The 72089-nt window shown below is 39.0% G+C and overlaps 1 protein-coding gene across 1 annotated transcript; it reads left to right on the forward strand.

Annotated features, from left to right (window-relative positions):
* The first annotated feature begins 2606 nt into the window (after positions 1 to 2606).
* On the forward strand, positions 2607 to 38084 carry HNMT (histamine N-methyltransferase). Its single transcript, XM_061199607.1, has 6 exons — positions 2607 to 2843; positions 9843 to 9895; positions 25488 to 25595; positions 26641 to 26771; positions 29914 to 30007; positions 37390 to 38084. Exons 1-6 carry the CDS (start codon positions 2707 to 2709, stop codon positions 37743 to 37745), a joined length of 879 nt encoding a protein of 292 aa, XP_061055590.1. The 5' UTR covers positions 2607 to 2706; the 3' UTR covers positions 37746 to 38084.
* The last annotated feature ends 34005 nt before the right edge of the window (positions 38085 to 72089 follow it).

Raw genomic sequence — 72089 nt, forward strand, 5'->3', positions numbered from 1 at the left:
CAATAAGAATAAACAAGGGAAACCCTTTGCTTTTTGACCTAGCACAGATAGTATTATATTAATAGGTGATTGGATCAATACAGAACTACTCCACTTTTGCTTTGTTCTAGTCTTCTCTACCATGGAAAATAATCCTTATGTTGGAAAGCTACAAAGTGGTGAGAGGTAATAGGATGTAATTTTTAAAAAACGGTCCATGGTGTTCAACAACATGAATTTGGATCCAGACTCTTCTCTCATGAGTTATATGATCTTGTACAACTTATTTGCTCTGAGTCTTGCTTGATGATATCAATAGTTTCATCCCCAGAAGGTTAGGAGTATTAAAGGAGATAATTCATGGAAGGCACTTTGACACAGTAACAGCCTAATAAGTGGCAGGTAACAGGGAACAGAGGCCCAAAGTAGGTAAGAGAATATCTAAGAATTCTAAACTTGACAATCTTTCAAGGCCTAGAAGAATCGTATCCCAATGTACTAAAATAATTTATAAAAGCAATAATGATGCTATGGCCAGTAACCTTTGAGAAGTCATGGCAAATGATAGATGTGCTGGACTGTTCGCCCCAATTTTCAAAAAAGAGGGGAAAACTTCATCATTCCAACCAGCCAGCTAGATGTTTTAATCTCCAGGGACATTCCAGATGCATTATGGATTATGAAATGGATATTCTAAATGCAATTTTAAAAGGTAGTTGTGATTGCTGAAACCAGTCAAGTTCAAGTCATGCTGAAAGTGCGACTCCTAATGCAGGAAAGTGGGTGAAAAAAAAAAAAAAGAGAGAATCTCAGTATCATGGAAGCAACAAGAATGGAGAGGAAATCCTTAAGGAGTCACACATGAAGAGCAGATTGTTGGGAAAGATGTGCGAACAAGTGAGGCAGGTGAGGGCCTCAGGTGAAGATTGAGTTTTAGTTAAAGGTAGTTTTTAGTAGGAAGATAGAGGTTAAGGTTATTTCTTCTCAGCAGAATGGCACACAGTACACCCTTACTGAATATTTGTTCAGTAGATGAATACATGAATGAATGATTTGGATTAAGTTCTAAAGAGAAGGGTGGAAAATGGTAATATAAGAATTAAAAGCTTGTGAGAGTCAGTATGAAGAAGGCAAGGCTCTTTGCATAGAGATGGGAGTTAAGTAGCACATGTATAGAGGCCTAGGGGTCGACCAACCAGGGCCATTGGGCCAAATCCAGGCCAGCACTTGATTTTGTGCAGCCCACGAGCTAAGAATAACTTTTACATTTTTAAATGATTTTTAAAAATCCAAAGAAGAGTAATGTTTTGTGACATGTGAAAATAATATAAAATTCAATTTTCAGTGTCCATACATAAAACCACTGCTTTTTTGTTGTTTTACTGTTGCAGGAGCCAGTTATTAAGCAGTAATAATGTGCTAAGCACTTTATAAATGTTATTTATATAATTCTCACTACAGCCTGTGAGATATAATTCACTGTTCCCATTTTACTGATGAGCAAACTGAAACTTATGTTTCAGCCAAGTTCACACAGTTTATTAGTGGCAGAGTCAGAAACTATCAATACATCCACAGTAATCTGCCTTTCCAGACTTTCCATTTCCTCTTAGGATGAAAGCACTGGCTCTAAGAGTAGTGAGACCATGAGATGTTTATTAAAGAGGGTTGAGGAGTGTGCTGAATGCTTAGAGGGCAGCTTTAGACCTGAATCAGAGGAAGAGAATGGTTTAGGCAGACACATTTCTAAGAGAGGTATATGAATTTAATTCTCATAACTCCTTCATGATTTGGATACTATTATTAACATCCCATGTTGGATAAGGGGTGGATTTCTTAAAGACCATTTCCCAGGTAAAAGGCCCAGCATATGGATACTCAAACGCTTTGGCTCTTTTGATGGGTGACACCACTGGGCCTCCAAAAGCTCATCCAATCCTACGTTTCTAGGATCCCACATTCAGAAGCACTTAGGGAAGGCTTCCTATGGATTGAAGGATTCCAGTGTCCTGCATTCTTCCCTGAGACTTCTTTCTCTGCCCCCTCCTCCTCTCCCCAATCTTCATCTCCCAACTAGGCTTCTCAGACCTTTCAGTTAATAGCTCTGTTCCTGAATCACAACAAATCAATCAGCATATGAAGAAACGCAGCAGAGTTTAAAGTTCAAGTGTTTAGGGATGTGAAGGCATGAAACTCTCCTAACAGAAAGCCTGGAGGCAGATGACAATCTTTTGTCAAAGATTCAGCAGCTGTCGATTTCTGGAAGCGGTTTGTAACCTTGAAGCTGGCCTGTTTATTCCTGCCTTTGCTGCCTTTGGCCCTGAAAGCAGCCACTTTCCCACTGGGAACTTACTGGCTGGCCCCTGCTGCCAAAACAGGAAGTGATTTGAATGTCGTCTGTTTTTAGGACTTTCTGAACTTCAAGAGTTTTAAAACAAGTTTCAGCAGTGGATTTACTGCTTTGCTTTACTACTTCATTTCTTCCAAAACGCCCGTGTCGGGGTTAAAGTCTCAGGGGCAAAGTCCTGTACAAATAGTCACTTAGTAACGAGCTTTGCAAACCCAGCCTCTCCAGCACGTTAAATTCAAAGCAGGGCTTTTTTTTTTTTTTTTTTTTTGGATAGAAACTGGTGCGGGTGAAGAGAGAAAGAAGGAACTGGGAAGATTAGGAAGGGAAGAGGGAAGTTAGACCTCCCTTCCCTCCTTGTCTTTCTCAGAAAACCAAACATGGCATCTTCCATGAAAAGCTTGTCTTCTGACCACAGCAGATATGTTGAATCTTTCCGGAGGTTTCTCGACAATTCCACGGAGCATCAGTGCATGCAGCAATTCATGGACGAGAAGCTGCCGGGCATAATAGCAAGGTAACCAAAAAAAAAAAAAAAAAAAAAAAAGGCCGTTTTTGTCCCAGGGACAAGCCTCGGTCTCGTTCTGTGCAGTGATAGATGGGCCAAGGCCATCCCGGGAGGCTGGACGCGGGGATAAGAACGAGGTACTGACAGCCGCCCCGCTCGACCCTCCGCGCCGCCCTGGGCCCCTTCTCCTGCCGCGTTTCAGTTAGACGCTCGCTTGAAACGTTCAAAGGCTCTGATTTGTGCTGGATTTCCAGCTGCTCGGAGATAAGCATTAACCATCGGAAGGCACAAATCCACGTTCCTTTGGGAAAAGATAAGATCCCAATCTTTGAGCTCAGATTTTTCAGCTCTCCTCCAAATTTTACCTTCCGGAAAAAAAAAAAAAAAAAATCCCCAACGGAGTCTAGTATTTTTGCATCAGAATCAAATAATTACCAAATACTATTTACCCCTGAGGATTGAGTGGGTGCCTCTCAATTCTCTTAATACCCATTTAAATTCATTTTCCTTATCCATTATTATAGTTACCACTCTCCAAAAAAAAATAATAATTGTCTTTTACTTTCAACTTAATATTAGCAATGTGGCCCTAAAAAAGCATTTTCCCATTATCAGTGAAACTCACTAGTGCCTATCCTTCTCGCAGACTCCTTTTTTTTTTTTTTTGGTGATTAATGTGTTCAATTTGTGCCAGAGCTGATAAGCATTACGAGAGTAACAGATTTCACATGGCAATGATAATCAAATCACCTATCTGGGGGTGAATTGCTGGAACTTACTCTGCGCTTCAGGAAATAATGATGGAAAACTGGGAAAAATGGCTGGGGATCCAATTTGCAACTGGAAAGGAAAGTTTCCTATCAGCAAAGGAAACTGGTATTTTTATCTTTTGCTGGATTTTTCTATTGTAGGCCTGTAATTCTTTCACCAGTACAGTTAACTCCACCTGACCAGAGAAGGCATTGTTGGATGTATATGGAATTTTATTTCCCTTTCTATCTTCTATTTTTCATGGTTCAGTTTTTAAATGTGTTTTTTTTAAATTGAGTATCATATATTAATAAGTAATAAGTAATAGGATAACAATGCAAAAATCAAAGCAGACAGCAAATACAATTTCTTATCTAGGAACTAATTATAGTTTACTTCTTTGAGTCTTTTTGTTCATTTCTAAAATTAAAGGTAATGAGTTAATTTCTGAGTTCTTTTGCAATACTAAGCATCTGGGTTCATGTCTGTGGCTTATGCAGATCCTTGGTTTACTTCAGCCATCCGTTTGGTTTGAAGACATACTATGGATGCTTAGAGTAACAACAAAAATAGTGGTTCCTTGCCTTACCCACTTCCATTACTGATTCGGGCTCTCCGGAGACAACCACTTTCAACACTCTGAAATCATTTAGTTGTTGCTTATGGAATTTTCTTTCCTAATTCTAAATAACATGTTATTCTCTTTCTTAATTTTGATGTATTAAAGTAGCTAAATAAACATGCACATCCCTCTCCCCATCATGTCAATACAACATATATATATATAGTGGGTATATATAATATATACGTGTATGTATATATATATGAATATATACATATATATGTCTAAATTTTGGTTAATTTGTTTATATCATATCATTTTGCCTGTGTAAATATTTTTCATAATTGAACAATGCATTTATACTATCATTACTACTATCATTATATTTCCTTTCATGTACAGCCTTTTGTTTTTCCTGGAGTTAACTACTGTCTTGATTTTAGTTTATTTTCTTAGCTTCCTATGTACCTATCACTACTTATACCCCAAGCAGAAGTATTAATCTCCTCTCAATATATTCCAACAGATCAAGTAACCTGCTGATTTTTCCTCATGGGAACAACTTTTCTGGAGTTCTCTGTTCTTTTTCTCCAGTCTGGGTTGATTTGCTTTTGGCCTGCGATACAAATATTGATGAGGAATTTATTTCATCTTCTAGAAATTCCCTTCTCTCTCCAGTACTGAATTCCCAGCTTCTGGATCTCATGCTGTTTTTTTCTTGGTTCCTTTAGTCTTTTTTTTTTTTCTTCCCTGCTAATCCTTTAAGAGCTTTCTAAGAAAGAGTGCATGGGAGGTAAATTTTTTGAGACTTTGTGTGTTTAAAAATGCTTTCACTCCTTGCTCATCTTTGTTAGATAGTTAGATAGTTTGGGTATAAAACTCTATGATGAAAATGATTTTATATCAGAAATTTAAAGATATTTTTCCATGATCTTGTAGTTACTGTTGAGAAATCTAATGCCATTCAAATTCTTCATCTTTGGTTTGTGACCTTTTTGTTGTTTTTTGTTTTTTAGGATCTTCTCTTATATCTAGTATTCTGAAATTTTAAGATGATGAGTTACGGTGTGGGTCTTTCTCACCCATTTTTGTGAGTAGTCCCTGGGCCATTTCAATTAAGATTCAGATCCTTCAGTTTAGGGAAGCTTTGGTATTATTTAGTCATTCCTGCCCTCTGTTTTTTGTTTTTTTTTTTTCTTTCTTTCTGGAACTTCTATTCATCAAACAGAAGACTTTCTCAGTTGATTCTCTAATTTTCTTATATTTCCAGTTTTCACAATTTTATCTTTCAGCCCTCTATTGTTTGCTATTGTATTTTTAATTTCCAAGAAGGTTCCTTTTTTATAGCATCCTGTTCATCTTTCATAGATATAATACCATCTTTTATCTATTATAAAATTTTCCTCTGCTCTCTGCATGTTTCTTCTGAATTCTCCTCTTCTGTTTCTTTTGGTCTCTCTCATGTTAGGGGAGCTCCCCAACTACTGATGAGTCTTGGTTGTCCATCCAATCAAATAATGAGGCACTAAAAATTAGTTCAGGTCCTCTTTGTGTATGTACAGGAACAGTCTGTTGAGCAGTTGGCTCACTGTAGTAATTCGATGTAGATTTTGCACTTGATGGGAGAGTCTCAGATGCCAATATAGGTAAGTTTATTTAGTGAAATGGATTATTTTTTCACAGAGGAATTATTCAATCCCCTATCTGGAGGTGGTAAGCAGGGTGAGGATGGTTATAGCATACAGCTGTAAATAGTAAAGTTTGTTGTTGTCACATATAATGCATTTAGATCCTTGCCCGGAAAATAGCAAGTTTTCAATAATTCTTAGTTATCATCATAATATATGAAATGGGATGATAATAGTATCTAACTCATAGAGGAGTTGTAAGAATTCAAAGAGTTAATTCACTACAGATGACCAACAGGCACATAAAAAGATGCCCAACATTGCTAATTCTTAGAGAAATGCAAGTCAAAACTACAATGAGGTACCACCTCACACTGGTCAGAATGACCATCATTAAAAAGTCTACAAATAACAAATGCTGGAGAAGGTGTGGAGAAAAGGGAACCCTCCTACACTGTTGGTGGGAATGTAAGTTGGTGCAGCCACTATGGAAAACAGTATGGAGGTTCCTCAGAACACTAAAAATAGAATTACCATATGATCCAGCAATCCCACTACTGGGCACATATTCAGGCAAAATTATAATTCAAAAATATACATGCACCCCTATGTTCATAGCAGCACTATTCACAATAGCCAAGACATGGAAACAACCTAAATGACCATCAACAAATGAATGGGTACATATACACAATGGAATACTACTCAGCCATGCCATTTGTGGGACTTCCCTGGTGGCACAGTGGTTAAGAATCTGCCTGCCAATGCAGGGGACATGGGTTTGATCCCTGGTCCAGAAGATCCCACATGCCGTGGAGCAACTACGCCTGTGCGCCACAACTACCGAGCCTGTGCTCTAGAGCCCGCAAGCCACAACTGCTGAAGCCTGCACACTCTAGGGCCCACGTGCCGCAACTACTGAGCCCGTGTGCTGCAGCTACTGAAGCCTGCACTCCTACAGCCCATGCTCAGCAACAAGAGAAGCCACTGCAGTGAGAAGCTGTGCACTGCAACAAAGAGTAATTAGAGAAAACCTGCACGCAGCAACGGAGACCCAATGCAGCCAAAAAAAAAAAAGAAAAAAAAAAGAAATAACGCCATTTGCAGCAACATGGATGCAACTAGAGATTATCAAACTAAGTGAAATAAATCAGAAAGAGAAAGACAAATGCCATATGATATCACTTATATGTGGAATCTACAATGTGACACAAATGAACCTACCTAGGAAACAGAAACAGAATCACAGACACAGAGAACAGACTGGTGGTTGCCAAGGAGGAGGGGGTTGGGGGAGGGATGGAGTGGGAGGTTGGGGTTAGCAGATGTGAGCTTTTTTTTTTTTTTTATAAATTTACTTATTTATCTATTTATTTATTTTTGGCTGCCGTGGGTCTTCGTTGCTGCGTGCGGGCTTTCTCTAGTTGAGGCGAGCAGGGGCTACTCTTCATTGCAGTGCACAGGATTCTCATCACGGTGGCCTCTCCCGCTGTGGAGCACAGGCTCTAGGCACGCAGCCTCAGCAGTTGTGGCACGCGGGCTCAGTACTTGTGGCTCGTGGGCTCTAGAGCGCAGGCTCAGTAGTTGTGGCACACGGGCCCAGCCGCTCCGCGGCACGTGGGATCCTCCCGGACCAGGGATCGAACCTGTGTCCTCTGCATCGGCAGGCGGACCCCCAACCAATGCGCCACCAGGGAAGTCCCAGATGTGAGCTTTTATATGCAGAGTGAATAAACAACAAGGTCCTACTGTACAACACAGAGAACTATATTCAGTATCCTATGATAAACCATAATGGAAAAGAATATAAAAAAATAATGCATATATATGTATAATTGAGTCACTTTGCTGTACAGCAGTAATTAACACAACATTGTAAATCAACTATACTTCAATAAAAAATTTTTTTAAAAAAAGAGTTAAGTCATATAAATCACTTAGCTGTGCCTGGAATAATAATAATAAGTTGAGTGCTTGTCATGTGCAGACACATTTCTAAAAGATTCACATCAGTTATATCATTTAATCCTCACAACTCCTCCATAAGGCAGATACTATAATTATAACCCTGGGGGCTTCCCTGGTGGTGCAGTGGTTGAGAATCTGTCTGCCAATGCAGGGGACACGGGTTCGAGCCCTGGTCTGGGAGGATCCCACATGCCACGGAGCAACTGGGCCCGTGAGCCACAACTACTGAGCCTGCGCGTCTGGAGCCTGTGCTCCGCAACAAGAGAGGCCGCGATAGTGAGAGGCCAGCACAACGCGATGAAGAGTGGCCCCCGCTTGCCACAACCAGAGAAAGCCCTCGCACAGAAACGAAGACCCAACACAGCCAAAAATAAATAAATAAACTAATTTAAAAAAAAAATTATAACCCTATAAGGTAGGTGGTATTATTATCCTATTTCTTAGAATCAATAATAAAGGCACAGAGAAGTTAAATAATTGCTCAAGGTTACATATTAGTAAGCTAGGATTTCAACCTAGGTGCTCTGCTCCGTAACCTCACTATGCTAGCTAATGATAGGAGCATTCTTAAGAATTAACCAAGAGCACAGACAGGGATGGGTGTATTAGGACTCATGATTATGAACTGGAAGATAATTAGAACTGAGGAAGGCAACTCATTCACAGGTGTCCTTGACTCTGTGTTTCCCAGTGTCCTTAAGAACTCTGCTTCAATCTGTCTTCTTCCTATTACTCTGGGCAGGCTCTTCACTTTAGCCAAAAACTAGGCTTGTTTACCATCCTGAAGCACAAACAAACAAGCACCATTCTTTCAGTTCATGTTTCCTCTCTAGCAGTCTCCCTTTTTCGTTCTCACTCTTTCATCCTTTTTCAAAAATCTCTAGATCTTCTTCTTTATTGAGTTCACTTTTAATCCCACTGCCATCTGACTCCTGCCCTCAACCACCTTTTAAAGCTGCTAGTATCAAAGATATTCATATTGCCAAATTCAATGGAGATTTATCCTTTTTTTATGTTTTACTAGTACAGTCTGCCACGTACAATGGCCTTTTCCTTCTCTAATTCTCTTAGCATCTCTCTGAGCTTTACTGCTTTCCTGTCTTCTTTGTGTGTTCCCCATTATCCCATGACTTTTCAAAGTTGGTATCGTGTCATAATCCCACTGCTGTTCTCTTTGCAATACCCTTGGGTGATAGAATCTATTCTCCTAGTTTCGACCATGACTATATGATAATTCTCCAGAATACATCATCAATCCTGATCTCTCGCCTACCCAGCTTCAATCTTGCATATCCAAATGTCTGTTGAATTCAGATTTATCAGAAACCAAAAAAAAAACCAAAACACAAAAAACTGACAAAACATAAACTTGCCATAAAATCATATCGTCCAGCTTCCTTTTCGATACCACGCTTCACCCAGTCATCCAAATTTGCAACGTGGCAGTCATCGTGGACCTCGTCCTTTTTCTGACCACTTTTTTTTTTTTTTTTTTTTACATCAGTTTAAAGAAAGTCCTACTGTTGCATCCCAGCCCATCAATTCCACTCTATTTCTGTATAGAGCCATCATACTGGGCTTTATTGTCTCACATTTCAACTTGAGAGCAAAGTGGTCTTTTCATTTTTATGTATCAGTGCTTAGGATAGGCACAGAATAAATATTTAATAAACATTTGTTTATTGAAAGGAAGTTAGCAAGAAGAAGGAAAGAAGGCAAATATCAGAGATAGTATGAATCACCTTAGCCTTTCTCCCATCTACAATGAATGGCTTATTATATTACCAGACTCCAAGGCCCACTTTTTCTGTTTTTGTTCTCCAAACAATCTTCAAACAAATGCTATTTCCTACCTCTGAGATGTTTACAGTGCTGTTTCTAAAAGTCTCCCAGTTCAAGATTGGTAATAAGTGGAACCTTTACTTCTAAAGATTTCTGAAGACAGCAATATAACCACTGAAACGATCGAGGCCTTTCTTGTTGGCCTAGTTTTTGTTCACTGTAATTTTAGTCTGTTCTCTTCAACTAGACTTGATAATCAGATTTTACAAACCACCTGGCACATTTTTCTTAAACTACATAATTTTTTTTTTTTTTCAGGATTGGAGACACAAAATCTGAAATTAAGATTCTAAGCATTGGTGGAGGTGCAGGTATGAATAACACATTTTAAAATTTGTATTTCACTCCAAACATCATGTTGTCTGACAGCAATATTGTTCATTCTTTAGGAAAGCCATTTTCCTTTCCTTTTGGCAGAGATTAGTTTATTAAAACTAGTAAGAGACATACCACTTCAACTAAGATTAATGTCCGCATAGATTTATAGGGTTTAGGACATCGGCCTTCATTATTATCTGTGATATGGACACGTGTGGCTTTCTTTTTTTTTTTATATAAATGGAAAAAATATAGGATAACTTTGAGGATAACTTTGATCCAAAATGATTTAACTGTTCACAGAAAAGGGAAATTTCATAAGACATTCCTTAAGCTTGTGCCACTTAAAGCAAGGTCCATATCATCTCTTATCTGGTTAATGGTTTGCAAACTATTACTGGTGCATGAGAAGATAAGTGTGCACTGGAATGTAAATCAATGCACAGCTCCTTTCATTGAGAAAGCATTGCTATGGGGAAAAATATGCTTAATGACATAGTTAGTTTACACTCTTGTGACCCCACTCTTTTTGAGTTGCACTGGCCTAAACCATTCCCTTCCTCTGGCTCAGTTCTAAAGCTGCCCTCTAAGAATTCAGCACACTCCCCAACTCCCTTTCGTAAGCAGTTCATGTTCTCATTACTTAGAGCCAGTGCTTTTATCCTAGGGGAAATGGGAAGTCTGGAAAGACAGGTTAATGTGGGTGTAGTTTCTGACTCTGCCACTAATGAACTGTGTGAACTTGGCTGAAACATAAGCTTCAGTTTGCTCATCAGTAAAATGGGAGCAATGAATTATGTCTCATAGGGTTGTAGTGAGATTTATATAGATTAGTTTATAAAGTACTTCTATAAGGTGGAGGTAGGTCCTTTCTGCAAAAATAAAACAAGAAAATTCATCTCCAGACTTTGCCTCATATCAAACTCCTGAGTAGTGTTTGCTTTACTTTTAAGTTGCTAGTCATCTGGAGGTCCTAGTTAACATAATAATAATATATATATTATATATACTATATAATATATATGATATGTTAGTACTATAATAATATAATATAGTCATATATTTATATTATATAATATATCCATATATAATAATATAGAGTCATATATAATATTTAAACATATTATTCATATGTTTATATCCTTATTATTGTTTTCATTTGAAATAACCACGGAGTGATGGTTAGTATAGGTTACAACTTGGTAACAAGTGGACACTACATTACCACTTGTCACATAGTGCCAAATGGTAATCTCTTGTGTCTTCTAAGTGTAAGTGTTCTAATCCTACATGAATGAGTTAAATTGTGCCCATCTTAACACAAAGATAACCAAGAGCCCTCTAATGGAATAGGATAGCTAGTTTTTCATGTCATCATTTGCTCATTTTTCATAAAATACACTGTAATATAATGTAATAAGGACTGACTCTTAAAATAATTTTACATTATTATCTTTCACCAAGAAAACAGAAACCATCAAGGACAGGTAATGAAAGATACTGTCATGAATGATCTAATACAGTGTGTTTAAGCTAAAATACTCTATTATTGCTTGTGATATTTTATGTCCTAAGGTTTATAAGAGTGATGAATTGCCCAAAGAGTGTCCTATTAATTCATTTAACCAAGACAGTCATTTCCAGTGTGTTTTGCAAATGAATTTCAGGCAACCACAGGCAATGAGACTATCATTTGATAGTGTCACTTGTGCTTGGACAAGAAAAGAAGCCCTACAAGGAAAAGTAATTAAAAACAATCTCTACCGTGGCCAAGTTAATTGACCTTTTAATATAAAGTTAATTGAATTTCTAATGTAAATTTATCAAGATGCTTATAAGCTATCTAGAGAAAGGAACATTTGCCCCACACAGTGATTCCTTACATAAAGGTGCACAGAGGGGCTAATATAGAGAACTTTTCCAAACACAGGGAGCAGCACTTGGTGTTCTTCTGACTGAGCCCTAACATTGTATTAATAACAAGCTCTGCCTTGGGGAGAATATGGGTGCCCTTTAAGCTCATTCTTCATAAGAAACTGATCAGAAACATAAGAATTGCAAGAGAAATTCAAGCTGTAAATACTTAGTCTTCACTGCTCAAGTAAGTTACATGAAATCAAAAGCAAGGCACTTAAAACCCCTAGGTCTAGAGGTCCTTGGCATGAAAGAGTAGTGTTTTGGGGGAAAGGACACCTCACTCAGTTAGTCTGAGTGTTTATATACCAACTGGGAGATGCTTATCTAATAATCTGTCATTGCCTAACTGCAAGGACTGCGTGCACAGAAGAAAAATACATTATTATACAGTGAGGAACTTCCTGTACTTGCCTTAGAGAAATGGGTTCGCCGCATGTTTCACAATCTACAGTGTGCCTGAGGCTTTTGCATTATCCTGTGGCTTAGGTATCCTTCCAAATCAGTGTCTGAACTCCAGTGCCTGGCAAATGAGGCCATTGGCCCCGTCTGACACCTTGTGCTCGGCTCCCATAATGCATCTTACAGGGTTCTACTCTGGTCCTAGCTTATGGGCCTCTCTGGTTTCACTTCCTAGATGTTTTCTTTTGGATGTCCATATACCTACAGATCCTATTCTGCATATCTTTGGTGCAAATACTCTCTCTGTATTTGTAATGGTGATACCATTCTCACCATCAAGATGAAAAAACACACCAAAAGCAAACAAACTAAAAACTTCCCTAAATCAAATTGCTGCATTTATATCACTTAATGTTCATATTCTTTGGGGGCCTGTTTGATTTTCTTCTCAGAAGCCCGAGCAGGGGCTGCTATGTACCCTATCTGTCTTCTGTCTCTTCTATAGAGGTTGGTATTTGGGTGGAGAGGGATTTCATAATTTAAGAGAGAATGTAAGGTTTTAGAAAAAGGTGTTTGGCAATTCAGTTCAGAAGCCAAGCAATTATTAGGGCTCTGAGCAGTTCAAAAGAAAGGAAATTGATGGAAAACTTTTCCATGTCTTCTGTAAGTGATCTGCTACATCAGTGAAATACAATTGATAAGCAGCATTGTTATTCATAGATTATATATTTAATGTTAGGAGAATGTTTGAAATAAATATTATGTGTATCCACAAAAGAAAGAGAGGAAATCAGGAGAAAAACAAATCATGTACAGAAATATAGACCATATAGTTTTTAAAAAGGCCAAATAGAGAAGTGTAAAGCCGTATGTGTATGTGCATAAGTTTGTATGCTTTCATGAAACAAAGTGAGCAATGGGAATGCTTTATTGGAGGTCTCAGAGTATTCCATATCATGCTTATTTCAACAATTTTTTTTTTTTTTTTTGGCTGCGCAGCTTGCAGGATCTTAGTTCCCTGACCAGGGATTGAACCCGGGCCCTCGGCAGTAAAAGCACTGGACCGCCGGGGAATTCCCAATTGTTTTTAGCTATTGAGAGCAACTGCATTGTATTCTAAGTCTCATAGAACATGCTTTTTTGGTCCATCTTCAACACTGATGCTTCCTAAAATTAAACCACCCAATGGAGCTTCTTCATTATTCAACTTTTAATGAGTGTTGTCTTTATGTTTGATGGTACATGAAGAAAAAGAAACCCATATTCTTTTTGGTAAGGGAGAATGCTGTTAATTTACAGTGCACATTTATACATGGAAAAAGGTTCCAGAAGGCAGTAATGGGCAATGTTTTCTCCTTGCTCTGGGCTTTGCTTCAAGGAGAATCATTTTATCTGCTGTGTTGTTCAGTTCTTATGTTCAAATGCCAGAAAATTTTATAAGGTTTCGACAGGACTCAAATATCTACTTTTATTTTTATTAACCTATTATGTACCAACTCAGGTGTCATAACTTATATAATAGTGTATATATTTATAGATAAATTTTTAATCCACTGAAGCAATTCACGTATGAAACACAGGTGGTATAAACCCTTTTATAACATTTTTTGGAAAATAATTATGCTGACATATGTTGTTAGGTTGTTTTCTTATTCCGTAACATATAGACACCAACATTACTACAGAGATTAAAAAATAGAAGAGAATTTAGAGACCATCAATACCCTCATTCTACAAACAAAAAGCCTGAGAACCATCAGGCAGAATAAAACCCAGGTCTCTTGATTGTAGTCCAGTCCAACAAACTGTACTAAACAGATAGAAAAGTTAATTATCGACTTGGCAAAAGAGAGATTCGGTATTTAGTAATGACCAGCTATTTGAAAATCTAATTTTATCAGATTATTAATCTTGTTTCCTTTCATAAATGACATGTTAAGGTGACCCTGAAGTTTAAGCTAGGTGGATAGAAGTAGAAAAATGTAATTAAGGCAAGAACTGGAAGAGCTAGTGTATCCAGTTTAGAAGCAGGAGCTGGTAGGAAGCAAAGGTTAATGTTTCCAATGGTCTAGAGTAAGCCAAAAGTCTGTATCAGCAACTAAGGAATGACTGGGGAAATATAGGGAATTGGGGGATTTTTTTTTTGCCTAGAAAAAAAGAATTTGAATGTGCTTATTGCCATCTGCAGATATTTCCTATTGAGCAAACCACAGAATATTTGCCCCTAAAGGGCCAGTGGTTAGAAGAGAGAGATTTCTTTGTTCGGTATTAGAATTTACTGATGATCAAACCTGTGCAGAAATGAAAGCACACATCTTGGGATATAAAGAGCAGTCACTCTAGGAGTACTAGCTTAGGCTGGAAAAACACTTTGCACATATGCTATGGAAAGGACTCAGGCACTGATTTCTTGGGTGTTTGGGCCATTAAAGGTGCTTTCAGTCCAGAAAATCTATGATCTTATGAGTAACCTTCTAGAAAGAGGTAGGCATTTCTTCAGAGTGGTGTGGCTAACACCATGTTTGGTTATATTGAAGAAGTAGAGTTTAAACAGGACTTGTAGACACGCAGACGATTTTTGTCTGGATCCTAATTGCTTTATAACTTGACATAAGTAACAACTGTTTTACTTATGTGCAGCATGCTAGCACTTGCTCCATAACCGGAAGGATGTGGACCCTAGTCAATTATTAATCTGTAGGATTTAGGACTGTCTACTTCAGATACTTTGGGGCCTCAGATATAAAGGATTGTTAAAGGCATTCATAACTATGTTATTTTGAAAAAAACTATTCTCCATATATAAATTTACCAAAATAGTTTACCTCGTTGTATTGTATTTAAAATTTTCAGTGAACATGAAAGTACTGTTAAAGACAGATACAGTACAGAATGGAGAGACGTGAACATAATGCTACAATACTGGAGCCATTGTCATTAAAACCAAAATAAACAAGATTGTTTTGGTTAATTCAATACGGCCTGAAACAGGAAAATGGGGATAAAGAGCAGAGTGAAGACAAAGCTATCATTATCTGCAGATTAAATGACTGTATACTTAGAAAAGCAAATAAACTCAGTTGTATAGCCTTAAAATTAATAAGAATGCAGTAATGGCCTGATAAAGGTAAAACAGGAAGAAAGCAATATGGTAGATCCACATTTCTTTTTTGGTCAACAGCTGAGTGTTTTTCATTTACAGTTTTGATTATTTTACAATGTACTAGAAAGTCTGTGGCATGTGGTTATGCGTAATTTTGCTGAAGGACAAGTTTGTATCTTCCCAGTTCTTGTGCCAGCTTGGGACACAGTCTCTTAGTCGGTGAATATGCTTCTACTTGACATACACTATTGCATACAACTTTGCGATTTAATACACACAGTCACGTAACCCTGGTGTAGGGTGTCTGCTGCCATCTTCATTTTATACATGGTGAACCTAATCATATATGCCACAAGGGGACTGGGGGTCCTAGAGATTGGGGTCAATGCCCAGGGTCTTCTGAGGCTTTGTCTCTATTAACAATAACAAACTGATAGAAATGGTAAAAAAAAATACTGGATTGCTGAGCTACTAATATATTCAGTACAAAATATAAGAAACCTATTTGAAGAAAAGTTCAAATTTTTACTGAGAACAATTTGAGAAGATTTAAAAAGCAAATATGCAATAGTGATGAGGTTACAGTGACATGAAAGCTTTCATGTACAAAAGGTAAGAGTTTGAAATGAAACGAAGTTTTCCTGAAAGTAGCGTGGCATTATATATCAAGAACAGTTCTGATATTCATCTGTCGCACAAGGCCCTTGTGATGCTGGTTGTTAAAATACTGACATACTTGGTAAATAGCCAATCCCTGATGCCCCAACACAGCCCCTGCTGCTGCTTCAGCCTCTCCTCATAGATGCTGTATATCCTCCCCACCCACCCTGTACCTCAGCCCCCCACCTCCAAGGGTCCCAACAATTGGACTGGTCTTGCCTGCTCAGAGGGCCTCTAAGAATGTTCTTTAGTTCTTTAGCCTGCATCCTTTCTCAGCAGCTAGCTTCTGACACCTGTTTTTTTGTTTGTTTTGTTTTGTTTTATATCACCAAAGATCAAGGATCTCATTCTAATCTTTAATTCTGGTTCTTGGAATTAATCTGCAAAAAGATTTTTGCACAAAAATTCAGTTCATTGTCAGATGCCTCAGAATAGCAAAAAAACTTAAAACTAAGTATAACTATACATATAAAACTATATATAAAAATGTATTTCTATGTATAAGTACATATTCATATATATTTCCACAAATAAATGCACATATTTATATATTTTTTAGATATATACTTTTATTTATATTATATATAAAAGGTTAATAATGAAATTGATTATTCCACATATCCGTTTTTGAGAATACGAATAGCACTTTCAAATAAATTTTGATATATTCATGGTTTAACTCTCAAGTGGGAAAGTCAAAATAATTCATATACATAATAATCTCTCCTGGGTAAACTAAAGAAAATTATTTGCTCCAAGGGGAAAAAAAACAACTTAGGAGAAAATAAACCAAAACATTATACCTTTGCTTTCTCCAGTAGTGAGATATTTATTTTATTTTTACTTTATACTTCTATGTCTTGAGTTTTCTATAGTATTAATTTTACAGCCAGGGACAGGAAAAATAAACCCAATTTAAATTATAATTTTATAGTTGATGAGAGATGATGGTAAAGAATAGACTCACTGACTTCTGACAGTTCCTTCAGCTGTTTGGCTGACGCCCAAAGCACTGTTCTGACACACGTTTTCATGACAATTTTCCTTTGGCTATTTCTGACTCACCAGTAATAGTATTGCACCCATACGAATACTTTAAGAACAATCTCACTTGTGTTGTAGCTTAGCAGAGCTTTTCTTCAGAGTCCATCTGTTCTTCCATGGCTGCTGCGAGGACATGGTGGCCATGGTGATGAGAGAGAGGGTGATGTGGATCAAGAGGATGGTGGTTGTCGGCTCTCTGGTCCTTCAGGTCCTTGATGTTTTCTGTTGATTATTTCTTGCTTTTTTTTCTACAAGGGCAACAGGCTCTCAGACTCTGCTCACACTAGGGCTGATAATTTTCCTCGGCAACATTTGTGTTTTAACCACTATTAATGTGGCGGGCCAATGGTGTAAGGGTCAAATGAGAGATCGTGAAGGTTAAGAGTGCGTAAGAACACGCATGCACGCTGATATTGATGAAATCACACCAACTACGTGATTATCTTGGACTACCTTTGCCAGCTCAAGTAGTTTCATCTTATAAATCCTGTCTTTGGGCATGAAGAAGGTAGAAGAAAGTTGGTACTTTATTAAGGGTAATTCAATATAACTTATAAACATCATAATATGGTAGGTATAGAATTTACCTCTCTATGTATGTGCTGAAGTAGCAAATATCTTTATGTTTAAAATGTATAAATTGAAAGGTAAGGCAAAACGCAGTCTTTTTTGAGTTGTTTATCAAATATCTCTACACTTCAGTGTTCAGCACCCTTTGGGACATTTTCTCTACGTTTGTGTTTCATAGAACATTTTGGTAGCATGGCTTTTCTTCTGAAGTTGCAAAGCAATCAGGCAGTATTGTTCCTGGGCCAACAGCCAGGAGACACACGAGAGTAAATGGCAATGCCCTTTTGGCTCAGAATTTATATTTATAATCCCCTTCCTGAGACTCTCCAGCTATTTTAATATTCTACTCTTGTCTTTCCATACTGACAGAACTGCCTCCATACTGAGGCTCCCAGGGGGGAAGAGAGAGAGAGAGAGAGAGAGAGAGAGAGAGAGAGAGAGAGATTGAGAGAGAAGGGATCTCGTCAAGAATCTTTTATCTTTTACACTACAGCTCAGAATCAGATCGTTCTTGTTCTGGTTGCAAACCCATAGCTGAAATTATTTTTCATCACTAAGCAGAGAGTTATCTGGGCAATTTTTCTCCCTAGAAACAATTTTTTTGTGCCTGATATTCTAGTAGAGGGGAAAAGGAAGATCGTAATCTTAATGCAACTGTAATAGAATAAAATTTTTCCTGCTGATAATCTGAAGAATTCACATATATTTTGATATTAGAAATGAAGCAAGAATAGACGGAAATCAAATGGCTGGAGATAACCTGACCAGTCTTTAATCCTCCATTTTCTTGGCCTGGAGGATGTTCTTATTGGGGCAGCCCCAAGGTTCTCAAGCTGGGCTTTGTATTTCATTGAATGTAGCTCATTCAGAAAGACAAGCCATCACGAATACATGATGAGTGCTCTTTCACAGTGTCATTTTATTATGGAGCTGCCCATTTAGAAAGGCAAATCTTCATTTCCTTCTTTCCCAGTCTCCTTCAGCCTTCTCTTAAATGTCACCTTTTCCTGGAGGCTTACATGACCACCCAACTGAAAATCACAGAGCTTCCCGTCATAGCTTCCCCTTGGTTTTCTCCATGGGACTTATCATCATCCATAACGGTTGGATGTTTTTGTCTTTTATTCATTGCTGTATCTCCAGTGATTAGAACCTAGCATTTAGTAGGTGCCTAAAAATATTTGTTGAATTAATGTATAATAACTTCAATTTATGGAATTATTACTATATATCATGAACTGTGGTAAATTATCTCCATATAATGCCTTTAACATTCAGAGTGATCCTGCAGAGTAGACCATATTATCCCTAATTTACAGATATGCAATTTAAAGGGTAGAGATATTAACAAATTTGCATAAGATATTTCTAGTGAATACTAAATTTGAGTTCAATTTTCTCTATAGCCTCTAACTTTTCCTTTTCATATATTTTTTTTTTCCTTTTTAATCAAATGACCTCGGATTTTAAGCAAAAAGGCAACATTCCTCTGCTATCTCATGAAATATATCCTGGAAGTTCAGGGAGTGGAGAAAAGTTGTCTGGAAGATAATATCCCCACCTTTTCCCTGTTTTTGAACTTTTTAAGTTCCACTGTCAGAGGTTTCAATTATATGTCGCTCTTCAAATATAGGTATGATGCATTTAAAATGTGGCCCATATGAAAGCAAGATATTATAACCACAAAAATATCTGACTGTGAAATTAAGTAAAACACTCAACTTAGGTCAGAAAGGAGATATGGGAAGTCATTCTATAGTTGTAGCTGATTTGAGGGACGGAGTAGTACAAAGGAAAGAGATTTGCAAGGAAGGAGATTTTAAAAATTTAGTTTTCATTTAACTTCCCAAATCAAAAAGTCAGGATAGAAAATAACACAGGAGTGAACAGAACAGAAAAAAAACCAAAACACCCACAACCCAGCCTAATAGAAAAAAAAAACACAAAAAAACAAAACAAAAAAACAACCCACAACCCAGCCTAATAGAAAATAATTTTTGATTCATGCTGACACATGTTTGGATTTTCCTAGCTTTGCTCAAGCTCCACATATTGATCAACTGAGAAAATCAGTTACATCATCATAAAATGCCCCGACTCCAAAATCATTAATTTGCTTTGCTAGTCACAAAAGGGGGTGCGGGAGGGAAGGAAAGAAAAGAAAAAAAAAAGAAGGATGGTATATTGGTAAGAGTTTGCTTAATCCCTATAATTTTTCCATTTGTCACAGGAAACTGCAGATTTTGTTCCAAAGCTTTAGGGGGAAACATGTAATAATAAGGCTTTAGTTAACTCAAACAACTGCTGGCCTGAAGGCTTCGGATGTCATCAATAAGTAGTCTACAATTGCCAGAATTATGATCAAGCAATGCCTAACGAGAGATCATATATGAAAGGAGACTGACTATAAAATGAATAAGTACTGCCTTATTCCTCTTAAATGTTGTTTTCTGGACCTGAAAGTTAAGATTTCCAGAAGGTTCTGCGATGCACAATAAAAGCAGCAGACTGCTGGCTTCCACGTTTCTTTTGTTTACCCCCGAATTTGTGGAGAATTTCTGAATTATTTGACTGATTCATTTCTAGTTTACTTTCCCCCATTCTTTTGGCATATTAGTTTGGTTTGGGTGCTCTTTAAAAGCCTTTATAGGGCACTTAATGTCTGATACTGGAACACATTCATAATGTTATGGCTCCTATTCAGAAGGATTCAGCCGGGGAAGAACAAATGATCTTCTTTCTTTCTTTTTTTTTTTCATTGTTTGAATCTCTTTACTGCTGGCTCATGGTACTATAGGGTCTGGTAACCCCTCACATGCTTTTCAGTGATTAATGATCAACCTGCTCAGTTGCTTAATCTAGCATTTTAGAGTCCTTGATACTTTTTAACAAACTCATTGGAATCAAGCCTTTGCTAGTGAATAAAATAAGTGAATTAAAGCACTAATTCAGGATCAGGGAACACAAGGTTTTATCTGTGTTGCCAACTCCAGTCAAATAACTGGCAGCTTCTGTCTGAAGGATTCTGATGCTACTGCTAGGCTCTGTGAGAAAGACTACCAAGGTAGTTAGTGATGTGTGGAAGAGTTCATGCCTAAGAGTCAGTTAGATGAAGTGAGGCAGTGAGGGGAGAGTCTTCCTGGCAGAGGAGAGAGCGCAGGCAAAATGTATGGAAGAGTCATGATGTCGATGGGGGGGCGAGGGGGAGAGCACAGCGTAGAAATACAAGAAATTCAGGGTTCCTAGAGACAAGAGTTTCAAAATATGAAGTTGTGAGAGATGAGAATAAGAAAGCAGACAAGGTGGTCTGTGCTCAGTTAAGGAGTTTGGACCTAATCCAGTTGATTAGTCATTAGAAGGTTTTAACCTCAGAAATATTGGGCTTGCTTATTAGCTCAGGGTTTTAAATGGTTGTTGTAGTGATGGCTTTGAGGGAGACAAAGTTCAGCAGAGACAGGCTGAATTTTTAGGTTATTATTTTAGTATTCCAAGAGATAGGTAATTTGGGCCTAAACAAGGACATTGCTAGTATGGATGGAAAAGAGAAAGTAAAGAAACATTTAGCAGGAAAACTTACAGGTGGCCAGGGAGGGAAGATGAAGAAAGGAGCAAAGCTTGTATGTCTGGATGGAAAGTAAACAGTATAGGTGATGTATCAAGAAAATATTTGTAACTAAATTTATTTAGAACTGAATACTAAATGTTTAGACTGAATACTACAGAACATCCGAACTACCTCTCTACTGACTCTCTTTTTTGGGGGAAAGAGGTTCATATAAATAATTTTTTTAAATGCATTTCTCTTATTTCTGAGTGATACAAGAGTGCAAACTACATATGGTATGAGATCAAGGAATATATTGTCTTATGGCAGATCTCTCTCTCTCTCTCTCTCTCTCTCTCTCTATATATATATATATATATAATCTCACAATAAGAAATAATAGAGTGTTATAAATAACAAATATAACACAGAAAATAAGTGCCTTATGAGCATGGTGACATTGTTTATTGTCAAACCCAGGATACTTTTAAGAGTGAGAGTGGGAGGGAGTGAGTAAAAGGAGTAAAATTATTAGTTTTTTGAAATATTTATTTATTGAACAAATTGTTTTTATTATATCAGTCAATTTATAAAATAGTTCTTTTATGTCATCAAAAAGTTTACAAATAACAAATGTTGGCAAGGATGTGGAGAAAAGGGAACCCTAGTACACTGTTGGTAGGAATGTAAATTGGTGCAGCCGCTATGGAAAACAGTATGGAGATTCCTCAAAAAACTAAAACTAGAACTATCAAATGATCCAGAAATTCCACTCCTGGGTATATAGCCAAAGAAAACAAAAACACTAATTTGAAAAGATACATGCACCCCAATGTTCACAGCAGTATTATTTACAATAGCCAAGATACGGAAGCAACCTAAGTGTTCATCAACAGTTGAATGGATAAATAAGATGTGATACATATATCACCATGGAATATTACTCAGCCATAAAAAAAGAATGAACTTCTGCCATTTGCAACAACATGGATGGACCTAGAGGGTATTTGTGCTAAGTGAAATAAGTCAGACAGAGAGAGACAAATACTTGGTTATCACCTATACGTGTAATCTAAAAAATAAAATGAAAGAATGAATATAACAAAACAGAAACAGACTCAAAGAGAACAAACTAGTGGTTACCAGTGGGGAGACGAAAGGGGGGAGGACCAAGATAGGCACAGGGGATTAAGAAGTACAAACTACTATGTATGAAGTAAATAAGCTATATTGTACAACAGCACAGGGAATATAGCCAATATTTTATAATAACTACATATGAAGTATAATCTATAAAAATTTTGAATCATTCTGTTGTACACCTGAAAACTAATATAATATTGTAAATCAACTATATCTCAATACAAAAAACTTTAAAATATAGTTATTTTTTAAAAAGTATTTTCAAAAATAAAATTGCAGTGATAATATTTTGTTAAAAATTAAAGAAACTTGGGAAACAAAACCAGATGGGACATTAGCACCAGGAGCAAGTGCAACTGTCCCTGGCAAACAAGAAGTGTGGTCACCTGACTTATGAAGTCAGAACTGCATTTTATGTGCTACCCCCTGAGGAAATAATTTCATTCTCTCCTCTTGTTGTTCATTCATTTCTGCTAGGGACCCAGCAGTGAATGCACAGAAGGTTCGTGCCCACACGTGGGCTCACGCTCTATAGAGGTTGTTACGTGAACTTATAGGTTCCGAGTCTCCATTGCAATTCTAGCATTGTGTCCTCTGTCATTGCCATAGGAGGCGGGACTGGGTGGCTCTATGGTAGAACATTCTGCAGGTTGGGAAAGGGACAAGATTGGAACGAGCCCTAGGGATGTGCTAGATACATTCTTCCATTTGGGTAGATCCCACTATCTGAATTTTAAAATGTTGGATTTGGGAGCCTCAGAATTAATGATTTTTTTAATCTAAAATATATGGCTAGGCGCATAGCACAGGGAGATCAGCTTGGTGCTTTGTGACCACCTAGAGGGGTGGGATAGGGAGGGTGGGAGGGAGGGAGACGCAAGAGGGAAGAGATATGGGGATATATGTATATGTATAACTGATTCACTTTGATATAAAGCAGAAACTAACACACCACTGTAAAGCAGTTATACTCCAATAAAGATGTTAAAAAAAAAAAAAATAATACAATCATTGCATGTTAATAGAAAAAATAAAATAAAATAAAATATATGGCTAGGCTGATAGAGGCAAGAAGAGAACTTTTGGCTTTTGGGGCAAGCTGGAATCTATTTCTCATTAGCCCACAGATTTTCCTATCAACCTTTTGCCTTAGTTATCTTTTGTACCCTCCAAAAATAATTACTGTAGAGAAAAACTTCCTATGTCCTTTTAGTATTTGGTGTTGTCCTATTTCTTAGTATGAAGTTGTTAGAAAAACAAACGCTTCGGAGTCAGACAAGTATGCCTTAAACTTTAGGCATAGTAATGTCCCCTCAGTGTCAAATTACTCAAATCACCTTATCTAGTTGGGAACAATACTGTGGCGTTTGTGATAGCATTGTGGTCAGGATTACGTGAGACGTTTCAAGTCAAGTGCCTAGCACAGTGTTTGACAAATAGTAGGTGGCCAATAAATGACGGCTAGAATAATGATTAAGGAAGGACTAAAAGGTGTCAGGTTGGTGGGGCCGGCTTTGTAGAAAACTGTCACATAGGCTTCTTCATCCTCCGTTTCAGCTTCCTTCCCATATCTTCTCCCCCCTAATCCCCACTGTCTCCCATTACCGGTATTTGGGACACTCATTATACCATTAGACGGCCCTCTTTTCCTAGTCTAGCATCTTTTGTTCCTGATTTATCTTCCTCATCTCCTTCTTTTCAGACCTCTCAGTCTTATGACCTATGCTTTTTTCGCCCGCCATATCTAACCTTGGAAAGGTTCTGTTAATGCCATTTATGCCAAAATGTTAAAGACTAATGTCATTTTCATATGCTAGTCTTGCCAGCACATAAGTCTGTTTTAGTGAAGGTCAACATCATAACTAAGAGAATGAAAGTGCAAACTTAATTTGGAGGCATCAGTAATAGGGAAAGAAGAGAGATTTTTAAAGAGAGGGACTCAATGATAACAATAAAAATAATGAACACCTAACATTTATTAGGTGCCAACTCTATTTTGCACTGTGCTTTATATGCATTGCCTCATTTAATCCTCTCACCCAATAAATTATGTACTATTAATATTGCTGTTTTTCTCATGAGGAAAATGCACCTTGGAGAGATAAGGCAAATTTCCAAAGGTCATAATACCAAGTAAGTGGATCAGACAGGTTTGGAACTCAAGTCTATCCAACTTACCATCATCTATCTCTCTTACATAGTCACCTACAGGCTAAATTTTCATCAGGGCAGGTATCTATTTGCTCCTCTTATCATCATTTGCTAGAGCCTAGTGTAGCGCCTGGCACATAGTAAATAATCAATTAATAATTGGTACATGAATTAATGCATAAATATCTATTCTGCCATAACTTCCTCTCCATTTACCTCTCTGGGATCACCTCTTGCATGGAGGCACTGCCTTGCCTAACATTGCAAAACTCTGAATTGCCAGTAGTCCCACATATACGATTCTGTTTCCTGACTTCCTGTCCTCTCTACCTGCAATTCCCATTTCCCCAGAAGTCCCTGGGCTAACTTCCACTTACCCTGTAACACAGAGCTCAGAAGTGATCTGCCATGAAGCTTTCCCTCTCTCTGGCCTCTCCTCCTATCCTCCCCCTCGCTGTCTCCTTTCTCCTTCCCACCTTGGTCCAACCCAGCCAGGGTTCTTTCCATGTCTGTCTATACCACTAGACCATGGTGTTTTTGAGGGCACATGTCTGATATACTTTTTTATCCTTTTTTATACCTGACATATTTTGTATTTGACATATTTTTTGTATGCATCTGGCCTAGCCTAATTTATCAATTCTATGGCATGTTTTTTTCATACTTAACATCTCTGAAATTGATATACATCTTCTGGTTGATGAAATCTTAAAATTATAATTGACAGTGTTTTTTCTGATTTAGTGATATAAAAAGAAGGGCTGTTTGCATCCTATAATGAAGGGCATCTTAGACTTACTGTAATATAATAATAGATATTAAATAAAGGCTATATGAATGAATGAATGAATACCAATCATAGCCCTCCTCAAATCACATTATTATTCCTACTTACAACTTAGCTGTTCTGCATCATAGACATTGTGGCAGGGCAACAGCTGAGTATTATTCTTTATTTACGCTGGGCTTTCCTAGAGATAATAAACTCGTTTAAATTATTCTTAATCATTTCTTTCTGGACTGAGGTGATCTGTTCCCTATGCTTTTCTTCCAGGTGAAATTGATCTTCATATCCTCTCCAAAGTGCAGGCTCAATACCCAGGAGTTAGTATCAACAATGAAGTTGTTGAACCAAGTGCTGAACAAATAACCAAGTACAAAGGTACTTGTAATCCATGGTGCTGTATATCAAATTCTATTCTGAAAGGCCTGTCATCCCAAATGTGTCCCTTCAATCATTAACAACATAGCTGCTGTGGTATGTTCTTTGTAAGCTTATTGAGAGAAGAACCTGATTAATTTGTTTTCTTGGCAGGAATGACTAAACATCTCAGAAAATAAATAGTGATTAGAATCCCCCCCCCCTTTTTTTTTTACTGACTCTCCATCCCTCCCCTGGTCATCAACTATTATTTTTGATATTTATTCTTAGAGACAGAGTCATTAATTCATTCAGAGGTATTTAAACAGAATCCCTGCCCTTAAAGAGCTTACGTTTCATTGCTTACAGCAGGAATCAGGAAACTTTTCTTTAAAAAGAGCCAAATAGTAAGTATTTTAGACTTAGAAGGCCACATGGTCTCTGTCACAACTAATCAGCTCTGCCACTGAAGCCCAAAAGCAGCCATAGACAATACATACACTAATGAGTGTGGGTATGTTGCAATAAAACTTTATAAACACTAAAATTTGAATTTTATATCATTTTTACCTATCATGAAGTATTATTCTTCTTTTGATTTTGTTCAACCATTTAAAAGTGTAATGGCACAAGATATGAAAGAAGTATGAAATCATAAAGTAGTGTACATTTTTAGCTTGCAGTCTATTTAAAAATAGGTGGTGGGAAGATACGGCCCATGCCATGGTTTGCTGATTCCTGAGTTACAGAATCATATCACCTGTCTTACATCAATTTTCCATTGATAAAATTCACCAGTTGATTTCCCATTAACACTGAGATAATAGTACCTATGTCTGATCAGGATTTTCATAATTATTTCTTATTGACTCCATTCTCTAATTTCATTTAACACTAGTGGAAAAACTAGGATGAACTCTTTGGTCTTCTGGAGATTTATAAAGAAGAAAAATGTGCTTTATATCTGTTATGTATATAACACTGATTGCATTAAAATTCTAAATGGAAATGGGTTCCGAATTTGCAGTTAAAATTGATGGTGTGCCACCTTTTCTCCGTATTTTAGAGCTTGTAGCCAAGACATCAAACCTCGAGAACATAAAGTTTACTTGGCATAAGGAGACATCATCTGAATATCAAAATAGAATGATGGAGAAAAAAGAACTTCAGAAGTGGGACTTTATTCATATGATTCAGGTAAGAAATATTTATTGTTATATACTCTCAGAAGAAAGATTTTTCAGAAATATTTCAGAGTACCTAATATTTTAACTTTAAAAAGAAAAATGAAAATCTGATTTCTGATTTTACAAGTGACCATTATCTGTCCAAATAGAAGTTAAAGATGTTGACAATACTAAGAGATTCTCTGTAACATTTAAAAAGCCAGTTTTCTCTATGCAAAATACCCCCATAGTTACTGATTTTTTTTCAATGCTGGCTTAACTTTTGTGGGATTGAAAGTTCAAAGATAGTAGAGTGTAACACATCCTAACACAATTCTCCAGTAACTCTAATGGTCTGGATGGACCAACATCCCAGAGTTTTTCTGAATCCTCTTGCTTTTGCCTTCTTTTGATGACCTGGCTCGTATGCACATGACAGAAGGGCAGGCTAGATGATTTCTCAGGTCAACAAAGTGTTACTGACATTAGTCAGTCATTACATAGGAATTTATTTCCATGGTCCAGCACTGATAGGGTATTTCTTAGAAATACGATAGTGTATTTCTTAGAAATACGATAGGGTATTTCTTAGAAATACGATAGTGTATTTCTTAGAAATACGATAGCGTATTTCTTGGAAAGGGGGAGACAATTCAGTAGGTGGTATGGGGACATACTTCCAGAGGTCACTGATGTATCTGGATAGCATATAGGTGTATAGGCTTTGGGTGCTGGCTACCATTAGAAGATGTGTATATTTTAGAAATACCACGATGAACAACAGGATGCTTTTTGCTTTCTATAGTCCACAAGCACAGTCATCCCAAAGGAATAAAGTTTTTAAAATCATAGGAAGAAATGACTCCAAGATCAGCATATCCAGGCAATCCTACATCTTTGCTTTCTTAGCGGACAAAATCTTTTACCTATAAGGGAGTGCTTAACATTGCTCAGCAAACCTATGTTTCTCTACTAGACTGACTTTCCCACCTTCTCATACAGCTGGCCCTTGAATGACACAGGTTCGAACTGCGTGGGTCCACTTATATGTGGATTTTTTCAATAATAAATGCTACATGACTGGATGCAGAACCCCAGAAACAGAGAAACTGCATATAGGGAGGGCCAACTCTATGTTATGTGTGAATATTTGTGCACAGAGTGTTGGTGCCCCTAACCCCTGCCTTGTTCAAGGGTCACCTGTATAACAATTTCATACCTCCCTCTCTCTCCTTACACCTCCTGTAATCCCTCCCCCACCACTCATTTCCAACTGATGACCTCACTTCCTATTCTGTGGCAAAAAGAGAAACCATCAGGTAGAAAATCATCTTTCACTCTCCAAATTTACAAACATAGCTGCACCTGTACGCACCATGTCTTTCTTTCCTCTTATTACAAAAGCCTCCCTTTATCAAAAGCCAGTCCCTCCACATATGCTCTGGATCCCATTCTTATAAAATTCTTATATAATGTTGCAGCTTCAGAGATCATTCTCCAGTTTCTCTCAAAAGCTCCACGTTTGTTCTTTCTTTCTTATAGCAACTCTGCTTCCTCTGCATTACTGCTCTGTTCCTCTCCATCTACTCTGCATTTTTCTGTGCTATTTCTCTGTCTCTTTATTGCTCCTAACAGCCCTAGCATTCTCATGACATCCTTCAACTTAATATTCATAATCAACTGCAGAGATCCTATGTCTATTAGATCAAATTTCAGAGCATCTGCTATGACCCACCTCCTCTTTTCAGCCAGGTCATGTCATGGATTGTTAGCCATCTTGTGGATTAGCTGCATCTGGGTGCCTGTCTATGTATGGTCCCTGTGATGAACAGCATGGAGTGCCATGATACTAAATATGGCCTGTGATGCTGCACAAGCTGTGTGCAGCTCCGTTGTATTTCATTCATTTGTGTGAGAGGGGCATAGCTTAGGTTGTTTTTGCTTTACGCAATAAATTATATCATGGCATCTACATAAAACACTGAATTCTTGTTTACGAGAGCTGAAGATGAGACGTAAGAAGTGTCTATGGGGGTAGATTCCAGGGATGTAAGTCCTTAGGGAAAATTTTCTACTGCCAATGTTTAATTCCAAGCTCCATCTGTGTTGGGTGGAAAGACCTCTCCCTGCACTTCACCAGAGATGGTTCAGTTATTAAAAACGCGTGGGCTTACTTCACTCTGGGTCAGAAAGAGAAAAACAAATACCGTATGCTAACACATATATATGGAATCTAAAAAAAAAAAAAAAAAAAGCTACTGATGAACCTAGTTGCAGGGCAGGAATAAAGAGGTAGACATAGAGAATGGACTTGAGGACACAGGGTGGGAAGGCAAAGCTGGGGCGAAGTGAGAGTAGCATCGACATATCTACACTACCGAATGTAAAATAGTTGGCTGGTGGGAAGCAGCCGCATAGCACAGGGAGATCGGCTGGGTGCTTTGTGACCACCTAGAGGGATGGGATAGGGAGGATGGGAGGGAGGGGATATGGGGACATATGTATGCGTATGGCTGATTCGCTTTGTTGTGCAACAGAAACTAACACAGTATTGTGAAGCAATTATACTCCAATAAAGATCTATTTAAAAAAAAAAAAAAAGGGTGGGCTGACTCCTAGCACCCTGGGACCATGCATGTAACTTTAGGCTTTATCCAGTCCATTTCCCTAGAGAATCTGTCAACATCAAAGCCTGTCACATTTTCCATGATTTAAAAAAAAGCATCTGTGAGCCTACGGTGAAGCTAGTGCAAAGGGCTTAATTTTAAAGCAACGCTCCATGAAATGGAATGTTTTTACGGTGCCAGCACCATTTTTGCCCAGAACTACTAAAACTCACAAAATATAGAGTGAGCATTAGAATTCACTGCCCCCATGTGGAATGCAGACTGTCTCGAGCTATAAATGTCTGTGTTAATGAAGCCAGAAAGAGTAAAGTTTAAGCTGTTTGACTCTAGTTGAGTAAATACCATAGTTTCCCCTCTCCCCAAATATTTTCTCACACTATTATTCTATCTCTATATGTAACATCGTTAATTTTTAAATTTCTTAAGTGTTTTGTTGAATAAAAATCCACTCAACTTGAACATCAAACCTTCTAGTGAGTATTTAGTCCAAGCAACAAAGACATTGACATAGAAAAGCATCTCGTTTCTCTCTTCCTTCATTTCTAGATGCTGTATTATGTAAAAGACATCCCAGCCACCCTGAAATTCTTCCATAGTCTCTTAGCTACCAGTGCTAAGATTCTCATTACTCTTGTGTCCGGTAAGTTATTTTCCTTCAGCCTGAATTTTAAAACAGTGATAGCGCATGGAATGCATGTGTTTGAAGGCAGCTGGTATATTTCATCTTCATTATGAAATTCTTGATTTGGCTTCTGATCAGGGTCAATTAATTAACACAGTATTAGGAAAGTCCTTCACAACAGCTTTCAATTTAGGAGTTCCAGTGGAATTAAATGTCTGTTTACTTCTTTCTCTCGGGAAAATATATCCTTGTTGTCTCTATATAAAAAATATTCATTTAACATACAGCAAATACAACTGATGGGAATGTTTTTAACGAGACTAAAAATAGTAAATATTTCTATTTACCTCCTTTTTGTCCCTTGGATGTCTCTTTCTCTTCTGTGATGTTTATTAATAAATATCAATAAAATAAAGGTTTAAATATTTGGGACACTATCATATTTGATTAATTTGCATTTCTAGAGCCATTATCAATGTTGTTCATTTAGGTTTTCTCAAATAACTATCAAAAATGGTCCACTTGTTTTGTTTTGTGTTGTCGTGTTATTTTCCAAAGAAGGCATTTGATCATGTCATGTTGTTTCCAATGATACAATAAGTACCACACAGAGAACATAAGTAAACAGATCAGCAAATGAAACACTGACATTGTTGCATTCATTAATTCATTACTTCTTTCATTCAGCAGTCTTTGTGGATTGTCCACACACTGCTAGGCAGGTTCACTCCACGTACACAGCAGCGTCTATCTCCCTAAGCTTATACCAGACCCTGTACTCAGAAACCATATGTCGCAAAATTCATTAATTCTTTTTTTTCTTTATAAATTTATTTATTTATTTATTTTTGGCTGCATTGGGTCTTCGTTGCTGGCCGTGGGCTTTCTCTAATTGCTACGAGCGGGGGCTACTCTTCGCTGTGGTGCACGGGCTTCAGTAGTTGTGGCGCCGGAGCTCAGTAGTTGTGGCTCACAGGCTCTAGAGCGCAGGCTCAGTAGTTGTAGTGCATGGGCTTAGTTGCTCCCCAGCATGTGGGATCTTCCCGGACCAGGGCTCGAACCCGTGTCCCCTGCATTGGCAGGCGGATTCTCAACCACTGTGCCACCAGGGAAGTCCCCATGTATTCTTAAATATGAGGAATGGCTTTAAGGATGGCAAACACAGCTGTTGCCTATAATCCTGGGTTTGAACTCATGTGGGAGTTTGGCAAATGAGAGTTCCTGTACACAACCTCTTCTCTAAGGGAACATTTGATATACTATTTTTATCTCAGGTTAGTTAAAAATACTCATTTGTGTGGGAGAGTTCTATCTTACCATTTAGAAGGGCTTCTGTAAACTGGATGTTTCCCACCAACCTCTCTCTAAATTAGGACACTTGGGTAAAGCACTTTGTACTGCATTTAGGAATACAGAAGTAAATTTAGTTATCAACACTGAGGGCAGTCTATTCTTGATAATCTGTATCAATAATAAAGAAACAGTGTTGCAGACAGAAATAGCAATTCATCCAGTAGTCATATATGTTTGATTTTAGGATATATTTCGTATCAAATGCAGATCCACTGTTATATATATTTGGTTTATGCTTAAATATTTTCAGAAGTCAAGTATTTGAGTGTCAGAAGGCAGCTCTCTATGAGTATATGCCTACCAATAAGAAAAAGCCAGCCTAAGGTTTAGAAAGTGGCATGAACAGTCTACAAGCAACTGAGAATGGACTAAGTGCCCTTAGGGACACAGTATTCTGCTGGCTACATCATGAATACGTTAATAGAATCCGTGGTTTATTGGCATCAGGATATGTGCAAACCACAACAGGCCCAGTGAAATGCAGGATGATACATAAAATCAGGAATGCTGAGGCACTTCCTAGCTGTGTGAACTTGGTCTGTGAGTCTTAGTTCATGCAAGGACTATTTCCAGATAATCATACCTATATAATACGGCATCTATGCATACATGTAGTTCACATGTACTATGTCTATATACATTCATGGGGGAAAAAAATCAAAGAAAGGGAGTAAAAGCGCAAAAACCAGTTAGCTTTCATAAAAAAAAGGTTATTTTGAGTCAAAACTTATTCATTCTGTAGTTTGACGGTGGAGATGTTTTACTAACTTTTTCAGCACACAGCTTACAATTTTTCATTACTGCGCACAGCGTGGGAGGCAGGTATCCCAAAGAGGAAAGCACTGGTAACACACAACCCTCTTAACTCCAGTGCTCTTTCTAAGATACCAGCTCCTCACATCCCCCTTCTACCCCTCTTATTTGTTACCTAGAGCAGTTTAACTCCCTTTTGCTTTGCCTCTCTGACCTAGATAAACCTGTGCACCTATAAACCCATCTTAACAACAGTATATTTCTCTGAGATAAATTCTGTTGGCCCCTCGGTGTATGGAAGAGCCTATGGGCTTCTTTTTTAAAAATAGCAAGAACTGCTTTGTCGCATTCATAAAGCCGATACAAATATATGGGTCAACTTTCAGGAAAATAGAGCATGGTCAATTTCCAACAGTGAAAACAAAGTTAATCACAATAACTTTCTAATCAGATTTGTTTTATATCATTGTCAATTAACATGTATAGAACTGATCCACATTTTTATTAGTCACTTTTTCATCTGATGATATCACTGCAAATCCCTATCTGCCAGACCAGTCTGTGGATAGCAGACAAGTTTGGGAAAGCTCCCTGGGTCACCTGAGGTGCCTGATCAACTTCCTACCTTACCGCTGTAGAAAAACCATTACCCTAAACTACCTTCTCAGCCCCAACTATACTTCTTGAAACCCCATTCTTCATACTTGCCCAATGAAAACATTCCTTAAACTTGAATATTACCCTAGAACTTGAAACACCTACGCCAAAATGGTTCACACTAGGCTCTGTTTTTATCACATTTGTTGCAGTCACTTTCTAAATGGAATTTGCTTCATAATTACCGATACGTGAAGAAGCCTGTTTGTGTATTTCCTTTCTTTCGGGGCAATATTGTCATCCATAGCCTCACTGCAATACAGCAAACTGAGTACTCGATGCCGACAGAGTCGGGCAAGCCTAGAACTAGTCACTAAATTAAATTTCTAAGAACACTCATCAAGCCAGTATCTCACCTAAGCACATAATGGTATGTCTGGATTAACATCTTGCTCTAAAAGGTCATCTTAAATATGCCCCACAGCTAAGGCTCCTGCCCGTCCATCCGAGTCAGACACTGACCTGTTACTGAACTGATGCGTTCTCTCTCTGAATAAACTGAATTACTCAGTTATTTGAGCACCATATGGACACCCATTTTTTGCAATTTATTAGATTCTAAGATAATGAAATACGGGGTCAGTTTCTAGATTTAATTATGCAGGGCACCTAGCTTGGTTAAGGTGACAGATGTATTCAGCATATTCAAACACAGCCTACACTCTTGGTCCCAAGTTGGCTGCATAGGATAGTCATGTAGATTTGGTTCATTCAGCTTTTATTGAGCTCCTCTAGTTGGTCACTGCTAGGCTCTGGGGTTGCAAAGATGACTGTTACTCCTCTGCCTTTGAAAGGCTCCTAATCTAATGGAGGATTCAGACATGTACATACTTTCAAAAAGGTGCTAATTTCTGATCAGAGGCAGATAGGGAGTTTAAGGAGAGTTCCTGGAGAGCAGGAGGCTCTGCCTCTTATCTCTAGTCCCAGATCTTTGCAAAACCCTTGGCACCTAGAAGAAGACACCCAGTGAATGTGTTTGAATTGAACTGAATAATTGTTTATTATTTCTGCCTTACACTATCCCAACTACAACTTGTTCTGAATGTTCATTCAGAAAAAGATACCATGTTTTAGCTAACATGATAGACATGGAATCAGAGAATACAGAAAGTTCTGGAGATTTGAAGATGGATTTAATAAACAGGAATAAAAGACTCAATAAAGAAGATACACATATTCACACGCACACAGTACACACCGAAATAGGCAGACAAAAGCAGTGAAGGGTAGGCAAGTGAAACTAATTAGGAAAAGGAAGAGAAATTGAAACAGAATTAAATGACAGTATTTTTCTGGTCAGCCCATTTGAATACATGCTGCTGGAGGGAACAGAGGCTTTCCTCTGGTTCCTAAGTATCCATTAAAGAGTTAGCCCAGCTCAGTAAATATTTATTTATTTATAACAAACAGAAGTTCCTGATTATAATGATAAAAGATTTGATTTGGGGATGAAAAAGAAGAGAAATAAGAAGAGGTAGATTTTTAAAATGAGGAGTATCCCACACTAAAATAATGTTAGTGGCATGTTTTTCTGCAAATGTAGTAGCCAGGCTTTCGTTGCTAATTAAAATTCAACTTATCTGGTTACAGGAGATCAGTGACATTTTCTGTCCTGCCCTCTCCTTATCTAAGGAAGGAGGCAAATCATGGTGTGTTATTTTTAATACGGGGGGAGGGGGGAGGGGGGAAGGGACCTGGTTTATATCATGTTGAAAACAAAAGTAACACCATATGTTGTGCCCACTGGGAGCCATTATGATAATGTATCAGTCAGAAAGTTTCTAATTGCTCAGCTCAGAAATGGCACTGAGTCACAGAACACTGGCACCAGCAAATTCTCCTCAATTAGTGTTTGGTTCTTTTTTCTCTGCCAGGGTGAATGATAACAGAGCCTTTCTTCAACCACTGAAATATTTATTTTCTTGTAGTCTTGTTTGCAGGCAAATTCTTATTTAGGCAGTCACTGTCTTTGGAATGAAAGATTTTTGTAGTACATGCTCATGACTCTCATTTTTTTTTTTTTCACTGAACTGAGGTTTTATTTTTTTCTGCTTCATTCCAATTCCACCTTCTTCTACAGCTTATCCTGTAGTTATCGTTCCCTCTTCTGAAATGTTAGTGGAACATCAATTATCTAGGCTATTTATTATTTACCATTTTCTGCCTTGGTTATTCTCTTTTGTTGAGTTAAATCAGAAGACTTTAGCCAAGCCCATGGATGAGGCCAACGCCCTATAATTATATGCAGAATTATTGTGGCTTTATAGTGTTTGTATACTTTTCTGCAGAGTCCGATTACTTTCATTACATCATAAAGGAGCTTTCGGAACCAAAAAAGTTCATGCCTTTGAAATCTTAACTTTTAATCCTCATAGAGTTGTAACTCATAGAGTTGTATAGAGTTACAACTATACAACATAGAGTTGTATAGAGTTACAACTCATAGAGTTGTAACTCTATAGAGTTGAAACTCATAGAGCTTTAAGTTCTCTCTTATATTGCTTTGGCCAAGCCCAACTTAATTTCCTAACACTTCAGCAGTGTTTACTATGTGCCAGTCATGGTTCTAAGTGCCTTACTTTATTAACTTGGTGAATCCTTGGAACAATCCTATGAAGATATTCTATTATTATCCCTGATTTATAGATGACAAAACTGAGGCACAGGTTCATAAAGCTAGTAAGAGGAAAAGCCAGGCTTCACACTCAGAAAGTCAGGCTTTAGAGACCACTCTTAATTGCTGCACATATCCACTATCTCTGTAACAGCCCAATATTAGATGCGTATATTAGAAAGTCCATAAATAGCTGTTCTTTTGTTTTGATTTATTAGTATTATTACAGATTTCTGAACAGCAAATTTGTCTTTTCACATTCTCAAGATTACAACCAGTGGAAATACATTATCAAAGTAATTCCATATAATATTCATTTATTTTGTAAGTACTTATTACACATCTGCCATGTGCTTACCATTGAGCAATGATTCACTTCAATTATCTCATTTAATACTTGCAGTTGCATTTGAGGTAAGTATGGTTATCTCTATCTTATAGATGAGAAAACCGAGCTTCTGAGAGACTAAATACCAAATCTCGTCTCATTCATGAAGTGTCAGAACGGTCCAACCTATCTCTCCCACAGATGCTGTATCTCTTAGCTTCTACACTGGGCCAGGTTTTCAACTAAATACAACATACACTGCTAATATATCTTCTAAAGCTGGGGACAAAATTTTTAGGACTCAACCTAGCTGTTGCAGTCCAAGGCAGCATCCTGTAATTGTACAGACATGAGAGGCTACCCCATCTTTGGTTGGGGTAAACTATCATTGTATTTGCTGTGCTCTTTCTTTCTATTTCAGTTTTTACTCTTAGACCCTTTCCTCTGAACCAGACTAACATAAACAACTGCCTTCCTCCTATCACCACCTGAATATCCAACAGGTATCTCAACCTCATTTTTCCAAAACCAGATGCCTGATAACGCATTTAAAAATGTTCCTCCCTCATTCTTCCCATTTCCAATAATGGCAATTCTCTCTTTTCAGATGCTTGGGCCAAAATGACTGGGGTCATCACTGATTCTTTTCTTTCTTTCACTATCCAAATTATTATTGTTAACAATATCCAAATCATTGGCAAATGGCATTGGATCTAGGAGTGTAATATATAAAAAATTCAACCACTTCTCATCACCTCCAATCTTGCTGGTGCAACGTAACATCATCTAGCACCCAGATTATTGCAGTAGCTTTCTTACTGTTCTTCCTGCTCTGTCCTTACGCCCCTATAGTCTATTCTCAATAGAGAATAGTCCATCTGTGTGGCCAGAGTGACCTTATGAAAATGCAAATCAGGTTAAGTCACTCTAATATTTTGTCCAATATGGAAGCCACAGTTGGCTACTGAAAGTGAAATGAATTAAAATGAAGTAACATTTAAAATTCACTTCCTTAGTCACACTAGCCACAGTTCACATGTTCCATAACCATAAAGTGGTTAGTGGCTACGATACTGGACAATGCAAATATGGAACATGTCCAAGAGTCCAGAAAGTTCTATTAGACCACACTACAATGGCTTCTCATCTTTTTCCATATGATTTAGCACCCAATCTACTCCTCACCATCACCCATACAACCTCCTCTCCTTCCATGCTCCCCTCTGTTCACTCAATTCCAATCTCACTGGCTTCTTGGCTAGTTCTTAACATGCCAAGCCTGTTCCTGCTTCAGGTCCTTTGCAGTTGCTCTTCTCTCTACCTGGAGTAATCTCCTCTCTGATATCTGTGTGGCTTGCTGTCATGTCTCTGCTCAAATGTCACATTATTAGAGAGACTGTCTGCGACCAACCTGATATAAACAGCAACCCATCCAACTCTTCGATCCCCCTCATTCCTTTCTCTGATTTGTTTTTCATTGGCACTCTGCACCATCTGATATATGATTTATTTACTTATTTATTTAACTTTCTCTCCTCCCACCCCCTTCACTCCTTGAACTGAGCTACACAAAGGCAAGAATTTCTTTTTTTTTAAAATTGACTGCTCTATTCCAAGCATCTAGTGTACTGGTTGGCAGAGTAGGTAAAGGAAAAGAAGAATAACTGAAAGCATGAATTTTGTTCTGTTGCACAGGAACCAGTAGCTGGGACAAGCTATGGAAAAAGTACGGATCTCACTTACCCCGGGATGACCTCTGCCAGTATGTCACGTCATCTGACCTCATGCAGATGCTGGACAAGTTCGGGATTAAGTATGAGTGTTATGACCTTCCGTCCACCATGGACATATCTGACTGTTTTATTGACGGCAATGAAAATGGAGACCTGCTTTGGGATTTTTTGACAGAAACCTGCAACTTTAGTACAACAGCACCACCTGATCTCAAAGCAGAAATTATGAAAGATCTGCAAGAGCCTGAATTCAGTGTAAATAAAGAGGGAAAGGTCCTTTTCAATAACAGTCTGAGTTTCATAGTGGTTGAGGCATAAATATCCACCATGAGAATGTATTCAAAAGCTATAGTTTGAACAATTTTGATCATTCACTTATTTGTGTATTAAAATTATAAATATGTCTCATAACATAAACAGAGCATTTTCTCTGATATGTAAAATCTAGAAAATCCCAAGATATTCTTGGACTTCCATGTGGAATCATATATGACACTGCTGGTCTTATCCCATCCCTTCTATTGGTAAAGAGACTACATGCTGTCTACATACCACATAATCTGGAAAAATGAGACAACTAAGTTTCACGGGCTTATTGACAATAAAATCCTTTCCATTTGTTGATTATAATGGAATTTCCTGGAATACTAATAAAATATGTGCTATGGATTTTTAAAATACTAGTAAAGTATATGCTTATTGATACCTTGGACATTAAGAAAGCATATGTTTATTGATTTTTCCCCTTCTGTGAAGAAGTATTTCTCTATGTGCATTTCTTTATTGTAGTTTCTTATTTTTATTGATTACTCTAACTTTGTCATGTGTTATCATTTCCTCCCACTTTGTTTTCTCTTTTAATTTTGTCTATGATTTTGTAGTGTTTTGTTTGTTTTCTGCTATACTGAAGTTTTTCTACTTTATTCAGTCAAATGTAGTTTTTTTCCTTTTTTAATTTCTGGACTTCTGACACATTTTAAAAGGCCTCCTAAAACTAAGGTTTTAGAATATTAACATATTTAATCATAATAATTTCACTGTAAAAAAATCTTTGATATGTTTGAAGTTTACATAAGTATCAAGAGTGAGTTGAGAACAAGCTGATTTTCCTCAAAAAGAAAACCATCTATATCAACACAATTGACAAAAAAAAAAAAAAACCCACTGACTTAAAATACACCTTTTATCATTCACTAAATTTTTAGAAAACACTTGCATCTATTTCAATACTCCATCATCCCTATGCCCCTCTGTCTAAGATCTCCTCTAAGATCAAGAATCATCTTTAGGGCTTCCCTGGTGGCACAGTGGTTAAGAATCCACCTGCCAATGCAGGGGACACGGGTTCGAGCCCTGGTCTGGGAGGATCCCACATGCCACGGAGCAGCTGGGCCCGTGTGCTACAGCTGCTGAGCCTGCACTCTGGAGCCTGCGAGCCACAACTACTGAAGCCCGCACACCTGGAGCCTGTGCTCCGCAGCAGGAGAAGCCACCACAACGAAGAGTAGCCCCCGCTCGCCACAACTAGAGAAAGCCCGCTCGCAGCAACGAAGACCCAACACAGCCAAAAATAAAATAAAATAAAATAAATATATATATTTTTAAATCATCTTTAACAGTAGTATTTCAGGATTTTTGAAAAGTTTTTGATAATCTTTACATTATCTTTAATAATAAACATCTATCATTCTTAAAAAAACAGCATACCTCTTAAATAATTAAGTAATTTTATAATTAATAAATACATATATTTTTAAAAGTAAGTAAATAATTACTACTCCCTGTTAGAAACAGAACAAAAGTAAGGTTTTACTAAAGAGGTCACGGACCCTGATTCACCAGTGATGAAACGTTCAACATAGTACGATATTCACTCTTTCACATCACAGAGCTACCACTTAATGCTGTGGTATAGTCACTTAAAAAGGGTTAATGCCTTCCCTTAGGCCCAGGAAATACACTGGAGTATAGAGCCTATGTATACCAACAAATTACCAAGCTTTATTGTTCATAATAAGTAAAACTGACTTGCATTACTCTCTTTTCTTGGACAACTTTATCAATGTTTTTTGAATTGTCAGTTCCAACAAATGAAATGACAGTTATCCAATCAGATTCCTGAATATGAACCCTGAACCATTAATCATACTGATATGTACTACTGACAAAGGAAACCTGTGAAGCAGGCATGATTGATGGATATGGACCATGACGACCTTGAACAACTTCACAAAAAAAATAGAAATCAAGACTACAGAGCAAATTACGGTCTTTTCTAAAAAGCACATGTGCAAAACAAAACAAGAATAGAACTAACATGCTGCTTAAAGATGAAGAAGACTAGCAGTCTATAGACAGATGTTTGTAAATATGGCCTTTTTCTCATACAGCCCTTACTATAAAATACGAGGATAAATAAATTCTCACCTGCTTCAATTTAATGTAATGTGAACAGTCAAGCCTTTTTTAAGAGAAAATCCTTAGGAGTTACATACCAGTCAGTGGTGGAAAGATACAAGGGTACAACAGGTGCGAGGGATGGAACTATTGGCTTCTGCCTGCACTTCACGATATTACAAAGGACTTGAGGCAGTCACATATTGAATATTCAAGTCTGTTTTTGTGGTTCAGAAAAAAATCCCACAACATGAATTTGGAATGTTGTTTTATACATCATTGTACATCTCCCAGTGCTTAACATGGGGCCATGCGTATAGAAGATGCTAAGTAATGGATTACTTTCTTTCTCAAGCACCTATCTTATACCTATGTGTTTATATTCTTATTGTAACCACAGCTCAAGAAACCCAACAAAATTGTTTGTTGCCCTTAGTATAAACCTTAACTTATTTAAAGTGTTTCTGACACTTTTCTGCATTTGTTAGCGAGTCCTGCCAAATCCAAAGACAAAGTATTAAGTGGAGCAAAATATTTTAGGGCCTTGATCTTTGTTTATTGTAAAAATTGGCAACTTTCTTAATTGAAAACTCTGCCAAGAATATAAAATGGAGAAAAGACAGTCTCTTCAGGGAGTGGTGTTGGGAAAGCTGGACTGCCTCATGTAAATCAATGAAGTTAGAACACTCCCTCACGCCATACACAAAAGTAAACTCAAAAGGGCTTAAAGACAAATATAAGACATGACACATAAAACTCCTAGAAGAGAACATAGACAAAACATTCTCTGACATAATTCATAGATAGCAATATTTTCTTAGGTCAGTCTCCCAAGGCAATAGAAATAAAAGCAAAAATAAACAAATGAGACCTAATCAAACTTACAAGCTTTTGCACAGCAAAGGAAACCATAAACAGAATGAAAAGACAACCTACGGAATGAGAGCAAATATTTGCAAATGAAGTGACCGGCAATGGCTTAATTTCCAAAATATACAAACAGCTCATACAACTCAATAACAACAACAACCAAAAACCCAATCAAGAAATGGGCAGTAGACCTAAATAGACATTTCTCCAAAGATAACACAAAGATTGCCAACAGGCACAAGAAAAGATGCTCAACATCGCTAATTATTAGAGAAATGCAAATCAAAACTACAAAGAGGTACCAACCTCACAACAGTCAGAATGGTCACCATTAAAAGTCTACAAATAACAAATGCTAGGGAGGGTGTGGAGAAAAGGGAATCCTCCTACACTGTTGGTGGGAATGTAAGTTGGTGCAGCCGCTATGGAAGACAATATGGAGGTTCCTCAGAAAAATAAAAACAGAGCTACCATATGATCCAGCAATCCCATTCCTGGGCATATATCTGGACACAACTATTATTCAAAAAGATACATGCACCCCTATGTTCATAGCAGCAATATGTACAATAGCCAAGACAGGGAAGCAACCAAAACGTCCACTGACAGATAAATGGATAAAGAAGATGTGGTACATATATACAATGGACTACTCAGCCATAAAAAAAGAATGAAATAATGCCATTTGCAGCTACATGGATGGACCTAGAGATTATCATACTAAGTGAAGTCAGAAAGAAAATAACAAATACCATATATCACTTATTTGTGGAACCATAATATGACACAAATGAACTTATCTACGAAACAGAAACAGGCTCACAGACATAGAGAACAGACTTGTGGTTGTGAAGGGGGGGGGGGAGGGGTGGATTGGGAGTTTGGGATTAGCAAATACAAACTGCTATGTATATAATGGGTAAACAACAAGGTCCTACTGTATAGCACAGGGAACTATATTCAATATCCTGTAATAAACCATAATGGAAAAGAATATGAAAAATAAAAATATATATATAACTGAATCACTTTCCTGTTCACCAAAAACTACCACAGCATTATGAATCAACTATACTTCAATAAAAAATTAAAACAAAAAATAAAACAAAATAAAAAAAGAAAACTCTGCCAATCTGGGCAAAAGAAAAAATTTAAATTTCTGGTGTGCATCCATAAAAAACAGATGCAAAGGTCACAGAAAATACTAGATCTTAAATCTGTGACATTGCACAGACCCAAATGTATATTTAATGTATTCAAAATGTTTGCTTAATAAAAATAGCTTACACAGAGTATTTTGTCATTTTAAAAGCATATTTAAATATATTTACCCCATCAGAATATTATTTCTAAGAAAATAAGGACTTCTTGATAAGCCCCACAAGGGACTGATTACCTAAAATAGTCTTGTTAGATGGACAGCTTGAACCAGATTTCCTGGGTTCAAATCCTGGTTCTATTAATTACTCACTGAGAGATCTCAGGCAATTCATTTTCTCTATTATCAGATTTCTTCATCTTCAAAATGAAGATGATAATCACAGTACCGACCTTAGAGGATGGTCATGAGGATTCTAGGAGTTAAGTTACAGAAATATGTTCATAAAGTGACAGGCTCATAGGGAATTTCAAAAATATTAACTATAATTATTATTAACTGCTCATAAAAATTCAATATAAAATGCAGAACACATTTTAAAAAAATTAAAATTAAGGAAAATTATGACTGAGGCTAGAGAGAGAGATAGTACCTGGAAGAAGCAACCTATATCCTGACCTTGACATTTCTAGCCAAAGGTAGATGGCCTCTCTGTTATTGCTGAACCGGTGCTTCACGAAGCCCAAGTGCCACCAGGGCTAAGCCACTCAAATCCCACCTGAGGGCATCTGTTTGCCTGATGCTATAAGTACCAGCGCTCCATACTATGAAAAGTGGCCCCATCTCAACCCTACCTGAGTAGACCAAAGAAAGGGTGGGCAGCTGACACAAGGATGGCAATACATAGGCTGGCCAGAGATTGAATGGAGTGGTTTCTCTTCACAAATATAAAAGGGATCCCTTTAATTCTCTCACTAATTTAGAATTCCAAACCTGGGGAAATTAGGCATTCATCTTTTCATTCATTCAAGAAATATACATTCCACCACTACTGATTGTGTGAGACATTGTTCTAAGCAAAGGTGATGATGTAGTAAAGAAAACAAAGTTCCCAACGTCAGTGACCTGATTTCTAGTGGGAGGGTGGACCGAAAAATCAATATTTGTCAGATAATGATAGGCATGATTAAAAACACAAAAGTAGATAAGGAGAAGAGAGTACTGGAGGGGATAATAAGAGTAGTTGGAATGGTCAAGGAAGGCTTTTTTTTTATTTTAAAAAGAAGGGTGAAATTCGAACAGAGATTTAAATGAAGTGAAGGGGCAGCCATGCAAAGAGTTGGGAGAAGAGCATTTCAGAAAGAAGGAAGTGCAAGTACAAAGTCCCTGATGTGGGAATGAGCTTGACACACTTGAAGGACAGTCAGGAGGTTAGGTGGCTTTCTCCAGTAGGTGGGCTGAAAAGTCATGAGATGAATTCTAGTCCAGGTAGCCACCACAGTGGCCATACGTGGGAGGACCTCACTAGGATGCCACAGTTAGAAAGGGAGGAACGGAGCAGACCTACAGAGAGAATAAGACCACATGGCCTTGGAACAGGAGATGTGCTTTGGTTGTCTTGAGTAATGCTCCTTACCATTTCCAATTCCTGTCTATGTTTAGCTGGAAAACAAGTACCCCTTTCCCCAAGGTGTCTGTGTGGGTGTCTGCCTCTTGCCTCCCAAATGTCATTGTTAGAATAGCGTGTAAGATCTCACTTGATTCTTACTTAATGAATTTGAAAGACTGATTATTATTATTCCATTTTGGAGGTGATGAAGCTGAGATACTAAGTTAAATGACTTGCTCCTCTCTCAAAATAAGTTTGTAAAAGAAGGTAAGCTAGCCCTTACACATTCTGACTTCACACTGTGCCTCTATACATTGGGAGAATTAAGTTTATGATCCTCTGTCATCATAGATGTAGGTTATCTTAAAGAGTAAGACTTCATCAGACTAAATTGCCTTTGCCCCCAAATGTCCATCTGCAAATTGAAGGGATCTCATTGCAGAAAAGAAAAAGCAATAGGATGGTCAAAGGGTAGTATCAAAAAAAAATCACCTCACTGAATGGTGAAACGGCACTCTTTCTGAACACTATGCTTCAATAATAAGGTAGTTTAAATCTATTGCCAAACACCTGGGTTCTCTCATCCATTTGCCTTGACTTTTGCTTTTATTTCTCTAGCTCTATTCCTACCAGGTCCCAAGCATCACCCATTTCATGTTTAAATTATCTGTCACCCCTATCCTAGCTCCCCCGTGATTCATACACTGTGCAATATGCATTCATAGTATGCGATCAACAAATGCAGGGTAGTTAAAGCTATGGATCATGTAATCCATTTCTCAACGTGATATACACCGTAAAAAGGCAACTGCAGTAAAAGGGGGGTTGATTTAAGAGGCTCTCTGGGCAACAACAGTCACAATTTCCAAATGTGCCAAAAATTCATTAGGATTCCATGTCAGATTGCTGTAATCTCTGCAGCGATGGTTTAATAAATACAGTGATGTGCTGTCCTGGAGGCTACCCTATATAAGCAGTGTCTTCCCATGATCATATTCTTCTCCTGAAGAATTATCTGTGTTTCCTGATTTGTCTTAATGATACTTGAAGGACTTTGCAAACAACCTGCCTACAGTAGAAAATGTTGAAATAAATCACAGGGGCTATCAACTACAGTCCAAGCTTCGTGAATTCTCCAAAGACATTTGATACAGAAGAGGCAGGAAAATGTCAGTACCTCTATTTATGTCCTACAGCTAACTAATTTTATGCTAATTTCATTTCTATACTGTGACTCCTTATTCTACATGTTGATGGATGGATTTCATGAGTTAATTCTCTAGTCCCCAATGCAGGCGGACTGGACATAAATCCCAGGGTTTTGTAGAAGAGGCAGTTGTTCCATGCTACCTATTATCAGCACAAGCACATTGCAACCGTGGCTTATTTATCAAGAGATTGCTGCCATTCCCCACATTTTCCAAGTGGCTTCATCTACCCCACAATAGCTTTTAATGGGAGAAGTGTAACAGTCTTTGTGGTTTGTTTATTATTATCTATTAGGGTTTTTATTTCTCCAGGTCTGACTGGGAGAAGAGTTTGGACTTCTTTCTCATTTTATAAAAGACACCTAGAAAATGGGACAAGGAAATTAGCTAGGGCTTACTGCTTCAGGAGACACCTCATGGGATGGATTTATTTGGGCAAGGTTGGCGACCCATGGGTTTCCCATCTGTGTGTCCTCAGAATGGGGGAGTAAATATTAGCTTCCAGGCTTAGCTGTTTTCCCTGTGTTTTCTTTGGTCTCTCTAGTTTATAGATTTCCAGCTTGAAAAATAGTTGATCATGGAGATTCTTTGCTAAATAACAGACATTAAGGAATTTTAAGGACTCACCTTTAATCATAGTTCATATTTATTGAGTGTTTACGATGTGTTAGGTATTGTGTCACATTATTTAATCTAATCCTTGTAACAAGCTTATGGGATAGTTATTATTTTTATCCCAATTTCACAAAGAAGGAAATTGAGGTTTAAGTTGCTTATGTAACTTTCCCCACATTCTCACAGCAAATGCCAAGCCGTAGCGATAAACCACAGCCACCATTTTCTTAACCATCACATCTTGCTGCCTAAGGGTGATCCTTGTTGATTCTGTTCCTTTCTATCCTAACTGTCCAAGCTTCCTTATAGGAATTATCTCCTAGCTTCTAATTTTCATTCTATTTCCTGGGGACTGATCTCAACTGCTGACTCTGGTAAAAAGAGAACACCTGTATGACTTAATCAACTTTGATCCAACAATGTATTATCCTCAAATGGCAGCTCCTGTATGACTGGCCTGCCCTCTTGGGCAGAGAAGGACAATCCCAGTGAATTGATTTATTATTTTAATCTTGTGTACACATATTTTCACTTAGTGAGTATCCATAACACAAGAGACTTTGAAATGGCAAATCATAAGGCCTGTGTAGCTCCAGCTGGCCAGAGAGTTGAAGGTAATATGGCACAGACTGTTTCTTAGTAGCAATTCTCCCCTTCTTCTGTGACAACGTAATATCTAATTTTTAATTAGGTATACGGCTGCCCAGATGAAGACTACATTTCCCATACTCCCTTTGTGCCAGATATAGTCACACGACTAAGTTCTAGCCAATGGGATGTGAGAAGTAACATTGTGGGATATGCCAACAAAGGAAGACGTATGTTCTCTTCATCTGCTTTTCTTCCTTCTAGATGGCTGGAATGTGGATGTGACAGTGAGTTAATCTTAGACCAGGCAGACAAGAGTGGCAATGCCCTAGGAAATGCAGAGCAACAGGAGTTGGGTCCCTAGACCTGGTGAAGCAGAGTTGCCACATTAGGGGTGGACTGCTTACCTTCAGATTGTTACAAAAGACAGAAATAACTTTCTACCTTCCATGTACAATGTTGACTTATTTGAAGTAGCAGTGGCTGAATCCATGCCCTACCTACCACAAGTAGGTTAATCTTAACCAAGTCCTTCCCATCTTTTTCAGAATCTTTTTTTTTTCTTCTAATCTATAAAGCAGGCCAAAAGGAACACTGAGAAAATAAGAAAAAACTTTGAAAAATACAACACATGTTATACTGGGTCTAGGAGAGTAGGTGACTATTTTTGAGAAAAAAACCTCTTTTCCCCAAATAGTGCTTAAATATCAAGATAAGTGTACCTATTTTATCAATCACCTGAATTCTAGATGTTTAATCTGCATGATGTCAAACATCCACCTAGCAGATTAGTCATTCATCATAGTATTTAATTCTGTTTCAACAAGTTATGGAGACATGAACCTCAACAAATTCTGTAAATCATAGTCGCTCACTACTTTTAAAATTTCAATGGGCAGACGAATCACCTGGGAACCTTATTAGACATGCAAATTTCTTGGTTCCACCCTAGATCTGAACCATGCGTGAGGCTCAGGATTCTGTCTGTATGAATCAACCAGGTGATTCTCTGGCTCACCAGATATGGAAACTTGTATGGAATATTGGTAATAATAATAGGAATAATTATAGAAATATTACATCATTCACTGACATATCTGAACCAGTATCCTCTGAACGTTGCATTTGCATTATTATTTAATAATATCTAAATGAAGTGAGAACTAATTATGTATCAGGCACTATATACAATTTTTGACATGTTACTTCATTTAATTTTCAAAATAAAAAGGCATTTTTTACTAATTTTTCTCATTTTATAGATGAAGACAATGATGTTTGATAAGTTTAGATAGACTTGCACAGTATCTAAGCTAAGACATGGCAGAGCTGGGTCTCTGCTCCAAAGTCCAAGAGTGTAACTCTGAGATGCTAAGGCCTTTCCTCATTCTTAGCACTATCATCGATCAGGGAGAAAAAACCATGTTTCAAAGGTTATTCAAGTAAGGACAGTAGTAGGTGCATCGGTGTTCATTAGTCTACAACGCTATTTGCAAGATATCATACAGGACTCACGAAAAAAATGAATTCAGGAATTAAAAGAAAAGGAAGAGCATTAAAACATTTTTTGCTAATTTTAAACACCAAGCTTTTTATAAACCATCTTAGCTGTTAACACACTTACATGCACATTTGATAGATATAAAAATGCTTTCAGTGATTTCCCAAGATTGTGCCTGCTCTATTTTCATAATTTTAAATTCACTATCATTTAATTCAAAATCTTTTAGTGAATTGTTTCATTTTTTGTAATTTAATTATATATATATATTTTTTGGTCTATACTTGACTAAGCTGTGGTTAGCATTTTTCAGTTTTGTCAGTTTTTGTCACAGTGTATATACATGTATATAAACTGTATGTGTGTGTGTGTTTGTGTGTATGCCACCCCGCCCATATACACACAAACATAAATCATTTATATATGCACGTCTACATATTACAGCTATCAATCTCTGTAGAAAGAGGAATCATGATGTGGATTAAAAATTCATGTTAATTTAACATGTATGCTTGTGGGTTTTCTTAATTTAAAATAATACTTACATAAGTAAGAAACCAGAATATATCAAATCTTAAGTGGGTCTCTAATTACAGCAGGAAGTTAAAAACAAATTAACATACAAAATGTTACATTTAACTCTAAGACATCAATAAATCTCATGCTTCTGTTTTATAGGAAGAATTTTTGACCAACAGTACTTCTCAGGAAAGAAAAAAGTCTCCATTTTCAACAAAAATAAAAATGCTAAAATTAAATAGATTAATATCTAATTTTATACCTTCATTTATATTATGTGCAAAATTATCTTAAATATTTGTTATGGATGAAGTGGCTTTCTACCAAATTGGGCCTTTTCATAGTAGAAAATGTTAACATAAATTGTTGCATAAATCATTGCCTTGTAGCATACCAGAAGGCGCATATAAAAACCCATATCTTTACTGCACATATTTCCCATTAACCATAATCTATTAGTAATTGAAGTTCATTACAAATTCTTGTAGACTTTATTGCTATCGCGCTGCATGACATACCGAACCTGGCTTGCATAACAAGAAGTCCTTGCTGGGAAATATCCTATTAACAATGACAGTGCATTTGTCATTGTAATAATAAACCTGTAGATTATAAATTATCAAGGCGCCATTTGTGCTGCCCTGGCTTGAAGGTTTGTCAGTGCCTCCATTTTAAAACCCTGATTTTCAGTGAGTTGTAACTCAACTATCAGAATCTGCAGTGAGCTGCAACTCTGCATCCAAGGACTCAGCTCAAGAGTCTTTTTGGAACAATTCTTAAGTATGATTTACATTTTCCAATCAAAAAGAACAGTGGTCTGCTGGCCTGTGCACAACAGTATTGAAGGGACCTGTGAGACATAATCATTTCCCACCAAGAAAAATATGTTTATACCTGGCCCAGATACCTAAGACTATTTAAGATCAGACTTTATAGCAGTCCCAATTTTGTGCCTTAAAAAGACATTACTTAATTTTTAGGAGGGTAACAACTAAACTCAAATGTCAGGCATTCACGTTAACGACATATACCAAGTGATTTTTCCTTTCATGCAAGAGCCGCCACTCCTGCCCCTTTCATATTAATAACTTGAAAAATAGAAGAATTTATATGGAGCAGTGAGAAAACATTACTGAGAAGGGAGAGGAGCATGGGAGAAGCAAATGTAATATTGAAACAGAAATAGCTACAACTGTGTAAACAGATGTGCCTTTGGCTTGGAGGTGAACTTTACCAGTCTGTGATATTTCTCAGCCAAGGAGATGGAAGCCCACAGGACCAGAATAGGGCTTTCTGCATTACAAGGGCAACTGGTTCCACAAACTTCGATCTTTCTTACCTTAAAATGGGGTATTAGATAATTACGGTTACTTGAAAAATCTCCCCAATTCCCAAATTAAGAACATGCATTTCCATGACTACGATCACAGTAACCAAGAAACTCACGTCTTGGGGTTCTGCAGAGAGGGAGTGATTGATAGGGGCTGACTTTGGACACTTGCGCGCAAGACCGGAAGTTAGGTAGGATGGGAAAGTGACGGCAAAGGAGAAGCTCAGCATGGCCCTGACAGCGGTTACTGACTGCTCCGGTGAACTGACAAGTAAGAAAAAGATAACACATGATAAAGTGAGACAGAAATGCAAAATTGAGCTGTAGAAACTCTCAGTACTTGGGGGAATGTAACACAATTAATTCTCACTAGAGGATTAAAGAAACAGATTTCATGGACAGGATCCTTTTGAGAAGGATTTTTTTTTTTTTTTTTTTTTTAAAGATTGACTGATTGATTGCTATGTTGGGTCTTCGTTTCTGTGCTAGGGCTTTCTCTAGTTGCGGCAAACCGGGCCCACTCTTCATCACGGTGCGCGGGCCTCTCACTATTGCGGCCTCTCTTGTTGCGGAGCACAGGCTCCAGACGCGCAGGCTCAGTAGTTGTGGCTCACGGGCCTAGTTGCTCCGCGGCATGTGGGATCTTCCCAGACCAGGGCGCGAACCCGTGTCCCCTGCATTAGCAGGCAGATTCTCAACCACTGCGCCACCAGGGAAGCCCTGAGAAGGATCTTAAAGAATTACATCTTTTTTTTTTTTTCCTCCTTTTCTTTGGGGACTCCTCCCCTACCCCATCCCCCAGTGCAATGTCCTTTTCTGGGATAAGTCACAACAAGAGGAGAATAATAGATTCCTATTTCCGGAACGACCATTAGCTTGGGGTGGGGCGGACTAATTTATGCTTGTCCAACTTGGAGCCAGAATGTACCAATTGCTTGGTGGGGGGGGGGGCAGGTGAGGAACTAAACTGTAGCCAGAAGGAATAAATCTTTTTTATTTCAAGGAAATGCTAATATCTAGGTCCTTCTAGCCTCTTTCAATGGGACATTGGGCCTTCAGTTTTAGTCAGTCATTAAGTGGGAAAAAGCAGAGCAAATGGGCTCTTTTATTGAACTTATTCCTAAATGTCTTTGAAAGAAGAGTCAAATAGTTCAGACGGTATCAGTGCAGTCTTCTGCATAGCAAATGCACTAAGAAGGACTAGATGCAAAATCCTAAACCCATGTCCCAGATACTATGCTAAGCAATCAATGTATTTCACTGCGTTCCTGCAAATCATGAAGTAGGTTTTAATGTTTCCATTTTACAGAGGGAAAAACTGATACTTTGGCAAGTTGTGGAAACTAAGGCAGGTTAAGATTTGCCTAATATCCAGCTATTAAGTGGTACAGTGGGAATTCAGATTAAGGCCTATCTGATAGCATAAACTGTGCCACACGCTAGCTCTATACCACCCATATTGTTGTTTTTAAAATTAATCTCATGAAATAAACTAGAGAGAGCTCAACAGAGAGCCAGTTTCCACCTGCCAAACCTTAATTCATGTTACTTAATAACTATGCTTTTCTCTTCCTTCCTTCCTTCCTGTCTCCCTCTCTCCCTTCCTTCCTTTCTTTCTCTCTCCCTCTCTCTTTCTTTCCTTCCTTCCTCCCTCTCTCTTAATTTGATTGATGCTCTCAGTCATGGTATCATTCTGCTCTACTTTTATTCTCAAGAGCTATTCCAAAATATAGTGATTTCATGTTTAACTAAAGGCAATAAATAAATAAATAAATACTGTTATTTCCTCAATAAAAATTATTGGTTCTACCAAAACTACACAATATTCTCTTTGAATTTTTTAGAACAAAATCCAAAATTCAAGATCTACTTTTCATTTGAAAATACTTTTGGTCTCTATCACAATGAAGCACATAGAGTTTGCCCCACCCCTAGAGAAAAGTTCTGCCATCTTAACTTCAAATTTCTCCATGTGCTCAGACTCTTGACTTCCTCCGTTAGCATCTTTGTCATTTGGTGACAGATATCTGTTCTTTCACTTGCTTCCTTTTCAAACTCCATCCTAGTGTTCTAATAAATCACATTTTTTTTCCCTAGCAAGTTTTATGTCCTTTTATAATGGTGAACATGACTTACATAGTACACAGAGTACTGAAATATTCTGGACAAATGGAGTAGGGTCATTTCGATTCCAAATATTTGCCCAGGCAATAGTTTGCCATTTGGAACCAACCTGGAAGCCAATGAAAGCATGATGAGCCACCTACTCATTCTCTCTTTACCATCCCCAAGAATTTGAAACAATTATTCCCATTCCTATAGCACCTTTCTTGCAAAGAGTTTGCCAGTTTCCTGGTATGTTATTTCATTTATCAACCCAAGCTTCTCACTAAAATAAAAATGGATATTTCAGGAGAATGTAAAAACCTACTATGTGTCATATCCAATGATATGCCCAAAGTTTTCTCTTCGTGGGGAACCAAAGAACAAGGACATCAAATGTCTTACTCCAAGGATAAAGCATATGACTTCAGTAAGGAATGATTTCCTCTCTGCCCTGACCAAATTCCCATGTCTTCATAAGCTAAAGATGGTTTAAACCCAGAATAGCAAATATGGTTATTGGAAAAAAAGGAATGTTAGACATAAGAGAGAATTCTTGTTATGGGGGGATGGAGAAGAAACATATATGTCCGACTCTATGTCAAATATGTGAGGTAACACAAAAAATACATTTTAAATTTGGAGATCTGATAGTATAGTGTATCTGGGTCTTCCATCCTGGGTCACGGCAAGGGAGACAGCAAACCTCATAGAGCAATCTTTCTTTAATCATGAGGAGCTACTGCAAAATAAAACTGTTACTTCTAGCATAGCATGGCTAAACCTGTAAGGGCAAGAGAGGGAAACAGAGGACACCATACCCCAGGATGTGTTCTCATAAGCTCCAGAGTGGCACAAAAAAGCATTCCTGAGATCCCTATTCACTCTGCCCTCTAATACCCAAATGAGTGTGCAAGGGTCAAGAAATGGCCACTGGTCCTCATCAGATATTTTAGACACGATGAGGAGATGCAATCAGAGAGGGTTTCTTGGGCAGGGGGGCTGGAAGACACTGAGAGCACAGTGGATGCCAGTGGTCACGTAGCGTTCATTGCTGACAGGCCATGGCACCATGTTTGTTCACTTTACTCTCACTATACAGACCAAATGTAAGTGCTGGCTCTCCCTTAGAGTGACAGCCAAACTCTCCCTACCCGAAACTTACAGAGAAGGATGGGTAGAGAAAGACTTTCTGAATTTGAACTTTTACTCAAAATGGCTAAGTAATCCATTATTTGTCTGAATTTAGCTAAAAGTAATTCGATTATATTTTCCACCATTGGGTGGAAATGAAATTGAAAGCAACAAAAACAAAGTCCAATTTGTGAAAAAATAAATTAAAATTCTGCTTTTGTAACTTTCGAAATATGTAATCTATCACTCACATAAGGACTCAAAATCTATGTAAGTCAGTTTCTTCCTCCTTCCACCTTTGAAATCTATATTACTGATACCAGGGCATGACATACTGTTGACAGTGGAAGGAACATTCCCATAACAATAAGATAGGCTTGATTTCAGATATGTTGTTTTACATTCTAATAACCCCTTCTTCCCACTGCCATGCAAATTTCTCCTAATCTGTAGAGATCTTGCTATCCTGGGCCAAGCTCTGCTTTCCGCCCAATTTCCATACGTTATCTCTTAGGCACAGTGCATCACAGCACAGGGAAAATTATCTCTTAAACACAGCCCAGTACATATGTATTCACGACTGTGTATCTTGCCCCATGAGAAGAAATTAGTCCCTCCATAATTAGACAAAACTATCAGTCAGTAGTTAAAGAAACTCAAAGTTTCAACAAAAGAAAGCCACCCCAGAAGTCCTGGTCTCCATCGTTAAAGAGATCACATAGAACTTTCCATTCTCTATACTCCATATGCTAAACCCCATGAAATTGTTTTCTGATCACATCTTCTAACTGTACCCAATTCCTAAAACTTTTCCACTATGACTTATAGGACTCCTGGTCTATTATAATTAAAGACCCCTTATGTTTCAGACCCTGACTCTCTCTTGAGAAAGCCCTTTCAGATGATAACTGTTAGCCCTTCTGCAGTCTCCTACACTGGGCTTGCAGGAGGGATGGGTGTCCTCTTACCCCCTCGTTGCTCCTTCCTTTGTATTTTCTCTTCCTTCTCCACAAAAACACTTTGAATCTCAGAGGATCAGGTGCTTCCACACACCAGTCCTCCTTGTACTAGTCGTCAACTCAGACTCAGGCTACTTCTGAGTTTTGGAAGATTTTTGATCCTGACTCATTGTCACTTTCTTTTGCACCACTCCTGCTTCTTGGTAATATCAACGCCCTTCTAGTCCAACACGATCCTTCTAATACCCAGCTTCTCAGTCCCAGAGCTCCTCTCTTCCTAGGATCTGCTCCTCTGTGTTCCTCAGCCATTTGCTCTCATGAATATATCACAGACCTTGTCATTATCTGAACTACGTCCCCTCCATATTCTCTGTTTCCAGCATCGCACTCTCTGATGACTACCTGCTATCTTTCCAGCCCACTCCTTCCAGTATCTTCTCTCCAACCTCCCTTTGAACCCATCAGAACCTAAAATCTATCAATGATAGCAATGTTTCACTTTTCCTGACCATTCTGGATTCACTCCCTTTCTCATCCAGCCTTAATTCTGTGACCAAGAATTATAAGCCTTCCCTTGCAGGTATTCATGATTTCTTTGCCCCTCTCTAGCTTCATCATAGGGAAAAGCACAGTTCTAGTTAAATTCAATTGTCTACTCCATGCCTGCAACTGTGCAACTCAACGTGATTAAAGAAAAGCATAAACTATGATAAATGGCCTCACTTTCAATTCATGACCACTCATCTCAAATGGGCTCTTCATGCTAACTGGAAATTATATTTCCATATCTGTTTCTCTCCCACTCTAACAGTGGACTATTTCATACTTGAAATCTCCAATTACCTCTTCCCCCATCCTCCTTTCTTAGTTGATGACTTGGTTCATCCTCCTCAAAGTACAAGCAACCAAAAGAACTTCTGCAAACTCCCCCCACATCTGCTGACCTACCTGCATCTGTCCCTGTACACTCCGCCTTCTCTCCTGGTACTCTGGATGCACTGCCCACGCTCTTAGCTAATGCCAATGTCTCTCATTGTGCCCTGGGTGCCAATTCCTCCAGTCTGCTCAAAGATATTGCAATTATCCCCTCTTTTTCCTGAACCATGATTTTCCTTTCTCTGTTAGATCTTTCTCATCAACATCATAATTTACTGTTTATTCTCCTACATAAAAAATTTCTTAACTAATTCTACTTCCTCCTCCAGCTACCAGTAATTTCTGTCTTTCCCTCTACAGAAACTCTCCTCAAAAGTGTTCTCTACACTCACTGTCATTCATTTTCATGTTATTTCATTCTCCCTTGAGCCCATTCTGTTTACTTCATGCTACTCCACTGATCCTGCTCTTTTCAGCATCTCCAGTGATCTCCAGATGACTGGATCCAGTGGTACACCCTTAGCCCTCACCTTATTCCATCTATTAGCAGCATTTGTCACATTCTATCTTGAAACACAGTCCTGTGACTTTCAGGACACCCCCTCTCAGGTTTTGCCTCACACCTCATTTACCACTACTTCTAAGGCTTTTTTTTTTTAATACGAAGTATAAGCCTTTTTAAAATATTTATTTGTTTGTTTGTTTGTTTATTTATGGCTGTGTTGGGTCTTTGTTGCTGCGCACGGGCTTTCTCTAGTTGTGGCGAGCAGGGGCTACTCTTCACTGCGGTGCGCCGGCTTCTCATTGTGGTGGCTTCTCTTGTTGCGGAGCATGGGCTCTAGGCGAGCAGGCTTCAGTAGTTGTGGCATGTGGGCTCAGTAGTTGTGGCTCGCGGGCTCTAGAGCACAGGCTCAGTAGTTGTGGCGCCCGGGCTTAGATGCTCCGTGGCATGTGGGATCTTCCTGGACCAGAGCTCAGACCTGTGTCCCCTGCACTGGCAGGCAGATTCTTAACCACTGCGCCACCAAGGAAGTCCTTCTAAGGCTTTTGTGATGGTTAGTTTTACATGTCAACTGACTGAGGGACTCACAGATAGATGGGCTAAGGGATTCACAGATAACTGGGCTAAGGGATTCACAGATAGATGGCAAAGCTTTATTTCTATGATGTTGTTTTTGGAAGAGATTAGCATGTGAATTGGTAGACTGAGTAAAGAAGATCATCACCTCACCAATGTAGGTGGACATCATCCAATCTATTGAGTGCCTGAATAGAACAAAAAGGCAGATGAAGGGCAAATTTGCTGTCTGCTTGAGCGGGGACATCCATCTTCTCCTGCCCTGAGACATCCATGCTCCTGGTCTTCAGACTCAGACTAGGACTTGCACCATTGGCTCCCCTGGTTTCTCAGGCCTTCGGGTTTGGACTGGAACTACACCACCAGCTTTCCTGGGCCTCCAGCTTACAGATGGCAGATCATGGGACTTCTTAGCCACGATAATTATGTGAGCCAGTTCCTCATAATATATCTCTTTCTATATATCTCTATATTGCTACATAAATCCTGTTGGTTTTGTTTCTCTGGGGAACCCTGACTAATACAGCTTCTTTTTGAGGTCCTCCTCACCTCCCTGACCTCTTACTTTTGAAGTGGCAAAGACTCAATCTTGGGTCTTTTATTTTTTTAATCTATGCTTACTCTTATTACCTTGGGGCTTTTCATTTAATTTATTTAAGTACTCTTGATAGGCTGACAACTCTTAGATTTCTCTCTCTCTGAGTTCTAGATTTATAGACACAACTGCCTTTGTGGAATCTCTTCTTAAACGTGTAATAGGCTTTACAAAAATTTAATACACCTAAACATTAAGCTCCTAATCTCCCCAAACTCACCCCCAAGCAAACCTTCTCCATCTCATCTTTGCTGCATTTCAATGAATAAGAATGCCATCCTTCTAGAAGCTCTGGCCAGAAACTTTATATTCCTTCTTGAGTCCCTCTTTAATCACTCCTCACCCCGATGTAATGCTATTAGTCCTTTACATCTCTCTGCCTGAATGTTCTTTACTCAGAAGACCCATAACTCTTTTATCTCCTTCAGGTCTTTACTTAAAGTCCATTCTACATTAGGCCTTCCCTGACTTTCCTGTTTAAAATTGCAACTCTCTGCTCTCAACACTTACCATTCACTTTCACGGCATTTTCACCTGCACTGACCCTGCAAAATCATTACCTGACACACAAGGAGCCCCTTAGGGAGCTAGATGCCCTCTCATTAGACAACTGACCTTCCAGGGTGGAATCCTCAGGTCTCCTTGACAGACACCCCTTCCTTTTGAACATTTTTTTGCAGAATTTATTGCTCACTCTGACCATGAAAATGCACACTGGTTTGCTTAATTAGCTGCAGAAACAATACATGTTGACAAAGGAAAGTGGTGATGAAAGGAAGTTCATTACTTTCACTACATAAAAGACTCTGGCAGGATGACTTACTAACATATCATGATAATAATGATGTGATAATTATTACAATAACTGTGATTTGTTGATCACCCAATGATAGAGAAAATTTTCCAGGTAACTCTCTTTTTCCTGCCTCATATAAAGACAGAGGGCTCTCAATGTGGATCTCTGAACTCTTGGGAAGGAGGCAGGAGCAGCTGAAGCGGGACAGGGTTGGTGAGATTGATGCCTCTGTGGCAGGAGAAAGGGCCTCTTACCTTGCGAAACTACACAGACTAACTGTTGTTGAAGAGCTCTTCTAGGGAGAACAGGTGTGGAGATGAGTGATGTGAAGAATTTACCAAGAACTAGGGTAGGAAAACAGTAGTAAACAGTTTAAATACTACATTTTAAACAAAAGACCCCTGGGGAATCCGTCGGGGGTTGTAAATCCCTGATACTGACTTCTGGGACCCTTCAAATCCTAAATAAAGTTTATAATCTGAACATCAGTGCCCTACTTTTTCTCTGTGTGCTGCATAATTATTTCTCGTCTCTTTTTTTCCTGAGAGTTAAGTTTTAAACAGATTTTACAGATAAAGGAACTAAGAAAAAAAAGGTTTATATATACAGCACTGTTAGTTTACTCACCAAATATTTACTGGGCACAAACTATATGCCAGGAACTGGGCTAGGTGGTGAGGAATCATCAGAGTACCAGATGGACAGGATACCAGCTTTCATAGTATATATATTCTAGTGAGAGTTACAGACAAAAGGGAAAAAAATAACAGGGTGTTAAATGAGGCTTTCCCTATCTTGGAGTTTTAACTGAGGCCTTAAAGCTGAGAATAGCAGACGTAATGTACTCCAAACTCTAAATGTAGGGTTAGATCTTCTATGTTGGCTATACAAGAAGATTGGTTAGAATCACTTCTGCCAACTGTTTTAACACTCACCTCTTGGCTATAAAGAACAGGAAATAAGAGAAGCCTGGGAGTAAGGAGTGATGAACAGGGTGTTGTCAGAGTACAGCCCAGGGTAGGGGAGCAGATTCCTTCATCCTCAGAAAGTTTAATCCTCAGAAAGCAGAAGTCTGGGAGATACAGGTTCTGATATCTTACTACTCATAGCTGAATGCCTCTAGCCAACCCTGTGTAACCTTTGGTAGCAGGTTACATTGGAAAGTCTTTGCGATGAACTCAACGTGTCCCCACAAAATTCATATGTTGAAACCTAATCCTCAGTGCGGTGGTATTTGGAAATGGAACCTTTACGAGGTGACTAGGTCATGAGGGTGGAGCCCTCATGAATGGGATTAGTGCCCTCATAAAAGAGTTCCCAGAGAGATTCCTCACCCCTTCTGCCACATAAGGTTACAGTGAGAAGATGGCCATCAGTGAGGAAGTGGGCTCTCATCAGATACAGCATCTGCCAGCCCCATGATCTTGGACTTCCCAGCTTCTAAAACTGAGAAATAAATGTTTGTTGTTCATAAGATACCCAGTTTATGGTATTTTTGTTGTAGCAGCCTGAATGGACTGAGACAGTCTTGCATGCCCTGAGGTGGGCCGCACAGAGCTGAATTATTTCCTCTGCTCCAGATATGGTCTCTGCAAAAGGGAACTGTACTTGGGTTATCTCAAAAGTGGATTGGTCAAAGGAGTGAGGAGACACCAACATGGCTGTTTGGGGGAATAGGCCACAGGAAGCCAGGAGTTGAAGGAGGTGTAATCAACCAGCACCTAAGGCATTTACTATATCAGAAAATTGCAGAGGGGGAGTCTCAGCTGGAGAATCAGCAGTCAGGCCTACAACTCATAGACAGCCCTGATGCCAGGTTACAATTATCCAAGTGAAGTAAGTCCTTTTATGCTCCACCTGGCTCTGCCCTTGCTTCAATCCTGAAGAAGACACAGGAAGCCTACACCCTTCAGTGAGGGCGGGAGGGGGATGCAAACTAAGGGAAATAGTAAAGAGGCTGATCTTGCCCTCTTTGTCCAATGCAGTCTCTCCAGCCTGAGGCAGGCCCAAGTTGGGGAAGCTAAAAAGCTTTAAATGGTATAAGTCTAAGGAATTAAAGTGTAGCTGTCTCCCTCGATTAGAATTTTAATACCTGAGAGGAATAGGAGACGCTATGGGATTATCTATTGCGGAGGATAATGAGTTAAGAGATCAAGGCTCATAGAAAGTTGTTTTCTGCTTCCATACACCAGTCTGGCTCATTCAATAGTCAGGTTTGTAGAGAACAAATAAGTAACCCCGCAGACTGTGATTAGTGCTGTGAATGAGCTAACAGGTCAGGAGAGGCCTCTCTCACACAAGTGTCCTCAAACACTTGAGAGACCTGAATGATGAGAAGCCAAGCAAAGGAAGAGACGAGGAAAGAGCTTTCTCACCAGAGGAAACAACAAAAGGGAAGGCCACAAGGCAGAAGAAGCTTTCAATGATCGAGGAGTTGACCAAAGGGCAGCATCAGAAGCAGCAGAGGGAGAGAGGCCGCTGCTGAGGTTGGCACTGGGGGCAGAGGCCTGACTCTCTGGTGAATTTGGATCTTGACCTTGAGTTCAAGATTAATTACAAAGGCAATAAGAATCCATTAAAGGATTTGAAGGTGATCAGACTGGTGTTTTAAACAAACACACAAACAAAGAAAACAACTCTGGCTTCTATGAGGACAATGTATTGCTGGTGAGTAAGAGTAGACCCAGGGGTGCCAGACATGTGAGACATGATAGTAGCGTGGCCTAGGTATTAGACGTAGAGTTGAAGAGAAGTGGGTGGATTTCAGATAAAAGTTGTAGGTAGAATTTGAGCCACATATTGAGGGGTCCATTAAGAATCTTTAGTGGATGCTACCGCTACCCTGTTCTTCCCCTCTCCATTGGCAGATACACCCATTCCCCAGCTGCCATGAGTGCTGGATGCTAATTGCTCACAGCTGCCACCTTTTCTGGAGAATTTTCCCAGTAAAACGGTGCTTGGGAACTTACGTCCTCCAACCTCCCACTCCTAGGGAGCCAGAAACCTGACACATGGTTATAAAAAGCCAGCCTCCTTGCCTCAAGGTGAGACCAACGTAGTGCACATTTTGCACTCCAGAGCTTCCCTGTGGGATGATACTGAAGCTAGTCTCACTTAGCTCTTTTCTCCAGCCCTCTCCTATTCCACCCCCCCCCCCGCCCTGTTCTCCTGAGAGCACTGACCAAATAAATCACCTGAATATCACTAAATCAATATCAATATAATAAATCACTTGAGAATTCCTGCCTGAGGCTCTGCTTCTAAGGAACCCAACCTGAGAGAGAATTTAATTTTGAACATGTTACATCTGACATGACTATGAGGCATCCAAGTGGTGATGTTAAGTAGGCAGGTTGATATATGACTCAACCTCAGAGAGATGGAGTATCTGGGCATCAGTAGCATACGAATGGTATTCATAGCCAGAGGAATGGATGTAATCTCCAAGCAGGTATGTAATTAGATAACAGGGTCTGGAACTGAGCCCTGAGATCGCCAACATTTAGAGGGAGAAGGTAAGGATTCCACAAAAGAAAGAGTATGGTATCTTGGAATCTGAAGAAACCCTATCTTTAGGCCAAGATTTGGGGACATAATAGGGCTCTACTATATAATATTATGGAGAGTATTAGACTCTCGAGTGACCGGTGATTGTCTCTTTTAATATACAACACAGAGAAAATTCAGGAAATGCCATTTCCCGTTAAAGAATCTTTTAATCATTGATACCTGCAAACTGATGCTTTTAAAATCTTTGTAATGCTAGGTAAGGTTATTTCATGTTAACTGCACAATTAACTCATGTCATCAGTGAAGCTTTTTTCATTTGAATGAAGTCCCCAGTCCCTATAAAATTAGAATTTTCCTCATTTGCTGAAGTCTTCCAATTACTAAGTTGAATTAGTAGTGCACTAAACTTTTGTTTCCAGAGAAATGAATTCAAGTAGAGGTCATCCATGCAAATGAGATGAGTGAGCTCAAACTAGCATTTAAGTGTGCCAGAAAGTTCTATCTATATTAGTTTTTAAAAATATATTTATTTATTTATTTATTTTTGGTTGGGTCTTTGTTGCTGTGTGCAGGCTTTCTCTAGTTGTGGCGAGCAGGGGCCACTCTTTGTTGCAGTGTGAAGGCTTTTCATTGTGGTGGCTTCTCTTGTTGCAGAGCACAGGTTCTTCGCATGCGGGCTCACTAGTTGTGGCTCGCGGGCGCTAGAGCACAGGCTCAGTAGTTGTGGCGCACGGGCTCAGGTGCTCTGCGGCATGTGGGATCTTCCCAGACCAGGGCTCGAACCTGCGTCCGCTGCATTGGCAGGCGGATTCTTGAGCACTGCGCCACCAGGGAAGTCCCTATATTAGTTTATTTTTAAAGGCAAATGAAAGATAAGAATATGAATTTCATGTATTTATTTAAGGAGAGATTTCTGAAAATGACAGCACGTTCATCTAAATCTTCAGCACCCATCAATTAACTTATCAGGGAGCAAAGTTTATGGCAGGCCTGAGACTCTGAAGATGAAAAGATAACAAGCCAAAGAGGTAGGTCCAGCAGCAAAGATGCTCTGAGTTAAAGGTACCATGGACAGTTAATCTGTAAATTACTAAAGCTTATACAAATTATAAAGTAATGGATTCTTGTGATGACAAAGCTCAAAGCTCTCAATTCTCATTTAATCTCCCCTGCAGTGCTTTAAGTTAGGTGGTATTTTCTTCGACTTAATCACGGTACAAATGATTAAGAGAGCTAAACAACTTGTTTGAGAAAGCAAAGCTAGTAAGTGGTAGATTAGGATTCTTATCCAAGCTCCTCTGATTCCAAGGTTTGTAAGTTTCCCCTCTATACTAACAACAATCGCAGAGACCCAGCTTCTTCAGTATCGCCACAGAAAAGGTCTCCAGAAGGTAACATTTAGGGGAGAAGTGATGGCTGTGTGCCTGGTCTCTGACGCTCTCCCCGAGTACACCTCCCCACCGGCTCCTCACCCACCGATCCTGGTACTCCTTTTTGTCCCTATAATGTAAAGATTCCACCTTTCTTTGTCTTTAAGCATAGTTTGCTTAGACATATTTTTCTAAGGAATTTATAAAAGGTGTGTGGGGGGGCATGTGGTCGGGAGAATGACATTAAGTGAAGGTATAAACCCCTTGCTCCAAAATTCAGGTGTAAAATCCTAATAACATGTCTGGGTCATGTCTGGAGCTTGGATAATACTGGTGGGTAGACATGGGCATTTAACTTTTCTATGTCTATTTGTATCCTCTTTTTGCATAAGGGGTGAGAAAGATTTGGTCAAAAGGGAATCAGGGGGCTTCCCTGGTGGCGCAGTGGTTGAGAATCTGCCTGCCAATGCAGGGGACACGCGTTCGAGCCCTGGTCTGGGAAGATCCCACATGCCGCGGAGCGACTAGGCCCGTGAGCCACAACTGCTGAGCCTGCGCGTCTGGAGCCTGTGCTCCGCAACAAGAGAGGCTGCGGTAGTGAGAGGCCCGCCCACCGCGGTGAAGAGTGGCCCCCGCTTGCCGCAACTAGAGAAAGCCCTCGCACAGAAACAAAGACCCAACACAGCCAAAAATAAATTAAATAAATAAATAAATAAAAATTAAAAAAAAAAAAAGAAATAGTAGCTATCATTTAAAAAAAAGAAAAAAAAAGGGAATCAGATCGCCAGAGCTCTATATCGAGAGATGGAACAGATTGTCTGAGTACAGGAATTGTGTTTTAGCAACTTCCCCAAGGAACTATAATGGAGGCCAATATTTATGAAGTTCAGCTGCTAGTTGCTTGGGACTATCTCTATGAAAATGAGTCTCAAGAGGGTCTGATTTCCTGCTTAACTAGCAGTTCTTTATTTTTTTATAAATTTCTCTGTCTCTTTTAAGATCCAAACAGTTTATTTATTTATTTATTTGGGCCACGCAGCATGTGGGATCTTAGTGCCCCAACCAGGGATCAAACACCTGATTCTGGCAGTGGAAGCGAGGAGTCTTAACCATTGGACCACCAGGGAAATTCCCTAGCAGTTCTTTAAAAAGTGCAAGACTGATTCACTGTGTTAGTTAATTCACTGCCATGGCCCTACTCCTACTCTGGGATTTCAGAAATATTTGAGCCAGGGAGATTCTAGAAAGACTGAGCTTACTGCAGATAAGTTAGAGAGTCATTCGGAGTAGCCAGACTTGGCTTTTCACAACTGGGACCGTCTCACCTAAATTCATTCTCTTCTGTCTTCCTGCCTAACTTTTCAGTATTATCATCTCGTCACATCCATTACCTTTCATGGGTCCACTCAGGTTGTAGTTTACTTAAGGCTTTGCTCCACCCTCTTATGCAACTAAGGGAATTTACCTTTTAAGTTGCCTCACTGTAGTTCCACAGTATCCTAGTGTAGTGGGCTGAATGGTGGTCCCTACAAAGATACATTCGTGCCTTAATCTCCAGAACCTGTGAATGGGACCTTATTTTGAAAAAAGGTCTTTGCATCTCAAGATGATGTTATCCTGGATTATCTGGGTACACCTTGAATCCAAGGACAAGTGTCCTTATAGCAGTCAAAATAGGAGAAGACAAAGAGAAGAAGGCCATATGAAGACAGATGGAGACTGGAGTTATGCAGCCATAAGCCGAGGAACACACGGAGCTGGCAGAATTTGGAGGAGGCAAGGAAGGCTTCTCCCCTCGAGGCTTAAGAGAGCACAGCCCTGCCAACATCTTGATTTGACACTTCTGGCCTCCAGAACTGTGAGACAATCATTTTTTATTGTTATAAACCACCCAGTTTGTTGTAGTCTGTCACAGTAGCCATAGGAAACAAAAGCAATTGGTAATGGCACTGAAACTACACAATAGCTCTAACACAAGTACCGTAAAAGATGGAATACGTACTCCAAGAATATGGTTATTGAACAAGAGTAAGCTTACTGAACACCTACTAATATTTTTGGAGCTTTTCGTACTCAGAATTCTCCCGTATTTCTTTGTCATTGAAAACTTACAGAAACATGCAGGTGGGCAAGACCAGCCCCATAATACAGCTGATGAAACAATCTCAAAAAGGTTGAGGGTTTTCCCTGAAGAGCCCTGCAAGTAGGTGAGAGAGTGGGGATTTGTGTCCAGGTCTGTCTAACGTCAAAACCTTTGTCTTTCCAATATATCATTCAGCCTATTCCACAGGGGGCTCATTTCTTTTAAACTATTTCAAAATTGCAGTAAACTGGTGGTGTAGCTGAAGATAGTCTAACACAAACACTGGCTGCCAGAGATGCAGTGTCATTAAAAGCACTGTAATTTTCATCTCTCTGTTTTCAAACATTTCTTCCGGAATCTTCTCTTCCTAGAAAAAAGGCTAAAAACTAGCTATCAGTGAGTCAGATTTGCAACCTCCTTAGCTTAATGGCTTCAGAAAGATTTTTAGAAAAGTGAAAGTGACTCACGAAACAGATCCATCTTAAGTAGTTATCCAAAAAACTGATAAAAATTGACAAAATTATATTTGTCAAAGATGAACAATGAGTGTAGACTGGTTAGTAAGTTTGGCAAAGTCTGACCTAAACTCTTGGCGCATTTTGGGGAGAATTCCAAAAGTTTCCATGTCTATCATGGCCAGAAGAAGGTTGTACCTGGCATGAGAAATTATGCCAAAACAGAAACTTCTTGGAATAATAACATTAAGGAAAATAAAATCATTTGTAACCATACCCCAAAAGTTGTTCTCAAATTGTTATTAATATACTCCTGGTTCTTTCCTTGGACAAAGTGAACAAACGGCTGAGACTGTGAGCATTTGTTATTGTCAAAGCAGAAGGTAAACTATTTTCATAAATATGCACATATCTCCTACTGGGCTTCTATAATATTTCCAGCAACCCTACTGCAGTGTATGTCTATTTCAAATCTGATGATATTAAAAAGGAGGAGAAAGTGAAGAGCACGCAGCTTGGAAATATTTCTGCCCAGGAAAGCTAGCAATTAGAGCAGGGGATAGGCAGGCCGGCAGGCAGGCAGGCAGGCAGGCTGGCCTGGGATAATGAACATTACCAAGATAACCTGCTTAATCTGGTCTGCCTGTAAGCCTCAGGATGTTGTACAGAAATGGGCTTCATTTCTATAGGGGGAAAGGATTGAAACGAGGTCAATCTCTTTATGATCTCACTGCTTATGTCCTCAGAGTTTTATATTCTTTAGAAGAAAAGTACTACGTATATCCCAGACAAGAGCCCTTATCAAACAGGATTGTATTTGTCCATCTATTTGTTGCAGTTTTGGGGACTTTCTCTCCACCATTCCATGAGCTTATGGAAGTCTGGGCCCTTGAGGATGAGGACAGCCTCTCAGCATATCCACATATCCAGCCACACTGTTGAAGCAAAGGGGGCTCTCCTTAAGTGTGAGTTAAATGAATGAATGAATGAGAGGGTGAGACAGATATAATGATAAGAGCAAAGCTTTTGGAATCAAACAAGACTGGGATTAAGTCACTCCTCCATCACTCCCGAGTTACTTGATCTTGGACAAGTTCACAAGTTTCCTCATCTGAAACTCCCCAGGCACTGGGCCTGGCTTATATTCAGCATTAGATTCACACTGGCTGTTATTAAGTTCTCAAGCTGGTGAACTCCATAGCTGACCTTGGGAGAACAAGCCTAGCATGAAATTTATTTTTTTCACAGAAAAAATATTTTTGAGCACCTATGGTGTGACAGATGCTGTGCCCGGCTCTTGAGATACACAGATGACACCATATGGTCCCTACTCACCACATAATGAAGCGATGTATCCCCAAAATGACAGTAATAAATATAAAATGTGTTTTCTATTATTACCAAAAAAAATGCTATTAGTGTTAAAATAATATGATGAATGTCGTAACAGAGCCATGTACAAGAATCAATGGGAACATCGAAAAAGGAATGTCGGGAAGACAGGGAGATAGGGAGCCATGTAGAGTTTTATAAGGGAGATGGTAATTGAACTTATTATAATCAAACTTATAAGATAATAAGAATTTTTGGAAATGGGCTGAGTTGAAGATCACAGGGCATTTCAGGGGTAATGACTAATAATTGCTAAGACACGGAAGCGGTTACCAGTGTTCCTAGGAGGGCTGTAAAATCTCCTTGTCCCCAAATATTTCCCGGCAGATGCTTGCCTTTCTGTTTAACACCGCCCTGTCCCCTGCAAACGTCCCTGGGAGGCAGGGCACCAGGTGTCTGAGGCCACAGCACACACGGGTGATTAGACAGTTTTCTTTGGAAGAGACCAAGTCCCTCCAGGCAATGCTGGGTGAGCACAGGGCAAGGAGTGCCAGGTTCCATAACACATTTCCGTTTTTCATAAATTTGTCGAGGAGTAGCCCTATTGAATTTGCAAGGTTTACAGCAATCCATGTTTGAGGGGAATATAAATCACTTCCTACACCATTTCCAGACACCAAAGGTTTGGATCTTTAGCTCTTTGAAAAAAAGCTGCTGCCTCTTCACTTTCTACGTCCACATTTGGATTTGGGGCGAGCTGGGACAGGACCTGGGACTTCTCAAGGCAGATCTTTGTTACTGTGAACTCCCCAATCCCAGCTTTCCCCTCTGATTCTATAAATATTCAAAAGGCCCTTTTTTTATGTAAAGATTTTGAATAGCTCACCCTAAGACAGCACTTCAGGGATTATAGAAAATTTGAGAATAAATGGTAATGGGGCAGTACCCTGAAGTGATGAGAATTGGTGTGGATGTAACATAGCATCTCTCCAATCTTTCTCTGTCTGAATTGTGACTCATGGGGTCCTAGAGCTTCCTTGGAAATGTTCTCAAGCGCTGTCATGTGTCTTCAGGAACAAGCGGGTTTCTGGGCTCCTTGCCTCCATTTCAAGCAAAGTAAGTTGCCCTTATCGGTATTTATCAATATATTGAGCTCCTATGCAATATTCTATTTTAAAAAATGTTTCTGCCATTTCAAAAATTTGGAAAACACTGATCCAAAGCGGTGGTTCTCAAACTTGGGCAGGCATCCAAGCCACCTAAAGGACTTTGTTAGTCCAACCCCCCAAGTTTCTGATTCAGTAGATCTGGAAAGGGTCTGGAGAATTTTCATTACTAACAAGTGCCAGATGATGCTAGTACCACTGGTCCAGCGATCACACTTTGAGAATCCATGGTCCAGGGAGATAGAACTAACTTGGAAAGAAGGGGCCCTAGATTCTAGACCTAACTATGTCCCTAACTAGGAGTAACAAAATTGAGAAAATCATTCTCCCTCTCTGAGCTTCAGGTTCTACAACGATAAAATTGGTGGGGATTGGGAAAGCATACTTTTTCTGGTGCTAGTGATAGAAAAATGACTCAGACTGGCTTAATAACAAAATGGAATTAACTGGTTCATGAACTTGGAAAGTCTATGTGTAGATGTTTGACTTCATGCATGGCTGGACATGGGTTCTCAAACAATGTCATCGGGGATTCGGAGCCTTTCCATCTCTGGGTCTGGCTTCTTTTCAGGCAGGCTCTCCCTCTTGATGACAAGAGGACCATGAGCAACGCCAGGTATGTATCCTACCAGCTTAGAGGGTATCACTTTCTCAACAGTTCCAGTGAAAAAAGTATGAGGGCTGGAGCTCCTTTCCTGGAGTGGGTCTCATGAATCAGTCTGGGACCCTGTTGACCAGACCAAGGACCTGTGCAAACTCATGAAACTAAAGGGCAGGGTAAACACAGCTCAGGCCACATGGACTGAAAATGGAGGAGAGCGGACTCTAAGAAGTTACACCAAGGTGTTGCTATCAGAAGAAGGGGGAACTGGTGAGGCAAAATCAGAAGGTTGTATGTCTGGGGTGGATAAATCAGATCAGCGCTTCTCAGCTTTGTTTTTTAACCTGTGGACCAGCAGCCAAGAGAACTGTGCAAAACTTCCTCTACAGGGGTCCACGCTTTGAAAGTTATTGGAAGGTGTTTTTGGTTCTATTTTGTAATATCAAATCACACTGACTATTTCACATGCTTTTCAAATATTGCCCCCTCCCCCAGAGCTGTGATTCCCCGGATGGGGCCAGGGCAGGTGTTGCCCGTGAGAGAAAAGGGATTTTGGAGTCACTCAGACCTGAGTCTGAATCCCAGCTGCACCAACATCTGCTTGCCTTGTTCGATCTGTTTCTGTGGGATGTGAGATTATCAATACCTATCTTTTAGGGGGATGGTGGGCATCAAATTAGATGATGTATATAAACCACCTGCCCAACTACAGACAGTCAACAGATCACAGCTATTTTTACTATTATTGCCAAACTTGGTGGGCCCATTTGGTTACAATGGTCTAGAAACCAGCTAGAAGCTTAGGGTTAGTCTAGGGACAATCAGACCCAGATAGCCAATTTGAGTAAAGTCATTGATTTGACAGACTTGGGCTTTTTTCTTCCGATCAACTCACAGAAAATCCTGACATCTTGTAAATAAGGAATCTGGAGCACTTCTAGGAGTTTATAAGCTAAAGCGGAAAGCAGCCTGGTTGAGACCAACGTAAAAAATAGAGGGAAAACAAAGCGAACCTGGAAGCAGTGGGAAACTTCATTTTCTTTAATTAGCATATTTAAGTGAAGCTTAGAAGCTGCTCCTTCCCTGAAACACTGCATTTTATTAAAAGCTGTTTAGAGCTCATAACCATTCTGACTTTCTCAAAACACATTCTCCTTATAGGCCAGTGCTAAACTGTGCATATGAAATGAGCTCGGCTTAATGTTGTTAAAAGAATTTGGTCTCCAGAGCTGCCTCTCTTCTTAATAATATGTAATCATACTCCATCTATTTAGTTTTCATTTAACTTGCCCCATGCAGGCAATGAATCCAGTTTAATTAAATGTGCCTTTAAATAGTCAAATGGCACTCATTTGCACCTAGTAAGCCTCCCTTTCATCCTATTAGGACCCCCTCAAGATATAAAAACCCAATAAAGAGGCCATGTAATATGTGTCTGATAACGCAAAGGAAGTCTGCCACTTGCTCCGTAATTTAGTGAAAACTGCGGTAGCTTTTGGGCACACTGTCATAGCTGAATGGAGCCAGCATGGGGCCTCTTGGTTTCTGGAGGGCAGTATCTGAATCAATCCTCATAAACAGCACATTTGGAGATGAGGTGGTGATCCTCTGGATTGGAGCCATGCCCAAAGTGAGGCCCACTGAGACACCAGACGGCTGCCTGTGGAGGGTCTCAGAGGGCCTCTGAAGAGGGCATGGCCCAGGCCTCTGGTCATATTCCTGGCAACACTGGGTGGCCGGGCTGCAGTTTCTCCTATTATGAGATTTGGTAAAAGAGCAAAAAAAGCCAGTCTTGGAAATTGAGAGCGGAGAAGCAGGTGGTATTTTCCAGTCAAGAAAGGATAATATTAGAGCATTGTTAAAATGATGATCCTAATCCCTGAGTCCCTTAGTTAAAGAATGGACTCTATTCAACCTAGTGCCTCAATTTTCATGCATTTTACACGTTATTTATTCAGTGACAGCCAATTGCAAGCCCCGTTACTGACCAGGGACACGACAGCAAACGAAACACAAGTCTCTGCTTTCTTCAAGCTTACATTTTAGTTGGGGGAGACAGAATAAACAAAAAGAGGCAGACAACAAGCAAATAAATATATGGTATCAGGTGGTGAGAAGAAAGAAAATAGATCATGTTAAAGGGGAGCCAGGTTAAAGGGGTGGGGAGTTGCAGGGTTGGGTGGACACGGTGTCAGAGAGAACCTCTTTTGTTAGATACTATTTTGCAGGATCAGATGTAACACATTCTTGTGGCTTATGTATGCTGGGCTAAGTCCAGTGCTGGGGACTTTCACATAGGACACTGGAGATCTGGCTATAATTGATGACACTCCTTTGGTTCACTCAGTAGATTAGGTTGACTGGGTGGGGGCCCTTTATTTGTATCCTTCCTCAACAGAATGCGAAAGAGGACTTGCCCCAGTTATTCTCCCCAGCATTTATTAGTGTCATATTATACTGTTCTCTATGAGTTCTACTATGTGTAAGCCTTGCCTGCCTAGTGAGGAGATAAGCTCCTTAAAGGTGGGGACTCAGCCTTTTAGTTATTTATTTTCCACTCAGCAGGAATGCCTGTGTAATACAGGGTAACCCAAACTTCCAAAATGTACCATGATTTTTTAAAATTTACATTTTAGTACTTTATGCCTTTCAAAAAATTAACATGTATATCATTCCAACAACCCTGCGTGGTTTAGAAATGTGGTCTTGGGCAAATTCATTCATTCATTCATTCAATAAATATGATTTCAGTGCCAGGATCAATTTTCCTGGAATTAAACTAAAAATTCCTTTCTCATCTAAAAATTAATGGCATTAATGTTCATTTGCATGAAAGATGAAATAGGATATAATATAGGTTACATTACTACCATAATACACATAATAGGTGCCCTAAGAAAAGCCATTCGTGAGCACTGCTGTGTGTAGGCAGAGACTGAGGATGAAGGAGAGATGTAAGATATCATGCAAAAGAAATAGCTACAGACCAGATCGTGACGGACTTTATAACCTAACTGTGCTGAAGACTGCTTGAAGTGTTCTAAGCCAGGAAGTGGCACGATCATACTAGAGAGTGTGTAGTGGACAGATGGAAAGGAGACCACAGCAGAGGTGGAAGAACCATTTAGATGACTGTCGCAGTGCTGCAGGTGGGAAGTGATGGTGGTTTAGGTATGACAAAGGATGAAGAGAAGGCAGCAGACACAAGGTATGGTGTGACAGCAGCATGGACAGGACTTGGTGGGGAACAGAACGTAGGAAATAAGGGAAAGGGAAGAGACTCTGAGTTTTCTGAGTTAGGCAATGACACCATTTTCTGAGGGAAGTAACTCTCAAGGATAATAAGTTTGGCCTTTAGTTTTTCATACATCATATTGAGATTCTTAATGATTCTTAGTGAAGCTCAGAAGATAATGCTGGGCAGGAAAATAAGTTTGAGACCAGTAATAATAGATGGTATTTATAAAGCCATGGGAGGAAATGAGATCACCGGGAAAGAAAGTGCAGCATGAGAAGAGAGGTCTCTGAAGAATTCCACAGCTTAAGGGCTGCATAAAAGTCAGCAGGGATGCGACTGAGGACCAGGGACCCAGAAGGAAAATCACAAAAGCCATGAGGAATGATTCAAGAGGAAGGGAGTTACCTATTCTATCAAAACCTGCTGTGAGGTAACGTTACATGAGGATTTAGCAAAGGAGGTCGCTGAAGACCTTAATAAGAACAAATATAGAAGTCAAAGCAGCAGACCAGTTTGGAATGACCATGAGAATAAAGTGGAAATAATAAGATGGGACATTTTCAGGAAATGATTATTGAGACCCACTACCTGCCAGGTTCTGTTCTAGATGCTGGAGCTAGAGTAGTAAATGTAAATCAAAAACAAAAACAAAATAACATGCCTGAAGGCACTTTTGTTATCGAGGAGAGACAGACGATAAGCATACAAATAATTAAATATGCAGTGTGTCAGGTGGAAAGAATAAAGTGCTATTAAGGGGGAGAGGAACTGCCGAGTGGAGGTGGCGGTGTTTTATCTAGGGAAGTCCTCTCTCGAGGGTAATACTGCAGCCCAGACCTACCGGAAGTAAGAGAGAGAGCCTGTGTCATAAGAATTTCTACGGAAGCACATTCCAGGCAGAAGGAGCATCACATACAAAACACCTGAGGCAGCTGCACACAGGGCATTTTTTTTTACCAGGTTGGCAAAGGTCAACTTTACTTCTCATATACATTCTCTTTCGAAGAATATCTTCCTGCTTTATAATCGTAATACACAGTGTTAAATATTCCAAGGTCTCTTCAAAATAAAGAAGGGTCATTACGTGGTTTGGTGGGTAGGAGAGAGAAGCCTGCTCTAAGTGCCCTTTTACATTATTATTACAAAGAAAAAAAAATCCCCTTTATTGAGGACCTTGGGATAAATGCCTTGATGTTCTTAAAAGCAGGAACATTTATTTTTTTCAGTTATACATGCCTCTATTCTTTTTCAAATTCTTTTCCACATTAGGATGTTACAGAATACTGAGCAGAGCACAGGGCATTTTTGAGAAATAACAGCGAAGCCGGGTTGGCTGAAGTAAGTACATAGAGCGAAAGAGGGTTGGAGGTGAGGTCAGAGTGGGGACGGGGCGGGGGCTCGAGCAGATCGTGTCAGGCCTTGAAAGTCTGTTTTCAAGACTCAGCCTTTTCCTCGGAGATGGGAAGCCACCGGGGGGTTCTCAGCAGAGGCCACTGCAGGAGGCAAGGTAGAGGAAGCAGGGAGAGCACACAGCTGGCTACTGGAGTGAACAGGTGAGGGATGAGAGCAGCTTGGGCCAGGTGCTAGTGGTTGACATGATGAGAAAAGGCAGATTTATGGAAATATTCTG

Source organism: Eubalaena glacialis, chromosome 1 (genome assembly GCF_028564815.1).
Source record: "Eubalaena glacialis isolate mEubGla1 chromosome 1, mEubGla1.1.hap2.+ XY, whole genome shotgun sequence".
NCBI lineage: Eukaryota > Metazoa > Chordata > Mammalia > Artiodactyla > Balaenidae > Eubalaena > Eubalaena glacialis.

Coding starts and splice junctions, on each gene's coding strand:
- HNMT (XM_061199607.1), top strand. CDS start 2,707: ATGGCATCTTCCATGAAAAGCTTGTCTTCTGACCACAGCAGATATGTT. Junction 2,844..9,842: donor CTGCCGGGCATAATAGCAAG/GTAACCAAAAAA, acceptor TTTTTTTTTCAG/GATTGGAGACACAAAATCTG. Junction 30,008..37,389: donor TCTCATTACTCTTGTGTCCG/GTAAGTTATTTT, acceptor TCTGTTGCACAG/GAACCAGTAGCTGGGACAAG.